Source organism: Cucumis sativus, chromosome 1, assembly GCF_000004075.3.
Source record: "Cucumis sativus cultivar 9930 chromosome 1, Cucumber_9930_V3, whole genome shotgun sequence".
In the NCBI taxonomy this organism is placed as follows: domain Eukaryota; kingdom Viridiplantae; phylum Streptophyta; class Magnoliopsida; order Cucurbitales; family Cucurbitaceae; genus Cucumis; species Cucumis sativus.
Window position 1 is genome coordinate 29,380,119 of NC_026655.2, and position 53,164 is coordinate 29,433,282.

Below are 53,164 nucleotides of genomic sequence, written 5' to 3' on the forward strand. Positions count from 1 at the left end.
GAATTAAATATGAATTTTTCAGATAAAAAAAGGCTTACAAGGAATCTCATGGTAAAAGCTCTATTCAAGTAAAGTGAGTAACATGTTCATTTCAAAAGTTTTTATGAAACATGATTTCAAGCTCTACAAGTAATATCTTGCATTTAGTAAACATGATTTCAAGCTCCCCAAGCAATAGCTCGTGAGTAACACAATGATTTCTAAAGTATTTATTAAAAATGGTTTCAAGATTCACAAGTAATAGCCTTGTGAGTAATAAAGTGTTTTAAACTCTATTTATTAAACATGATTTCAAGTTCTACAAGCAATAGCTTTCGAGTAACACATTGATTTCAAAGTGATTTATAAATCATGATTTCAAATTTCTTAAGCAATAGCTTATGAGTAACTGATTGATTTTAAAAGTGTTTATTAAACATGTTTTCAAGATTTACAAGCAATAGCCTGTGAGTAACATCATGATTTCTAAAGTGTTTATTAAACATATTTTCAAGCTCCACAATCAATAGCTTATGAGTAACAAAACATTTTTAAATGTTCTTTATCAAACATATTTTCAGCGATAGCTTGTGAAATGATTTATGAACATGTTTTCCAAGTTATTATTTAAAGTTATGATTTATGATAAATGTTTATGAATTGTTATTCAAGTGATACCATGTTTGAATGATTTCATGATCATGTTTAAGGAAAATGTTTTCATGTTTTCAAATATTTTCTCTATACTCGAATATATCATGAGACCTATTGTATACATGTGGTTAACTCCATACTTATGGTAGGGTTGACAAGCTTATAGTTTTTGGGCCATCAAGAAGGGTATATATTTATGCCATAAAGGAGGGAGATAACTTTCCAACGACTGTTTCGTCTTCGGACGAAGGGGTAAATACTATTTGTGGCTATAAAACTTCGGTTTTATTACAAAGTTGTTTTATAAAAACGTGTTTTCTAAAACCATTGCTCACTAAGTCTTTAGACTTACTATTTCAAAATGTTTTCTTTCTTTCTAGGTACAGATTGTGACTCTCCCACGTGCTGAACTTACTATTGCTAGGTCAACTTAGTTTTTAATCATAAAAAGGAATTGTTTTGTTTAAAGCATTACTGTATTTACTTAAATGTTTATACTTTCATGTTTGATATATTTTACTTATTTTTATAAAAGAAATTTCAAATGGGTCACACTATGGTTTCAAAGTTTAAAGTCTTCTATTGTTGAATGCTTCACGTTTTCAAGTCAAGTGTCAGTTGAAGTCGTTTCAGAGGTGAATGGGTTCGGCTGATATCATTCCATGCCTCGAGCCAAGCCAGTAGGTGCTCAACGTGGGGCATGACTATACTTAATAATGATAAAAGAATAAGGAACAAAATAGTCTTTATGAAGAAAAAAAATGACGTCGAAGATGAGAGATGACGAATAAGGAATAAATTCTGGAAAAGGAGATGAGAAATTTTGGAAAGAAAAATCTAGAGTTTCTGAAGAAAAAAAAAAAACTCAAATTATACCGACGACTTCATAAAATTTTTATTTTGTTATACGAGTCCTAAATATTTTCAATTTGGTTTTATATTTGTAAATTAACTTTTTTCTAAGAGGATAAAAAAAATTAAAATGAAAAAGAAAATATAACTGTACTTTTTTTTAGTGGATGAGAGATTAAATGAGAAAGACTACTTTTCATTTATTGGCAATTACCTTTTATAGCCCTTTGCTTAGTGTTTGAAAGCAGATATGTGAAGGGCATTAGTGTAGTTACACATATCGAGAAGAATGATGGTTCATTTATCAACCTCCATTCGCCATTAGATTATCTCTCAGCTGCCATAAAAGAATGAATTCACCACATTTACAATCCTACCCCTGCAACCTTTCACTCAGTCCACAACCAAAGAATGAGCATTTAAGTCTTTTCTTATCCACCCATTCTCCACCACAATCCACATTTCTTAAATGACTAAAACACCCCTCACATTTGCCGCATCTCTCCCAAATCTCAAGTATAACATCGTAAATCCATCAACCTCCTCCTTCGACGTCTTGTCCTGCAGCAGCTTCGCTTCACTTTCTCCTCCGCCATTTCTGAACCTTTTCCCAATCACTCTCTCTCTTTCTCTTTCTCTCTCTCTTTTCCATGGCTTTACATTTCTCTCTCTCTCCTCCGTCGGTCAGATCGTCGCCGTCGTTTCCCTGCAGTGGAAGGCAGCCGATCGCCACACTTTCCGAATCGAAGAGTGGCTGCTTCAGTTCGAGGAGCTTGAGTCTCTCTAGTAGCAGAAGCATTGGTGTTTCCGGTAGGAATGGGTCCTTCAAGGTCAATTCAAGCTTGGAGACTGCCGGCGCTACTGTTGGCCAAGTCACTGAGGTCAACAAGGATACTTTCTGGCCCATTGTCAATGCCGCTGGTGATAAAACCGTTGTGCTCGACATGTACACCCAATGGTTTGTGTTTCTATGTCTCCATATGTCTTTGTTTCTTATTTGTGTTGTTTCTAACGTTATTGCATAGAATATGGTTTCGGATATGAATGTTCTTATAATTGTAGATTATTTCTGATTTACTGATTTAATTACGCGATGCTTATAGTAGAGTATGGATCTCGTGGTTTAATAAATTGGAAAGAAACATTGGTTTCATTTAGGCTTCTGTCTGTCAAATGATCAAATTTATTAAAGTAATTCCCCCTACAAGTTGATGCCACTTTTTTTTTTCTTTTACTATTGAGTTTGACTTTGATTAAAAAATTATCATAGGAAGTCAGTTTGTTTTCTTCTTCTCCTTTACACAATAATGAGAACTTGAAAACTGGGTTTATATATATATTTTTCAACTTAATATACGAAAATTTTGGACTTCGGGCGCATAAAGCGCAATAGTTTTTGAACAAGAAGTGTGGGTTTTTTTTGTCCTGTGAGGCACATTATATATATAAACATACTACATTAAGAAGGGAAAGAACAGTTGAAGTGGAAATGTGAAAAAGCAGACTTCTAATCCCAAGAAAGTTCTCATTTAGACTTTGGTAAATTCTCTATTTTTTAAATAATAAAAAAAGCCCCCAAGGGAGTGTCTTATTTTGTGAGCCTTGCCTTTTCAAGTAAGCCTTAAGCCTAGGCTCTCCCGGGAGGACATTTGGAGCAATATCAAGAGAAACTGTTTGAGGAGGCACATCTCACATTGAATGATTTTTTTCTAACGTTGCAGTTTTGGGAACAATATACAGTTGTAACATCTGCTAAATAAGTTCGAGACTTTCCAATAATGGGTATTCTAGCTACTGGTTTAGTCAAATTATTTTTTATTGCAAAGTATTTGGCATCAAGTCTATTTTAAACTTTGAAGAAATTATTTGGTTTCACCGCAAGGTGGTTGGCAGTTTTTTTTCCGTTAAATATAGAGTTCATTGGATTATAATTTTTTCAAGAAGTGGGGATGGGGATTCAAACTTGTGGCCTCTTGATGAATGAGATGGATATGCTTTAAGTACAAGCTACGTGATTGCTTGTGTCGTTTCCAATAACTTTGACATAGTTTTAATGTAATGTTTTCTGTCTTAAGCTATTTTGCTTCATCGGGCTGTGCCATTTGGTAACGGTGCCTTCCTAATGGTGATATGGTTTTATCCTGGCGTGGGAGTTTTTAGGAAAGAAAATTTGTAAGAATGAGAAACTGGTTATCTAGAAACACAACAGGATAGCTTGTTTATTTTAGATATAACTTATCTTACCCAAAAAAAAAATACTAGATTTAACATATCAAGTAAAAGAAAAAGTTATCGATTTAACAAACCTCATACAACAACTCAGAATAAACTTATTCGAATAATGTTATGTAACATAACGCAACTAAAATGTGCTTTGCCTCTATGTTATGACCTTTTGATTTTTCTTTTCTTTCCTTTAGCTTTTAAAAAATATTAATTGAGCTCTAGTAAGTTTAATTGGTACAAAAAGAACCTTTGCCTTTGACAGTCTTATTTTCTGGTAGAACTTTTATTTTTGCCTTATTGTTTCTTGTAATAACCCAATCCTCATGACTGTGGTGATTAATTTTAGTTCGAAAAAAACTTTCCTTGTGTTTGCTATATGCAATTTCAGACTGCTTGCGAGACTATGCATTTGTGAAAGTTCTAAGATTCATTATTTATTGTCTCTGTTTTTGGACTCACAAGCTTAACACCTTAATTAACTTTCTTTATTCATCCCTACATGGTACATTAAAGGTGTGGACCCTGCAAAGTGATGGCCCCCAAATTTCAAGATTTGTCTGAGAAATATCTTGACGTTGTCTTTCTAAAGCTTGATTGCAACATAGACAATAAGGTTCATATGGTCCCTAATTTCTTGCTGGAACTTAGGAATGTATTTTCATAATAGTTCATATAAGAAGTAAGAACATTGAATTATCTTTATTTGGCAGCCATTAGCAAAGGAACTTGGGATAAAAGTGGTGCCAACTTTCAAAATTCTAAAGGATAAAAAGGTCGTTAAAGAAGTAACTGGAGCAAAGTTTGATGAGTTGGTTCATGCCATTGATGCTGTAAGATCCAGCTGAAAACTCTCCTCTCTTCTCTTCTCTTCTCTTCTCTTCTTTGTAAATTCAAATAATATGATGCAAGGAAGAGTATTCAGGACAGTTATTTATTTTACTCTATTAGTTTAATGATTTTGTGTACTGTCAAGTGTTAAGGAAAAAGCAGTTCAACCATGGGAAATGATTCTGTATATAGATGTGTGTACAATGACAGTTCCTACATATTCCAAAATTTACTTTGCTAAATACATTTTTTTATGAGTGGGTTTGAATGTTTTTATAATGGCTTTGGGTATGTTTCTGATTTCTGGTTTTTGGTTAGATTTTGGGTGACTTTTATTAGGTTTTAGTTGGTTTGTAGTGTTTGTTTGGGATGGCCTGTAAGAAGTGCTTTCAAATAAATGATAGTTGCAAATTTAATCCTTATATACAAAATAATTAAGTATATAGCAACATTTTTAAAAAAATTGTAAATCTAACAAAATTTGTCAAATTCTATTGATGATAGAAGTTTATCACCGATAGACCATGTTGTAAATATTGGTAACCATTTTAATTTTTTTTTTTTTTTTGGCTTTTTGAAAATTAAGTTTATTTCATATCATAACATCTTTTTCTAAATAGAATGATTGATTTTTTTACCAAATTCATCTATGAGTATCAAATAAGGTGTTTTTTATTTTTGAAGTTTGGAATACTTGCATTGAAATGTAGAAGGTTTAAAATTTTTAAATGTTTATTTTAGGGCTAGTTGCAAATTTAGCAATTAATTAAGTATATAGCACAATTTTAAAAAATTTGTAAATATAACAAAATTTGTCAAATTCTATCAATTATGTAAGTCTATCACTGATGTTGTAAATATTGGTCTATCACTATGACTGATATACCATATGAAGTTTATCAATGATACAAGTCTATCAGTGATATTTTTGCTATATTTGCAATTTTTTTAAAATGTTGTTGTATCCTTAATTATTATTGCTAAAATAATCATCAATTACAATTTTCTTTTATTTTAATTACTGGCCCATCTGGATCTGTATCTTTGTTTCGTTGTTAGCAAATTATTTATTTAGGTTTTTGTATGTTTATTGACATCACGATGGCTTCAAGCCAAGTAAGTCTCTTAGATAGAAAAATAATATACTAATGACCATAATGGTCAGTTCTTAAAAGTTTGAAGTGCCAAAAATAGGCATTTTGGAAATTTGAGAGATAGCAAGGGAACAAACAAATCATTTAAAAAGTTCGGGTTGAAAATGGATGAATTCCAAGATTTTTAGGGAACAAAATAAATATATAAAGAGAGCATCTTGTAATTAAATTGATTCCTGAAGTGAATTTAGTTTCAACGGTAATTAACATGATTTTTTATCGAAAAATTGAAGATTTGATTTTCTTTCTAGTTCAGACCAGAAATGTGTCAATTATATATTTATCATACAATCTTCTTAGACCAAATAATCAATTTTTTATTTTACTATTTTGTATACTAAAAAGTATCATTTTTGGACTATCTTAAAAAGTGGAGTGGGCAAGAATTCATTTTTGAACTATTTTGTTTTCAAAAAAGTTATAATATTGTTTAAGCTTTTAAGATATAAACATTTGTTATTCTAAATTAATATATATATTAAAAAGACAACAACAACAACACCGACAACATCGTGGTCACGGTGCTTTTCTTTTTTTTTTTTTTTTTTGAAAAAGGGTGTAAGAATAAACTGACAATCTGAAACACCTAACCTATATTTTAAGGGTTGAGTTGGGTTATTTTAAAATATGAGTTAGATTGTGTCGCGAGCTACGTGGAGCGACTGACCTCTATCATTTATTTAATTTCAATAAATAAATAGTTTTAAAGTCGCTAGCAACCATATTAAGGTATATGTGATTGGTCACCCAAAGAAAAAATAAATAAATAAAAAGGTCTATGTAAATTCATGACATTTAGGTTCGGGAGTTCGTTGTGTGTAAAGAATGTGGTAGCACCCTACGACACCCATAAAATGATTACCCAATTTTATTTTTTAAACTAAACTATAAGGTTCACAAAACAAAGTTTTTATTTAGGTAGCTTTTAAATGTTTCATGGTTTTCAATTCACATCAAAGAAAATAAAACCTAAGCATGAATTGATAATTATGGGTGACATAGAAATCATTAGAAAAATGAAATTTATTTTTGCTTTAAAAGTTTTTTATTCACTTCATAACATTAAGGTACCAAAATTTGATATTTTAATATCTATCATAGTTGTTTAAAGAGAAATTTCATGTATCTAAGAATTAATTAGAAAACACTACTTAGTCTCATTTAAAATATGAAATGTGTTTATTTAAAAACAATTTATTAATTAAATTTCAAATAGAGAATATTTAATGTATTCATAGATTTTAAATTATAAAATCCATAAAAAACAATAATTTTATCCAATTTACATTTTAATATTTAAATTGAAAAATGAATAATAACGATAACAAAACATTATGAAATTTGGAAAATACTTGAAGGTAATATGTTAAGATAAAATAAATACACAAAATAAATACATATACAATATAAAAAATATGTAAAAATGTACAGGATAATTAATTAAGGTAGTAGATGCAAGATAATTAATTAATTAATGCAGAATGATACAAAATAATTAATTAATGCATAAATATGCAAGATAATTAATCAATACAAAATAATTAATGAGGTCATGCCATGATAATGAATGATTAAACGATGATGCCAAATTGGCGTCAAATAATAATTAACTACAGAATGTCAAATGGGGTGCCGACTAATTAACATTGCCGAATAATTAACACAACAACCAAATAATTAACATACCATCTAATTAATTAACACATAAAAAAGATAAAATAATTAAATCAACATGTCAAATTGGTGCCAAATAATTAACACAACATCTAATTAATTAACCAAATTAATTAATTAACCTAGCACCCAAATCAAATAACTAACACACAACACCCAAATAGGTGCCAAATAATTAACCCAATGAAAGAATCTTATTCTTCTCTTTTTATAGGGCAAGATCGATTTGTTTTTTAAATAGTGAAGTGGAGTGGAGACTACGAAAAGAAAGAGGGAGAAGGTGGAAGAGTAGGATAAAATGAGAGGGTGAGAGAAGAAGGAAAACAAAAAAAAGGGGATGGTTGAGAAAAAATAGGGAGGAGAAAAAACTTTTTTATTTATATTTTTATTTTTAAATATGTTTTTGTTTTAAAATATAAATATAAATTTAAATTTAAATTTAAATTCTTTTTTTTTAAAAAAATAAATAAATAAAAATGCAGAACAAAATACGATATCTTAAGTTTTCCCCTTTGTCCATCCTGAAAATATTTAAAGGTGGACAAAGAAAGGTGGACAAAGGAAATAGATAAAGTATTTGAACCAATTTTTTTTATTTTTTTAAAGAGAGACAGGAAGAAAGAAAAAAACTATCAAATGAAAAGGATATCAGCCTTATCTCCAAAGTTAGGTCTGATAAACGATGGATCTAATAGATAGGTTTTGAGCCTCAGCTTTAGATTTGAGTTCGATTTATCCAAATTTGAAAAAAAACGTCAACCTTAGCTCTAGGACTAGGTTTGATAAATAAGGAAAATGACCTGATAGATAGGTTTCGGCCTCAACTTCAAATTTGGGCTCGATTTAACCAAATTTGAAAAAAAAAAACATCAACCTTAACTCTAGGACTAAGTTTGATAAATAAATTAAAGGACCTGATAGACAGACTTCGGCCTCAGCTTTAGATCTAGGCTAAATTTAACCAATTTTTTTTTTAAAAAAACATCAACCTTAGCTCTAGGACTAGGTTTGATAAATAAGGAAAATGACTTGATAGACATGTTTCGGCCTCAGATTCAAATATGTGCTCGATTTAACCAAATTTGGAAAAAAAACATCAACCATAGCTCTAGGACTAGGTTTGATAAAGTGGATTCATCCTTATTTTAAAATCAGGGATTTGTTATTCGCAGGTTTCTTCTTGTGTAATTCCACTTGTCCATGAAGTGCCCCTTTCAAACTAGGAAAAGTCTTATCCATACCAACTCACCCCAATCGAAGTTGATGAAGTCCTCTCAGTCATTAATCAGGCCTAACATCGTTTAATCCATGTGTTGCCTCCTCTTCCGACCAATCATCGCAAGCTCGATGAAGTAGTATACCGAAATCTTCACCACATCCTCGTCGTTTTCAAATTGAAGGATTGGGTAATCCTTCTCTAACTCATACCCATTCATACTTGTTATATCTCCCAAATATAATTGAAGGGGCTTGTTTTGTTCAAACCTCACATATGGAGCTATACTTCAACCCTGTTATTATGTCGAAGTTCTCCTTTTCTAAGGAGACCTTCTCACCCAATAGCTAAAACTAATTGTGATTTCCCGTCCCTCCTCGACCCCTCTTAATAAAATGTAATGGCAGAGAGGTCCATTGAACACCAACTTCAAGTCCAATAAATGTCTAAAGACTTTTTCTTTCTAAACATGTGAAGTTGCTTGTGTGTTAACTTATTTTTTATACTTGACACAGTCTGTAATAGATGTGAACAACATGTCAAGTTTGTAAGGAAAAAGTCCTTGGAATTGATTTTAGTCACAAGAGGCATTTACGAAACAGAGAAATTTGAACAAGATAAGTATTATGTTTTAAAACTTGCTTTAATCTCGGGGCAATCTCGAATGAGAACCATAAGAAACTCTAATTGAACTCAGACAACATTGCCCGAGATGCCACATAATAGAAGTTTCACATGCATCTTATAAGGTAATCTCAGTTCTATCACAGGCGAAATCGACCCCAAGATTACCCCACATGAAACTCCAATTAAACTTGGACAATATTGCCTAGGATGCCCGAGGTAGGGGTTTCACATGCATTATGTAAGGTAATCTCAATTCCATTTGGGGCAAATTTGATCTCGAGATTGCCTTGTAGACTGCATGTAAAACCCTAAAGCATGAAATCCTTAAAAGTGCTCCACCTTGAGAGATTTAAGAGGGAATAAATGAGTTCAAAAAAATTCGCAGAGAAAATATCACTGAAAGTCATTTGAATTATAGGAGCGAAATCATTCACTTCTCGACCGAACTGAGCACAATCTTCAGAGTCTAGTGTTTTCAGAGAATATGTAGCGTTTGGAATACCAAGGGTATTTTAGTCATTTAATATATCCCTATATTTTTAATTTTTAATAAAAAATACACCATGTCGGTGAGGACTGAGAGGGATTGAGAGATTTCCTTCAAATAGTTTTAAATTTGTTTGTAAGAATCTTGGAGACGAACATAGCTGAGATTGATGGAAAAACAAAAGGAATTAGTTTTCTAAAATCGTGCTACTTTTAAAACATAAAAAAAAAAAAAAAGGTGTTATTTCCTAAAATTTCTTTGGTTAAAATCTCTCTTTATTTTCACTAACCATTTTGATTTTCGACGAACGTTTTGGGGTGCTTTACATCGACATTTTCATTTCCCCCACTTTCGAGTTTCGTCGCTTGGACTGCTTAGTAGAGGTAAACGCAAACTATAAAGCGATTCGGACCTTTCCTCAACGACAATTTCTGAATCCCATTTGCGATCAATGATGGGTCATGGTCGTGGATCTTCAACAGTTGCTGCTGCTAAACTCTTTAGCTTGTCTGGGAGATTCACGATTTCAATGCGATTGCAGCTACTCTGTCTTGTTTTGCTGGTATCTTCCCATTACAATTTGTTTCTTTTCTTTTTTCAATACAATGGGAATTTTATGGTCGATTATCTCGTTTTTCATATTTCTCATTGGAAATTCGTTTAGGATTTTTTTTTTGGTATTTATTGCTTTTATTTGTTGTTTTAAGCTATTTTGTTCATGAAGTTGAACAAACCAGTTATTGGAGTTTAATCGCGTCTCAGAGAAGGAAATTAGTGAAAGAAATGAAAGAGAAAGACATAGACCGAGATACCTGAATTTTACATTAGCTTTGATATAAAAGTAAATGGTAAAACATACTACAATTCACGAGATTGGTATGTAAGAACAACAATTGAAATGGAAACTAACAGAAAATACGTAAAGAGTGTTGACAAGTTCTAATCATTCAAGGCGCTAGGCTTTCCCCAAAATTAATCCCAGAACCAGATTGCCTTCGACTCTTCATCGTGTTGTACTCGCAACTACTTTTCCCAGAATCAAAACTAGTCTTTCCTGTTGGTTTCTGTTTTGGCCTTTTTGGATAGTTGATTTTATGTTTGGTAGTTGTTAATTTTCTCCTACTGGGTGGTCGTTTCCTTGAAAATTATGCATTTTTTCATTTACCCATGAAAAGTTTGCTGGAAAAAGAATCTTTTTTTATTCGGCAAAAAAAGTATTTAATCACTCCCTCTAAATGTTTGACGAATATTTATGTTAATGCGGATTGTCACATATTTTATTGGATAAGTCTGCTCTGCTTGGGATTAGTCAGAAAGTGAACAGCCTTGAACGAGTTTCCAATAGCTATCTGCTTCATCAAGATCACTGATGGACCATATAGTTCTCTTAATAATAGATGGATAATGAACTCTGGGAAATGGTTAGCGTGATAACTTACAAATACATTTGTATTAACTTCTTTCATGTGCTCTCATCAGCTATTAGCAGCAAGACCCCTTGCATCTTCCTCTGGAAATCGTAAAAGTAGAAAGTCCTCTGTATTCTCCTTGTTTAACCTTAAAGATAAAAGCAAGTTTTGGAGTGAGACAGTCATACGTGGTGGTATGTTCTACTTTCTTATATTTGTTACTTCAAAGCATATATACGTTCTCTAATCATGGTTATTGCGAATGGGTTGCCTTTTTGTTTTACTCTTTTGACACATTGTTTTTTCATTTGTTTAGATTTTGATGATCTGGAATCATCCACCACCGAGAAAATGAGTGTTGTTAACTACACAAAGGCAGGTAATTGCATTGATCTAACCAGTGAAGACTTTCTGTTTTGTCAGTGTAATAAATATTGTGAGAGTTGGGGGCTTTTGGCCCGTTTTTATGTTTATGTTACGTTAAAGATGGGAGTTGGTTAGACATCACATAAGTGGTGGAGTGAGATACAAAATTGAATTTTTACTGGGATGAAAATCTAGTTGGGAGAGTGATAAGTCTTCCAAAATCTCGAAGTTCTTAATGCAATACTCTTTAGTAATTAGTCCTATCACAACCCAGCAACACAACACTGATGCATTCATGCTGGATACAGAGCCATTTGAAATATCTTTTGACCTCCATTTGGGAAGTAGCTCACCCTGCTGAATCCACATTCTTGAAATTGTTATTCATTTCCTTGCCTGTTTCTTCTTACAAATGAAAATGTAGAAAGTTTTTTTTTAAAATCTTCACACAGTGATATATGTTTTTGGAGAGGAGGTCCTTTAGCTTGGTTGTTAGGTTTTACAGAATTTATTATTTCATCTTTTATCTTCCTTTTAGCAAGTCTCCAATACCCGTGAAAGATGATCTAAGATAAATAAGTATTTTATGGCAACTACTTGGATCTGGACTTGGTGTAAAATATCGTTTCTATTGTCATTTTGAGTGTTAGTGACTAGGATTTTTATTATATGTCTTTGTTCTTTGCTCTATATCTTTCTTTTTGCTCTTAGTATAATTCTCTTGACCGAGGCTTGTTTCTGTTTAAAAGAAAATATATATGGTTGTTACTCATTTCATATATTATTATTTGAACTATTTTTTCTGTTTTGGTAATTTCCTAATCCTTCTTGGGTCTATGCTAAATCTCATTCTTTTCTACATCTTGTTCTTCCATAAATTTTTATAGCGAAATTTCTTGAAGTCTCTACAGTAATATGATGTGAGAACCAATACATTGAAAAAGCAAGAGCACCATAAGAAGTCTCTTTTTCATGTCTATCTTCTATTGCAGGTAACGTAGCAAATTACTTAAAGCTTCTTGAAGTTGATTCCCTGTACCTTCCAGTCCCTGTGAATTTCATTTTTATAGGATTTGAAGGGAAAGGCAACCATGGTATGAAATGCTCTTGAATATGAACTTGTTTCATGGTTGGACTTTTATCTTTGGTTCGAAGTTGTTATATGGATGTTCTAAGAGTTCTTTTTCTTGTTAGAATTCAAGCTGCATCCAGAAGAGCTTGAACGTTGGTTCATCAAACTTGATCATATCTTTGAACATACACGGATTCCACAATTTAGGGAGGTGCTAACCCCGTTTTATAAGATGAGCATGGACAAAGTTTTGAGGCACCAACTACCCCTCATCAGTCACACAAACTACAAGTAATGCTTAACTGGTACTTTGTATATTATGGGAGCCTAAGTTGGTGTACTTTTTTGAGAAAGTTAGATTTCTTATTTTATGTTTGTCATAAGTTAGTAAATGACAATTTAGCTCTTGCGTACAAAGTTGAAATGAAATCCTTAATCTTCTCATGAAATCTTGCAGTTTTTCTGTTCATGTAATACAAACGGGTGAGAAGGTTACTTCAATCTTTGAGCTTGCAAGAAATGTCTTATCCCGCAAAGAAGATGTATCTAATAATGGGTAACTTTTGTAGCATTGTACTTTTGTTAGTTTTATCATTTATTATCTCAATATATTCTCATTGTTGAAGCTATTTGAGCAATGTTGGCTTTTTTATTTTTCCAAATTTAAATTATTATTATTGTATCTCATGGTTGCAGGGATGGGAATGATGCTCTTTGGCAAGTAGACGTGGACCTGATGGATGTACTTTTCACTAGCTTTGTGGAGTACCTTCAACTTGAAAATGCTTACAACATTTTTATTCTAAATCTCAAGCGTGACACAAAAAGGGCCAGATATGGATACCGGTATGTAAATTTCTTAGTAAATTCTTGCTGGAGTTTTGTTTTTGCTTTGTTCCTTTCCTGAACTCTAATACTACCAGACAGTTGAACCCTCAGTGATGGAAACGAGGTTTTTCCTTTCTCTCGCTGGTCCATCTTGAATGGTCTTGGAATTTGTTAAATATTGCAATCTAATCTGTATCTTATAAAGAACTCAAATCCACAGAAAGCTCACGACCATGTTCATGGAAAGCAGTTAGAATATTGCCAGCTCAGCATATACTTGTTTGTTAATCTTGCACAAGGAAATTAGTTATTTCGAATAAACGGGAATCACACTCTATTTAAATAAAGGCCGAAGATGTGCATATGTTTCTTTCTAGATTCTCATGTTTCTCATCTTTTCCTTTGGTTGTGTTTGGAAGTTGGCACTTGGCATTGTCATTTGGGTTTTGTATTAGGCTGCTTTTTGCAGAGCTTTGCAGGCTGTGAATCCTTTTTGGGTTATTATTGTTTTTTTTTGGGAACAGTTGTCTAATTCAGTCTCTAGGTTGTGAAAACTTTCATCTCTAAATTTTAGGAAAATTTCCATTTTAGTCCTTTGAGGGTTAGTTAGGGTAGTAGAAAAGTGATATGATATATTTTTATAAGAAAATAGGCAATATCACAATTTTTGAAAAAATATAAAAGAGAGCTATCTATCCCCCAACCCAGTCCACCTCGTTTCCTTTTCCCTTCCCACCTTCATCGCGCCCCCCAGGCCCACCCTTTTGGCCCTCTCATCTCCATTGAGCAACATTCAATGGGGTGAGACACATGACCTCGTCTTCACATATCCTTTTCTTTACCATTCCCGTTTCTTACACCCACTATCTTCCTTGAGAAGAATATTCTCTGCTATCATGTCAGTTCATTTGGTTCTTGTTAAAAGGAAATAGATATAGTTGTCCACGCATGAGCATAGCTTAGTGGTAATTGGTAATTGGCATCTACTCCTTCACTTGAGGTTGGAGAATCAAATCTCCATGCTCACACTTGTTGTCCTAAGAAAATAGATAGCTATAGTTACTGTTGTGTTTGAAGTCTGCTAATGGAAGACTATATATATATTTTGATAGGAAACAGAGAATATATATAAAAATATCAAGAGGAGATAACAGCCCAAGGGTGCGAGTTGAGGTACACCCCACCCACCCACACACACACAAGAACAGCCTTCCAGTTAAAAATCATGAGAAGGCTGTAATCACAAAATAACTTTGCGTAGTTTGTTCACCACCAAGAGGCTTTATGCTGCACAAGAGCCCAAAAATAATCAAAAGAACTAAACTTATCCTTAAACACCCCACTACTTCTTTTGTTCCAAAGACGCCACAAAAGTGTGTGGGTTGCACAACTCTTTAAATTCTTCCTTTTTCACAAAAGCTGCCCCTATTCAAACCCTCCATCATCCAATCATCAATCTGCAAGGGGAGACATCCATCCAACCCAAAAATATAAAAAATCCTATTCCATCCTTTGGAAGCAAACTCACATAGTAAGAAAATATGGTCTAAAGTCTCAGCCTCCTTCTGACAGAGAGGACACATGGAAGGGGAGAGATTACAATTTGGAAACTTCCTTTGGAGCTTATCCTGGGTATTCAGACTTCTATAGGGGAGGGACCAAAGGAAGAACTTTGTTTTTCTAGGAATTTTTGGTTTCCAAATAAGATTGACCAATGGGAGATTAACTTTAGTGGCCCCTATTGTCAACTTAAGGAAAGTAGACTTAGTTGGAAACTGGCCCAAAGCCTCCAACCTCCACTGAAAGCTGTCCTTGGTTCTATTCACAACCCAGTCGGTCAACAGCTGAGTAAGGGCAATATAATTGTCAACTTCTTTATAAAAAATCTCCTTCTCAACCCGAGATCCCAAGCTTGACTTGAGTCAACCCTGCAATCTGCAACCAAAGCGTTCTTTTTGGAGGAAAGAAGGTAGATATCAGGGTACAAGGTTGCAAGAGGTTGGGAGCTTATACCACCTATCCTCCCAAAACTTTATTTGTCTCCCATCACCCACCACAAAGTCGTCAACAAAGGTAAAAATATTGCTCTTTTTGTTTTAAGATGCCATTCCATAATCTGAAGCTACCTTTGTCTTTTGGCTTGATAATGGAAGACTATATGATACAATTTCTAATTTTAAGCACCTGGGTAAGCTGAACCCTCCAATTTTATCTTTTTGGTTTGTTTTCTGATTGCTGTAAATTCACATGAACAAATCAGGCAAGCAGTATAAATAATTTATGACTGGCACCATTATACAAGAATGCAACAATCTAATTGATTTGAATACAGATCTCTGACTCGAGTAATTTTAATAGAAGAAAGGTTTGTGGAGTGAGCCTTGTCAAATGTTAACATGTTCAAACATGAAAGATACTATGGTTTTTTTTCCTTCTGTTTCATTGTTGATCATTTCAATACTATTGCAGGAAAGGTTTATCTGAATCGGAGATAAACTTTCTTAAAGAGGTATTCACTTCTCTTTTCTCCTTTCTATTCTCTTGGCATAACTGGAAAACCTTTATGAATCTACTTCTGGGCTTTGCCTCTATTTGGCCCACGTTGTCCTTTGTATACAAATGAAATATCTGTTTTCTTTTAAAGTTTTTGTTTTGTTTTAAGAACAATGAGAATATACAAAACTTCATACGTAACAAGCATGGACATGGACACATATCTACACAATTTGAGCATGCTGGTATATTATTTTCAAAGAAACATGATTGTGAACACTATTGATGCAAAAGTATTAAAGGTTTTCCCTCTTTCCCTTCATTCACCGTGACTATTCCATGGAGAATTTAGAATTTCTGGCACCAAAACTTCTTCAAACACATTGGTCCTTTCATCTTCGAAAACTTTTTGAATTTGAGCTGCATCCAAAGGATTTGAGAAGTGATTTGCACCTAATGAAAATGTCTGATAACAGAGTGGCGGAGCTGAAACAGAGCCAAAATCTCCAAATTGAAAATTCTCCTTGATGACTAATGTTACTGGGATAAAACCACACCTGTTTCTTTCCCCTTCAATAATTGCTGAATAGCAAATACAATTAAGTGTCTGTGGTGAAATACTCACAAAAGCACCTAGTTGAATACTTTTGGCTTTGAAGAGAGGGTGTTCCAAAATTGTAATGGTAGGATTTTAATGAAAATCTTCCCCTATGGCGTTCGATGAATTCTAAAAGTGAATGCTTCTCCTTGGACCAATGCTCAATTTTTAAATAGAATTTACCATAAAAGTACCGTTTTTTCTGCAAATGTGAAAGAATCGATATCCTTTCTAAAGTGGATCAAGGCTTTATCGTCCAAAAAAGGATTATTTATTTATTTATTTTTGATAAGAAACAAATTTCATTGATGTATGAAATTTACAAAAGGGGCTAAACCCAAGTCAATGGAGTTACATGTATTAAAAGTAGAGACAAAGAACACAGAAAACACAAATTTACGTGGAAACCCGAGTACCGAGAGAAAAATCATGATATTTTCCTTCTTATTATTTTATGATAATAATAGAGGTACAAAGGGGGAAATATTTATAAGCAACACGAGCCTAATTAATAGAATAAAAATTAGGACAAAGTAAATCTTAGCTACCCATGGACTTTCAACACTCCCCCTCTAGTTGGGATGTAAATGTCATAAAGACCCAACTTGCTAACACACAAATCAAAATTTTGTCTGGGGAGTCCCTTTGTGAGGATATCAACAATCTGTTGGCTTGAGGATATGTAAGAAATGCAGATGCTACCATCGTCAAGCTTCTCTTTGATAAAGTGTTTGTCAATCTCCACATGTTTAGTCTTGTCATGTTGGACCGGGTTATTTGCAATGCTAATGGCTGTCTTGTTATTGCAGAATAGCTTCATAGGCACCTCATAGTCTTGACAAAGATCAGAAAGCACGTATCTGATTCTGTCATTAGTATTGATGGCATTGTGCTTAACTTCCCAAAGGAAGAATTTGATCTTTCCTAAAAAGGACTGATTGGAACTTTGGACTTTAAATTTTCCAGAATAGCTTCTTTAATCTCTCCTCAAGAAGAATGAGCCATCAATTTTGAAACGACCACACTTAATTTGAGATTCAGCTCCAATATTTTTCTTGTTATCTAGGAAGGATTTTTCTACTTCAACCATTATAGCTTTCAAACTTCTGAACAAGTTGGAAACTTGGAGGGATGTACTTGGTCTCCACTGTTTGGATTTTGGAACTTTGTATCTTTGAGCATTATTCTCTTTTTAATGTATCGGGTTTTATCTTGAAAAGGAATTCTGAGGTGTTGAGCGTAGTACATTCATTATAAAAGGAACAATTTAGTGCTCCCCCATGTGCCCAAGTGTGATGAACACGTGCAAACTTTGATAATGTCAGAAACTATGTTAGCAACTTAGCATAATATACAATATATATATATATATATATTAACAAGAAATAACTTCTACAACGGAAAGGAAAATGTTCAAGACTACAACCTCTCAAAGGGAGTGAAAAAGAAAATAGAACTAGAAAAAGTAATAGGATGTTAAACCAACAATCAAAAGTGAACAACCAAGAAACAAAAGATCCATCAAAACAAGTTCAGCTCCTAAGAAGATTTGAACGACTACTACAACAGCTGAACATAGGAACTAATACAAGAACAAGCTGGTGCCTTAGCTTGGTACTCGGTATTTATAATGTGAATTTACTTATATCATGCAATTTTTGCTGTGTTTTTCCCTTGGTTCTTTATTCTAGTTTCTGGTATTTTTAAATAATTTTATGATTTATTCTAGTTTCTGGTATTTTTAAATAATTTTTTTATCATAATATCAACTTTTCTTATTGATGAGATTAACTGTGATTGATTGGTTTCTAATAGAACGCACACTTGCATTCAAGAATTCTTCAATCAGAAAGTACACCAGAAACTAATCTTGGTATGACCAATTCTTTTGGGTTTTTTTTCAAAAATTCCTTCTCTTTACTAATTACAAGAGTTCACAAAATTCTATGATATTTTATGATTGACAGCTCTTGAGAAGATTAAAAGGCCTTTATATGAAAAGCATCCCATGAGCAAATTTGCATGGACAATAGCTGAAGACACTGATACTGTAAGTATCCTTGTTAATCAGACCGTTGAAATAAAATTCCATCAACTCCACTGACTGACAGTTTAAATTTTTGTATTATTTCAAATCTTTTATGGTTTTTATATGAAGATGGAATGGTACAACATCTGCCAAGATGCCCTAAGAAAAGTCAATGAATCGTATCAAGGAAAAGAGACTGCTGACATCATTCATAACAAAGTTTTGCAGGTACATATAACTCACATGTTTTTGTGGCTAAAATATCTTAAACAATAATTTATGATGATGATTTTTTTCCTTCTGGTATGTTATGCTTGTTTGATCTAGATATTGAAGGGGAAGGATAGAGAAATGAGGCTTAGTCTTGATAAAGAATCAAAATCTTTTGATTTCAGTGGTTTTCATGCTGAATGTCTCACAGACACATGGATTGGCGATGACAGGTAGGTAATGCTATGTGCGCTACATGTGCATGTATATTATGATAGAGTATTACATCATTGATATCTGCTTTGCATTAGGTGGGCATTTATTGATTTAAATGCAGGCCCTTTTTCATGGGGTCCTGCTGTTGGTGGCGAAGGTGTACGAACTGAGCTAAGCCTACCAAATGTTGAAAAGACTGTTGGTGCCGTTCAAGGTACTAATGACATTAGTTTTACCATAACAATTTTTTTTCAAATTATGTATAACTATTGAAAATAATGACAACACACAAATTTACATGGAAACCCTAGTATAGGGAGAAAAACCACGATTCTGAGTTTCTTAATGATGGTTCCAAGTTTCTTATTATTTTCTCATATCACAAAATAGTAGAAGGGGGGAACTTAATAGGCAACATGAGCCTTATTGAAAAAGGAAAGAAAAAATAGGGTAACATAAATTACAAACTACCCTTGGGCTTTCAACGCACAACAAACTCACTAATTTTAACACTACCCCTCAAGTTGGGACATAAATGTCAATAAGACCCAACTGGCTAACGCAAGAATCAAAACTCTGTCTGAGAAGCCTCTTATTGAGAATATCAGAAACCTGTTGGCTTAAGGGAATGTAGGGAATGTAGATGCTACAATTGTCCAGTCTTTCTTTAATAAAGTGTCTATCAATCTCCACTTGTTTGGTTCTATCATGTTGAACCGGGTTATTAGTGATGCTAATAGCAGCCTTGTTATTGCAAAATAATTTCATAGGCAACTCATAGTCCTGATGAAGATCAGTAGAACCTTCTAGAGCCAAATTTCCTCGTACATCCCCAAACTCATAACCTGTACTCAGCTTCATCACTATTTTTGGTCACAACCTCTTGTTTTTTTTCCGCTTTTTGGTTGTGATGACGCTAAGGGGGTGTCAACCTAGTTGAGATGCCTGGGTGCGCCTGTTGATCCTCCTCTCCTTTTGCTCTTGTATAACCCTCATGTACATTGAGCTTTGTCTCTCTATTTTCAATATTAATAAAAGTGAGACTTGTATCCTTTTTTTTTTAAAAAGTAACGAGATTGCCTCACGCAAGAGTACAGTACACAGAGGTGGATTTTCTATCAACAGACCCTGCCCAGTTAGAATCGGTATAAGCCTCGATACACCTTTTGTTAGTCTTCCTGAACATCAGCCCCTTACCAGAAGTAGTTTTCAAATACCTCATAATTCTAATAACTGCCTCCATGTGTTCCTCGTAAGAAGTCTGCATGAGCTGACCAACGATACTCACAACATAAGAGATATTGGGTCTAGTGAGAGATAAGTCGATCAACTTCCCCACTAGATGTTGATATTTTTCTTTATCAACTGAAACTTTATCAACTGAATTTTCCAGTTTAGCATTGAAGTCGATAGGCATATTAGCAGATCGACATCCCGTTATACCTATTTTAGTCAACAAATCAAAGATGTACTTTCTCAGAGATATCGAGATACCTTCTTTAGATCTGGCTACACCCATCCCAAGAAAGTATTTTAGATTTCCCAAGTCTTTAATCTCAAACTCATCCCCCATCTTTTTTTTTTCTCAGTGGGAAAATCTCAATAGTGTCATCCTCAGATAACACAATATCATCAACGTAGACAATCAACACAACAATTTTCCCAACCTTGGAGACTTTCGTGAATAGAATGTGATTAGAATTCCCCTGACTATATCCTTGTGCCTTGACAAAGGTGGAAAACTTGTCAAACTAAGCTCTCGGTGACTGTTTCAACCCATACACGGATTTCTGAAGCTTGCAAACCCGATTGTCAAACTAGGCTTCAAAGCTTGGAGGACTCATACACACTTCCTCTTCTAAGTCTGCATTCAAGAACAAGTTCTTAACATCTAGTTGGCGTAGGGGGCAATCTTTATTCACAACAACAAACAGTAGGACCCTAACAGTGTTTAACTTTGCAATAGGAGAAAAAGTCTCAGAGTAGTCAACCTCAGAAGTCTGAGTGAACCCTTTAACGACTAACTTGGCCTTGTGTCTGTCTAGAGGTCCATCTACTTTGTACTTGAGAGTAAACACCTATTTACATCCCACAGTTTTATCCCTTTTAGGGAGTGCACAAAGCTCCCAAGTCTTGTTCTTTTTAAGAGTTCTCATTTTTTCCATGACTGTAGTTTTCCATTCAGATCACTCTAATGCAATGTGGATATTTATAGGTATCGTGGTGGAGTCAAGACTGGCTGTAAAAGATATGAACTAGGGAGATAAATTCTCGCAAGAGACATAGTTACAAATGCAGTTCTTTGTGTAGGACCTAGGACCTTTCCTTGGCGTAATAGTTATGTCAATAGACAAATCATACTGATCAAGGTTACCTGAATGATCTTGTTTAGCCTCATCACCAGTCGTTTCTATCATGATCTCAATTTCATCAACACTGCCCTTTTCATCCATATCTTTAGGAACAACTATATTGGACTTGTCATTCTCACCCATTTTACTGTCAACATATGAAAGAATAAAATTAGTAATATGTTGATCTCGTGATGATTTAGAATCTTGGATCGGAATTGGCTGAGCAGTAGGGAACCCAACTTTTTTTTCGAGATTCCTCCTATAGTAGGTTCTTCAGGGAACTTGGTTTGTAGGTAAGACCGTGTCATGAGGATTGGGGTCAAGTGAGGGTAAGGTAACAAGAGTAGTTAGGTAAGGGTAAGGTAACAAGAGTAGGACTGGTAGACTCTAAAGGAACAACACAGTTAGGTTCTTCACTCAGATTCTTGCCTTGAAGTAGGTTAACGAGAAAGAAAGGACGATCCTCAAGGAAGGTGACATCCTAAGAAACACGAACTTGTCATTTTTATGAAGTGTCTGTGTCTGACACTGATACGCTAGGACACGTGCTTGACACTTGTTAGACATGCAAGATTGCGAGTCCCTTTTATTTTATTTAATTAAAATTTTTAAATAAGATATGCTTTGACATTCCAAGACACGTTTTTCAAATGCCCAAACCATGTCTCAGTTGTTCCTCGTTAGACTGTCGGCGACCATTTGTTCTATCATCACGTCACAAAGTCTTGCCCTTTTTGCTATTGGAGAAGGGAGGAGAAAACTAGAGGTGAAGAGAAGATTTAGGGGAGGGGAAAAAGAAGAAAGCAGTTGAAAGAGATGCCAGGGTTTCCCTATTTTGTTGTAGTGTTTGTCGGCCATTTAATGTGGGTTTTATGGGGTTTGGGCCATTTAATTTTTTTAGTTTTAGTGCGCCATCGAGTTTTATGCACCATAACATTTATAATTCAATTAAACCTTTTTTAAGCAACGGTGTGAACAGCATATTTATAGTTATTTTTCTTTTACAATTTTTTAATAATTGTTTTTAGTAGTTTGTAAAAAGAAATTAAAGTATCTGGTTTTACATATTAATATTCTTTTAATAATAATAATATAATAATAATTATAAATAAATAAATAGTGCGTTCTTAACGTGTCGTGTCCTACATTTCTAACAAATTGGCATGTCGCTGTGTCATGTTGTGTGTCAATGTCCGTGCTTCTTAGGTGACATCCATGGAGACAAAGTATTTTCGGGAAGGAGGATAGAAACATTTATAGCCCTGTCGATGAGGAGGATACCCAACAAACACACGTGTTTGAGCCTGAGGGGTGAATTTGATCTGGTTCGGGCCATGGCTATGAACATAGGCGTGCCCCGCACACACGAAGGGAAACATCAGGAATGAGACGGGTCGATGGATATGACTCCTTGAGATATTCTAAAGGTGTCTATAGGTGGAGGACACGAGAGGGCATCTGGTTGATAAGATGACCTACAGTAAGAACATCTTCACCCCATAGATAGGAGGGAAGGGAAGTAGACAACATTAGGGCATGAGCTACTTCCATAAGGTGGTGGTTTTTTTCTCGACAACCACATTTTACTGGGGGAGGGGTGTAAGCACATCAACTTTGATGAACAATCCCTTTGGAGGACAGAAACTCATTAAGAGAATGGTTTTGAAACTAACAACCATTGTCACTCCGTAGAATTGTGTTTCTATAGTGTGATAGAAGTCCCAGAATATGGAAGTGACCTCGAATTTTTAGGAGATGAGAAAGACCCAGGTAAAACGAGTATGGTCATCAATGAAGGTCATAAACTGCCGTTTCCTAGATAACTTTGGACAACCCCCCAAACATCACTATGGATGAGGGTGAAAGGTTGGGTTGGTTTGTATGGTTGTGAGGGAAAGGAGACCCGATGCTGTTTAGCCTGGATATAATCACAAGATAAGGTAGAAACATCAACATTAGAGAAAAGATGGAAAACTAAATGTTCCATATATTGAAAATTCGAGTGGCCCAAACAGAAATGCCACACCATATACTCTTTTTCAAAAGTAGTAAAGTACCAAGATAGAAAAACTAGTCCTAGAAGTGCTACTAGAGGAAGCATCATTGTCAAGGATGTAGAGTCCCCTGCTGCAGTGCCAATCATCCTCCTCGAGCTCAAGTCCGGAAAAGAAACAGAATCAGGTAAGAAAATTGCTTTGCAATTCAGCTCAAGGGTAATCTTGCTTATAGATAGCAAATTATAAGAAATTTTGGGCACATGCAACACATTATGTAAGGGTAGCCCTTCAACGGGAAAATAGTTTCTGAGTTGTGTCCCAAATATCTTTAGCAGTTGTAGCGTATCTGACTTTCCAATATGTGGCTCCATCATGTTGATTAACGTGGCCCGAATAAGAGATTCCTCCCCTTTCCAGAATCGTTCCTGAGGATCACCTGGTGGAGGGCGAGGTATCTCTCTTGTCAGTAAGGCAAATTTGTGGCGCCCTTCGAGGATCATTTTAACAGATTGTGACCATGAGAGGTAGTTCTGGCCATTCGGTTTTTCCCCTTGCAAAGACACCTGTAGTTTGTGCCACAGAATCAAACATACAAGTAGAAGACAAATTAGTCAATGAAGTTACTGAATTCTCGGAATACATCGGCAAGTTAGTCGGCATGTCGAGACTAGGTGTGTTTGTTGGGGCTACGAGCGTTACCTCAAATGCTGTAAGTTGTTGTCGAATCAGAGTCAACTGTTGTTGTTTGGTATCCTGCATCTTTGGGTTGGATTTTGCCGAGGACCCTCCAACTTCAAATTCTAACTAGTTATGGAGTTCCGGTAGGGTGTAATTTTTGTTAGGATGGATGTCAGAACTCATTAGAGGGTGGTTCAACTGTCCTAGGGCTTGTGGCTGAAAAGTGGCGGGTAGCCTAGGGTTGTTAGCGTCTGTAGTTGAGGCAGGAGAGGAAATCGACGAAGGTAGGTTGTGCGGTTGGATGGCGGCTAAAGGGTCTGCGACTGGATAGCCTAGGGTTTAGGTCTGTGGTGTGTGGGTAGCAGAAGGCTGCGACTAAACGATAGCTCCATTCGGCGGCAAGTTCGGTGACATGTGGACAACAGATGGTGGTGACTGGATTGAATCTCCATTCAACGACGTGTGCGGTTGGAGGGAAGTGTTTGCCAGAAAGGTCTAAGGTGGGAGAAAAAATCCTCCATGATGGCAGCAATTCTGGCGTCCATGACAGCAGTAGCCTTCTCTATTCCGGTTGCATCAAGCGGGGTGTTGTCTAAGGTTTCGTCGTTACTTCGCTCTGATACCATATTGAAAATAACGACAACACATAAATTTACGTGGAAACTCTAGTACATAGAAAAAAACTACGGTTATGAGTTTCTCATGTTTTTTTGAAACGGAAACAAGCCTCTTTATTAATTATAATGAGACTAAAGGCTCAATACAAGAGTACTATACTATGAACAAAAAGAACTAAGGGAAAATACAAACTAAAACTTAAACAAAGGCTATACTCAGATAATAAATATGATGGAATTCTAAAAACGAACCCGAGCAGAAAATAACGAGCGAATCAAAGCCACTCAAAGACAATACATCCGTAGAAGGCTAAATACAAAGCAAAACTTAAACTCTCTAAAAATTAGCCCACTCGAAACTAAAATCTTGCACACCAAAATCTTCGAGATGAAAAGAACCGAAGAAAGCTAAGAAGATGCAACCAGCTGCGACAAAATAATTGTTCTGAGTTTCTCATTATTTTCTTATATTGCAAAATAATTGTACAGGGGGGAACTTGATAGGCAACATGAGCCTTATCAAAAAAGGAAAGATAAAAATAGGGTAACATGAATTACAAAAACTACCCGGGGCTTACAACAGACAACAGGCCCGCTAATTCTAACAATAACACATCTATTCTAATAATAATAAGAAAAACAACCAAACAAATAATAGTTGATATTATTTGAATTTTTTCCTGCAGAATATATTATACTTCTTCATGTAGACTAATGAGAGACTTAACATCTCAACTGAAAGTTAACTTGATGGTTTCCTGAGCCAAAAGATTTTTCTATTTTTGAGTTGAGTGTCATCCTTTTTATTTATTTATTTATTTATTTTTATTTTCACTGGTTTACCTGAGAACTCAAGGACACAGGTGTACAACCTACCTAATAGATCCTGTTCAAGTAAGGTCGTTTTTAGTAGTTTACCTATTTAACAAGTTTTTATACTTTTTCTGGCAGCTGGTAACTACTGAGCTTTATATCCGTTTTTTTTTTTTTGGGAAAAACACACACTTTGCATTGAATTAATGATTAATGAAAGGGACAATGTCTCAATCTACAAAATACATATGAGAAGGTGCACCTGAATATCTCAACTAGGTTGACACCTCTTTAGCATCCACGCCATTTCCAATAATAAGGAAGCAAGCAAACGGAATAATACATCCAAAATAGCTAATGTCGAAATCTCTAAAGCTATTACAAAAGGGGAATTAAAACCATAACTAAAGGAATATATAAGAACCTTGAAATTCATGTCGTTTAAAATGCTCAGTAATTATCATCCACCATAAATGAAGTCAAAACTTATGTACCGTTGTTGATTGCTTCTTGTGAGAATACATTTGACACTTGTTTGGCTTTCCATAGTTTTCTGAGCCAAACAAAGTGTTGCTCTATTTTTAAGTTATAACATCATTATGTCTTTGTACTGAGTTTACCGTTACAAAAGTTCTTACCCTATTTTTGGCATGCAGAAATCTCAGAAGATGAAGCTGAAGATCGCCTGCAAGATGCTATCCAGGAGAAATTTGCTGTTTTTGGCGATGTATGAACTTTCTTAACAAGTCTGTAAGCAATTGATATGGGAAAGTTACTGGGGGCAATTAGAAAGGTCCACTAAATATTGGACAAATAGTTTTTTTGTACCTTCTATATGCAGATGCTTTATTGGATGCATCTGTTGAATGTGAAAGTTAAAACACAGGCATGTAGTAAGTTGATCGACCACATGCATTTCATGTTTGGTTGAGGATCTTTTTATTGTGATACGAATTAATTAACAATGTAGCGAAACTGAGTTTAGGAAAGGGATATAAATGAACCGAGATCACATTCGAATGGGAGGGATCCAGAGGATATGAAAGTATAGTTAAGAAGGACTTGAAAGAATTGAAAGCTACTATCTATACCAACAAGATGCACCTTCGTTTCCGACGACTCAATCATAGGAACTCCAAAGTTAAGCGTGCTTGGCTTGGAACAATTTTATGTTGGATGACTTGGAACAATTTTATGTTGGATGGCTTGGAACAATTTTATGTTGGATGACCTAAAAATTTTTCTAGGATGCGTGTGAGTGGACAAAGTATGCTAGGGCGTATTGGTTTGTTGGGACAACTTTAACTCTTAGAAGCCTTCAAGGCAAGCAAGGGTGACGTAGCTAGGTCGTAGGAAATGCATGGGAATGTCGAGGCTGTCAGTTGCTGAATTTGGATTCTGAATCCTGGCCTAGGGTGTTACATATAATAGAGAGTAAGTGATAGGATACTAGTTAATGAATCAAAACCAGTGCCCATTGATGAAATTAATTACATGGTCAAGTAATATTTTATTTGTACCCAATGCTTAAGCTTCACCAATGTTCCTTGGTAGAGCAGTCGATTAATAATCATTGGTCGTATAAGCCATAGGATAAGCTTAGAGTAATGTTCATTTGTTGAGATATTGGATGCTTACTGAAAGAGGGGGTCTTATCGCATCTTCAATTTGCAGATGATACTATGTTATTGCAGGGGAGCTTCTCAAAACTTTTACATTTGAGGAAGGTAAGTATAAAACATAAAATTTAAAATGTGTTTGGCAAGATCTCCGAGGGTTTGGTATGGTTGAAAGAGAACTAACTTGAATTCGTGTGCAATTAACCTCCAAAGAATCAGGGTTTTGATCTAAGCTCCATTTTGTCCTTGAGGCACTCTTTTTTGAATTCTGGATGTCTGATTGAAGATGGATCAGCTTGGCCTTGAGTGTCTTTTACCTTTATAAATTCAAAGTTTTGAGAAATTTTGGTTTGGCAAAATCTTTATCTTTACGAGAACCTTTTTTTAAGAGATCCTTTGACCTCCTTCTAAGAGAATGCTTGGGGAACGTCTCAAAAGGGAAGAGAGGGTTTCTTTCATTTTGTATGCTTTTTAGAAAAACCTCTTAGACCGAATCCGGCTGAAGATGTACGAGATGAAGAAGAGAAATGCGCAAATTAAGAGGAGATGCTTGAGGCTTCTTTAGGAGTTGTGATGGGCATTGACTCGACCTTTGTAGAAGGAGCAACAATGCTGAAGAAGCAGGAGAGATGCCTTCTAACGGCAGAACAAGGAGCGGCAGAAGTCTGACATTTAGCCGATTGGGACTAAATGAGAGAAGATAGGCTGAGTTCCTTTTGGGTTCTCGGTGGGCAGTAAAGAAGAAGCAGCTGAAAACTCTCTTTCTTCTTTAAAAGCAACCCTTCGACTTCCGCTGCAATGTTCCCTCCAAAAATAAAGGGATTGGTAATGTGTCTTAGTGCGTTTTACAGCTGTATGAGCATTAATTATACCTTTTGGAGGGAAGGAATTAATGCTGGACTTTCCCAATGACTGATTGACTTCCTTAGTAATGTCGTGGTAGGGAAAGGAATTATAGCGAGGTTTGGTCCCTTGTTAGGTTTCATGTGTCCCTTTGGACTTCGAAATCAAAGACCTTTTGTAACTATTCCATTTGTAACACTTTGCTTAGTTGGAACCGCTTTTTTTTTTATGGGGTGTTTCGGTGGGCTGGCTTTTTTTGTTGCATGCCCTTGTTCTTTCATTCTTTCACAATAAAATTTGTTTTGCTCAAGAAAAAAAAAACTATAAGAAGGGAATTGCATTTAAGAATAGGGAGAACTTTCATTGAATGGGTACCACAAATCAAAGTTCAGTGCCATTCCAGATGGTGCTAAAGTAAAGTGACACCACAAAAGAGCTCTTCCTCATTCAGTTAGATTATTGTTGGACCTTTTTCTTTTCCTTCTCATCTTCACATAGAAAGCCAACCTTCCCGATACTTCTTCCTTCATTCATTGAATTGGTGAAATCCGTAGGCAGTCGGTTCGTTATCCACTGCATGAAAGAACCTTCATACTTCTTTGTATGACTTCTCTTTTGCTCAGGTTGAATGGATACAAAAGGGAGATCAATCTACAAAGTGGTCAATTGTCTAGAGAAGTTTCTTAGAGACTCCGTTTGGGATGGCAACCCCTTTAAACCGCTTCTCACTTGGTTGCCTTCCAGAGGAGGAGTCCATCGTTATTTCTACATTGCCTTTTGCAACCAAAAGATGGTAGACTATTCTTATTGGTATGGGGTGGAGTTATGTTTACTTACATAGGAAGATGATTGGCTTATGGAGGCACTTGATGGTAGATTTTTGGCTGAAAAGGGAGAGTTCTTTGTGGATGTGGTACTGATTCTCTCCTTTGGGGCCCTTGGAAGGAAAAGAACCTCCAGGTGTTCGCCGATAAGTCTTCTTCTTTTGACTCTTTATGCCTTTCTATGCAACACCAAAGGAATACAAATCATGCTGAATTCTGTTGTATTTATAGTTTTTGTTGGTGATATATAATTAAGTTTGCCTTCAACCACCAACTTAGCTTTTGGATGAATTGGTGGTTTAATATGGTATCAGAGCAGGTGGTCCTGTGTTCAAGCCCCTGCATTGTCGTTTCCTCCCCAATTAAAATCAATTTCCCCTTGTTGGACCTTTCAAATATTTCAAGCTCACAAGTGAGGTAAAATTGATTTCACTTGTTGGGCCTTTCAAATATTTCAAGCCCACAAGTGAGGGGGAATGTTGGTGATATATAATTAAATTTGCCTTCAACCACCAGCTTAAGCTCTTGGTTGAGGTGGTTTAATAGTTTTCTATGATTATTTAGAATTGCAACACTCTCTTTATAGTTTTGTGGTGAATAACCTAGCCCTTTGCCCGTAGGCTGTTCTTTGGTTTTTTTTAGAAATGTCTCTGTTTCTTATATAAAATAAGAGAATACATTTTAATTGAATAATATTGTATTTAGAATCTGTTTATTAGGTTTTACGGTCTCCTGTTTTTAATCGTCAAATGTTTTGGAATTTGCAGAAAGATCATCAAGCCATTGATATACTTTTAGCAGAGATTGACATATATGAGCTTTTTGCTTTCAAACATTGCAAGGGAAGGAAAGTCAAACTTGCTCTCTGTGAAGGTTACTAATTTCTTCCTTTAGAATGCAAGCTTGAATATTAATTTTATATTTAATTCAGTTGACATTGTTGCTTTGATAAATTGCGTTTCAAAAGAATGCTTGGTATATGATTGTTTGATTTCTATGTGTACAATTTGGTGTTCTTTTCACACAGAACTTGATGAGAGGATGCGGGACTTGAAAAATGAGCTTCAGTCGTTTGATGGTGAAGAATATGATGAAGATCATAAGAGGAAGGCCATAGATGCACTAAAACGAATGGAGAATTGGAACTTATTTAGTGATACGTACGAGGTAAAGGCCAGACTTTTATAGGTTTTGTTATTTTTCACTTTTGTGCAACACTTCATGCATTCTTTATTATGTTTTGTAGAAGTGTTGTAACACTCAACATGAATGTGTACTTTTTTTCTCTAAATTTTTGTAACATGCAGGAGTTCCAAAACTACACTGTAGCACGTGATACTTTTCTGGCTCATCTGGGTGCTACTCTCTGGGGGTCAATGAGACATATTATATCACCTTCACTGTCTGACGGGGCATTCCATTATTTTGAGAAAATATCATTTCAATTGTTTTTCATCACACAGGAGGTATGGTCCATATTTCTAAATATACGGAAGGACCATTGGTATATATTAAAATTTTCCAAACTCTCTTGATGCAGAAAGCTAGAAACATTAAACAATTGCCAGTAGATCTTAAAGCTATAAAGGATGGGCTCTCGTCTTTGTTGTTACCTTCACAGAAACCTCTATTTAGTCAGACCATGTATGTCGTTTATCATGTAGTCATATACAATTTATATTATATTTATATCTTTGTACCGTCTGTTCATTATCTCCATGAAGATGCTCGTTTCCTTTTTTTTTTCCGAAGAAATAAAGAAAGCGAAGAAATCTAGTGATAAAAACAAAGTAAAGCAAACCAAAGCATCCAAAAGAAACTAAAGAAAGACAAAGAAGACCAAACACAAGGCTAGAAACAGCCAAACTAAACAGCGCTAGACCCATAAATTAGAAGTGACGACAACCGAACTTTGAGGCAGCAACAAAGAACCAAAAAACCAAAAGTAGCTAAAACTCAAACTCCATATCGGAAACAACCAGGATGCAAACAGAGAGCCGGTAGCCATGATAACCAAGATAAAACTCTTTATTAGGCACAATATACAGGAATTTCACGTAATTGAAGGCCACAAACTGGCATAAGAGAACCAAGTTTGCTTTGAATTGATGAAGGATGTAAAGAAGACTTGTCAGCGCAATCCTGAAAAAAAGAGCTTCCTAAGAAATATCATCCAATATTTATTAATGGTGGGCAATATGGACTCCATACTACTCATGCTGACCTTAGAATCAGCATCCAAAGTATCAAATCTAAAAGGATTCTTTCATTTTTTTCTCAATGAAAGTCATCATTCTCCTCAAAAGAAAAAGCATCAAATCTAAAAAGAGAATTTGTAGAAGTTGAAGGATCTTTTGGTGAATGAATGACTCCTTTGGTGAATAAAGGATTAGGAAAATCCTTAGTGATGGCTTGTTGGCTGCAAAAAGTGGGATTGGGGACCAAGAAGAAGATGATTATTTGATTAAGGAAACCACTAAACCTGTAAGCCTTTTTTCAAGAATATCCGAGTCTGCATCAGGGAATATAGGTGACTTTCTCCATAGAACTCGGGGATACAGTTGTCCAACCTATATAATAGATCTTGTTCAAGTAAGGTCGTTATAGGTAATTTTCTCCAAGAATAGGACTTAAGAAATGCTTCAATATGGCTTCTCTTCTAACTAAGAGGTCATGGTTCAATACATGATGACCCCCTACTTAGAAATTAATTTCCTACGAGTTTCCTTGATACCCAAATGTTGTATGGTTAGGCGAGTTGTTCCGTTGCACTCACTGATATTGAAAAAACATACCCTTCTTTTCAAGGGAATTTAAATTGTGCCTCTTCACTGCAAAAAGAGCTTCCCTCTCATTGCCTATCTCCTCATATCTCCTATTTATGTTGTATGAATCAAGAAGACATTCAGCACTTTCTTTTCAAGTGTCCTTATGCAGTCAATTGTTGGTATAGAGGCTGTTGCAAAATTTTAATTTCAGATAGGGTTTTTATGGCAGCTTTAGTGGGTAATGTGCTGCAAATTCTCCCTGGACCAGATTTAAAGAGAACCCCATCAATTTATGGTGCAATGCAGTCAAGGCCTTGTTAGTAGAAATATGGTTTGAAAGAAATCAACGCGTATTCCACAATACGACTTCAGTATGGTTCGATCGATTTAAGTATGCCCGTTTAAATGCTTCATCATGATGCCATGTGGTCAAAGGATTTCAGGATTACTCCACACAGGACATTCACCTCAATTGGCAAGCTTTTATTGTTTAGTCATTTTGAGTCCAGCTAAGGAGATTTAGGCAAGTGCCTTGTTTTTGCCCAGTTTAGAGTTGTCTTTTAGTCTTTTGTTAATGATAGGCTGCTGATGTAAAGGTCTTATGTTTTCGACCATTTTTACTTTTTCAATGTCATTTCATTTCTCTATTTTTTTTTATATGATGAGGAAGCTAAGGGGGGTGTCAACCTAGTTGAGATGTCTGGGTGTGTCTACTCATCTCTAGTTTTTTAATTTCTTATCGTATAATCTTCTTGTAATTTGAGTTCTGCCACATTCTTTATAATAAATGGGATTTGTTTCCTTGTTTTTTTTAAAAAATATCACCTGGAGAATTAATCCATTAAAATACCTGAAATTTCTGGTAAAGATCAAAATTTCAGAATTCTTTTCTGAAAAGCTAACCAAAGCATCAAGTTCTATTCCACCTGGAAGTTAAAGAAAAATTTAACCAAAAATAATCCTTCTAAGATCAAGTTCTTCCTCCTTGGATTTCATATCCTGCCATGAGATTTTTAATATCTGTAATGTGAGGGTTATCTCTTCTTTTGGAATTGTAGTTCCCCTGATATTTTTAATTATGTATTGTAGGTTACCACTCTCAGAGGATCCTGCTTTGGCAATGGCTTTCTCAGTGGCACGACGTGCAGCAGCTGTTCCACTGTTGCTTGTTAATGGAACGTATCGGAAAACAATTCGCACCTATCTCGATTCATCTATACTCCAGTATCAATTGCAAAGATTGGATCATTCCCTTAAAGGTTTTGAGCCTCATTTAATTTATTATGCGTGTGTTTCTAATTGGATTTCATGATTTCATGGTCACTCTATATCTTTTTATTAACTCTCCAGTGTGTTTTTGTTCACTACAAAAAAATGTCCTGTTATTGTTATTAAAAATATTTTGGAAAGAAGACATTCTTTCTTAGTCATATTAACTGAGGAATTACAATCATCTTACAAGTTTTATTAAGTGTATAAATATATGTAACCTAGATAAGTTAAGAAAACCAACAGTCTATCCTTGATGTTCAGGAGGTAGGGGTGAAAAGACGAAGATGAAGAAAGTATATGTATGGAAGATGTTGGCCTCAAAAAGGATATAATCGTACATTACAAGTTAAAAGTTCGACCTTTTCTTGGAAATTACTTAGGCCTTCGGTGTTCAAGCTTGTTTTTGAAGCCTCTTTGCTAACTTGTCCAAAACTTCCATCAATGAAACTTGAAATGTTCAATTGCCTTGCGTGAAAAGAATTTTATGATAGACTTCTGATACTTCTAGTATACCAAAGGAAGAAAGAAAAAGCACGTTGAGAAGGTTGTTAGAAAAAGCACGTTGAGAAGGTTGTTCCTTGAGTGAGTCCGTGGAATTCTTGTAACATTGAGAAGGTGTATATGAATAATGGAAATTATATGATGTACATATTCTCCAGCCTTAAAGTGACTAATGTTTGATGCCAAATTTGTTACACGATGCTATTTTTTTTGAAAAATGAAACAAGCCTCTTCAATCAATATTGCATTAAGTACAATGTAGATACAAGATCTAATCGATTAGGGATGAGCAAGTACACCCGAACATCTCAACTAGGTTGGCATCTGCATAGTGTAACGGACATACTTGTCCAAGGTGTGTTTACCTATGGCCGTATGCTCCGATTAGCCTCAATTTATCTTGTCTTTATGTCTTGTATGTAGTTTAGGTAGTTGCTTTCAATTTCAAGTCGATATGCTTGGGTGTGACGTTTCGGCATTTTTCATATGCAAGCCTGCCAGAGATGAAAATGTTAAAAATGTACTATAGGGGAGTCATACCTGTTGAATCCCCGCCCAAGGCTTGTCGTACTCTTTGCAACCTATGCTTTCTTATTGCAATTGACAGTCTTCAATGCTTGTTTTAACAATGTTTTCAATCAATTTAATCATCTTTCACGTTTTCTAAAAATATTTTCCAAGAACGTGAGGGGAGGTTGAAGCATGTGTTAAAGTTGTCCGCGAGTTGCGGATTTTGATCGGCTGACTTGTTCGTCGAGCTAGAACAAGTGCCGCACAATCGTTCACATCGTGTTTGAGGGATTACGATTGTGACACATAGCACTTTCATCACTTCCACAAAGTTAACTTTTCAAACCAAATTGGATTGAATATTCACCTGTTTTGAACATTTAGTCTCCTATAATATAAGGCTGAAAAAAGGTAGTTTGGATATGTTCTCCCTTCGGGCCTCCTTAATAAGGGTTTTACAGATCTTTTATCTTTCATTGAGGCTGAACTGGAACCCTTTTTGATAACTGAGTAGTTTGTTAGCCTTCGGTTTCTTCCTCCTCTCCTTCACTTTCCTTGTTTTATTTTAGTTTTTTTTACGTTGTCCTTGTACATTTTTTCATTTTCTTTCTCAAGTGAGTTTGATCTTAAGTAGATTTTGTGGAGCATCAATACCAGTAAGATAATTTCTAGCTTGATTCACTTAACACTAAAGCTGCTCGAGGACTTTTTATTAGAGCCATTCTTTATGATCTCATATGTGGAGGAGAGAAAAAGGTTTGTGGTCTCCAAACTGGAAGTCAGTCAAGTTACTTGATGTGTTGAAGGAACTCTGAGAAAAGTAGTATTCTTCCGCATCAAATCAGGCTATACAAGTTACTTTTTGTTCTTAAACTTTTCAAACCATATCTCAAGTTTGATAGCCTAAAATGGTTTTGTTTTTCTATACTGATCTGTATCTTTTATTTTTTTTTTCCAGTATTAATTTGGTGGTTTTGGATTTTGTAGGAACAAATGCTCCTCATAGTTCTACACTGGAAGTTCCAATATTTTGGTTCATTCATACAGAACCTTTGTTAGTCGACAAACATTATCAGGCAAAGGCACTCTCCGACATGGTTATTGTAGTACAGTCAGAGATTTCATCCTGGGAAAGCCATTTGCAGTGCAATGGTAAATCACTCGTATGGGATATGAGGTTAGTTCAAGGATCTTTAGTTTTCTTGAGACTATGATGTTTGGACTTTGAAAGTACGATGGAATTGTATAACTTTCAGAGTTTGCTGGTTTCCCATCATTCTAGGTGCTTGGCTCATTTGAATGAATTGTTACTTGCATTGGGTTGAGCATCAAATGCATGTCATTTTACTCCCCTATTTTCCTATCTTCTCTCCACTTTTCTATTCAATTCTTGTTTCTGCCTCTTGCTTATTCTCTCTCTCCCTGACATAAGGGATCGGTCTGTCAAAATCGTTTTTGGGATCAGGCTGGTGTAGGAAAAGAGGAAAGAGCAAGAAGAAAATAAGGAGGAAAGAGGGAGAAATGGAGAAGAACCGTGAGAAAGAAGTTTTTAGGTGCTACTGCACCAACATCAATGCTGTTGCAGTAGCTTTGCCGTGCATTTGCCATCAGCAGTTACAAAATGACTTAGCCACCAGAGCCCACGAAGACACGTTGTAATCTAGTAAGAGCCTAAACGACACTCCAAAACCTCTGAAGACTTCGTTCTTGCTCTCCCCCAAGACCCCATGAAACAACACACCCAACCTCCGAGAGAAAACCTTTCCCTCGCTCTCAAATGAGGGTGAAGATGGAACTCTTTGAAGAAGCAACTTCATGCATCACAGGTTAAGTCATAGCTCCAAAGGATACGATCAAAGTCGAGTTCAGAATTATAGCTAATCCATTCACGACACACAACACAAGGAACAAAAGTCAATTTGAAATAATTGAAATGCGTCAATAACATCAAGATCTTTCTTAACAAGCAGATAAGTTACTTGTAATTCATGTCAAATTATCTCTTTTGATTGAAAAATGTAGTCTGCAGTTGTAATCAATATTCAATACCAGCAATACCACCTCATTCTTCTTCGGGTAAAGTTTAGTTGGGTGGCTTTGAATGGATTAAGTGATTTCAAGAATCTTTTATTATGGTGCAAAGCAGTCAAGGCATTATTAGTATAGTTATGGTTTGAAAGAAATCAGCGAGTCTTCCATGGCAAGTCTTCAAGCTAGAACGGTTGTCTTGAGTATGCCTGATGAAATGCCTCATCATGGTGTTCTTTATCCAAGGCTTTCCAAGATTATTCCCTAAAGAGATATTACTGAATTGGTACGCCTTCATTTTCTAACCTATATTGAAGAGATGTTTCCATGTTATCTGTACTTTCCTTTATATTTCTAAGCGCTAGAAAGTATCTTTTAGCCTATGGGGAAAGGCTTGCTTCGGCCTGGTGATTTTGATGTAATCTGTTTTTGTAATTTGTAGTTGGAAATGATGAGGGCTCTAAGGGTAGTTGAGATATCCTGATGCATCTACTTATCCTTAGGTTATTTGCTCTTTGTACATCCTCATGTACTTTGAGCTTTGTCTTTTTTGTTATTATCATTATTAAATAATAATGAGATCTGTTTCCTTTTAAAAAAACATTGAGACATTAATGGTCTTCATTTCGATATGGAAATAATATAAATTATTTGTAGGCTTAAACACTGAGACTTTAATTGTCTTCATTTGGATAGTTAGCTTGCTAGTCCATAAGAAAAAGGCCTTTGACGAGGTCGATTGGGACTTCCTTGATCTTGTTCTAAATAGCAAAGGTTTTGGAGACAACACTTGAAGAAATTGTTATAGTGTCTATTGAAAGCAATGAAAAATACAAAACACCAACTTACATGGAAATCCGAGAACTGTGAGAAAAACCATGATATTTTTGTTCTTATTATTTTTCTAATGATCTACAATAGCTACAATGAAGGAGAATAAATAGAAAATACAATGGGGTAAAAAAGGAAAAGAATTTAGCGATTAGGCTATTAGCCCACTAATTCTAACAGTGTCGATAATAAGTTTACCTTCATCTACTAGCTTAAACTTTTGGGTCAATTGGTGATTCAACTTGCCTATGTATGCATTGTTGCGTAAGAAGCCCTAGATGATCCAAATTGAAAATTAGCAGTTATGGAGAAAATGAATGCTCTCAAGATAGAGTGTACTTGGGAAGAAGATAAGAAGAATGTGGCGTGCTAATGGGTATTTACAATAAAGTCTAATGCTGAGGGTAGCGTTAACAGATAAAAGATCAACTATTAGCTAAAAACTTTCCTCAGAACTATGGAATTGATTGCCTGGAGACTTTTGCTTTTGTTGTGAAAATTAACTCCACTAGAATTCTTTGGATTGGCCTTTTCATCAATTAAACGATAAGAATGCTTTTCTCAATGGTGATTTAGAAAAAATGTTTATGTGTTTACCCCCAAGATTTGAAATGGAACTTGCAAACAGCAAAGTTTGCAGCTTGAAGAAATCATTATATAGTCTTAAACAATCTTCAAGAGGATGGTTCAAATGCTTTCAAAAAGCAATCACTAGTTATGACTACACCCAAAATCAAGTAGGTCATACAATCTTCTATTGGCACTTTGAGAATAATAAAACTACAATTTTAATTGTCTATGTTGATGACGTTATTCTCACAGGAAATGATGAAGAAGTAGTTGATCTTAAGAGCAGGCGTGCAAGTGAGTTTCAAATCAAAGACTTGAGAGCCTTTATTTAAACATTATTTAGGGATAGAGTTTGCAAGATCTAAAAATGGATTTTTGTTAATTTTAGAGGGAAAATGTTATTGATTTACTTCGAGAAACAAGTTTACTTGGTTGTCAGACAACAAAGACTTCTATTGAGCCAAATTTGAAATTTCAAGCGACTCGTGAAGAAGCAAAGTACAAAGGCAGAGATACCAAAAACTTGTAGGTAGATCGTAGACAGATTTATTTATCTCACACATGTCTAGATATAGCATTTGTAGTAAGTATGGTGAGTCAATTTATGCACTCATTTGGGCCCATTCATATTGAAGTAGTGTATGGAATCTTGAGATACTTGAGAGAAACCCTAGGTAATGGTATACTATTTCAAAAACATGATCATTTTCAAGCAAAGTGTATACTGATGCAAATAGAGCTAGAAGTACTACTGATAGAAGACCTACTTCTGGCCATTATTTGCTTGTTGGAGGAAATTTAGCATTATGTAGTAAAAAAACAAAATGTAGTAGCCAGAAGTTGCGTTGGTGTGAAATTTAGAGCTTTGGTCCATGGAATTCGGAAAGTACATGGATTAACAGGATCCTTGAAGAATGTCTTAAAATACACCTATACAAGTTTATTGTGATAACAAGGCTGTAGACATAACTCACAATCTAGTTCTACATGATAGGACAAAACATAATGAAGTTGACTAGCATTTCATAAAGAAGGTTGATGCTGGTGTAATATGCCTATCTTTTCTTTTGATGGCAGAACAAACGACAGATATGCTAACTAAAGGTCTTTCAAAAAGACCATTTGACAAATTTATCTGCCAGCTGGCTACGAATGACATCTACAAACCCGCTTGAGGGGGGAGTGTTGGATTTCCTTTTTTCTTTATATTTGGATGTATTATGTTGTGCATATTCTTCATTTATGTCCGTAATATCTGTTCCTTGTTGGTAGTTGGTCTTTCATCTATATAAGAAGACCTTGTATTTGATTCATAACAAACAAAAAAGTTTAAATAATATAATCCTTTGGTAGACCCATTTATAGTTCAATTGGTTTAGGCAACTCTCGATGAAGAAGTCAGAGGTTCAAATTCTCATTTTTGGTTGAACTAAAGAAATAAAATATAATCCATTGTTTTCTGTTTGGATCAATATGTATGACTATGTACTAGGACAACAAATACAAAATACATTACCATATCGGATGTAGTACCCAAACTTGTTGGTAATCATCAGCGACACCACGATACAACTTTATAAGTGCTAAACATGTGGAAGATATTTCAATACGATTATCTCAGGAGTGCTTCTTGCTTCAAAGTTTGTTTTTTCTTTTCTGTTTTAAACCATCATTTGTAAATGAAATGTGATAATATTAGTATGAACAACTTTGTTTCCAATATATGTGGTTTACCACTTTAGCAGTTAATCTGAAAGGCGTCTGTCATCAGGAATTATCTTAGAATATTAATTGTTTGTTTCTTCTTATGCCTTTCGATACCTAGGAAGCCAATCAAAGCTGCTCTATCTGCGACTGCAGAACATCTTTCCGGTCTGCTCCCTCTCCATCTTGCATACAGTCCATCCCATGATACAGCAGTTGAGGTACCATAGTGAAATCCTTTGTGTTGGAGTAACCATCCGTTTTTATTTTATATTCTTTTCTTTTCTTTTCTTTTTCTTTTTATTATTCTTTTTATTTAAAAGGAAAAAAAAAACTGAATTACATAATTTAGGTACACAAAATCTCTAATTGGATTTTATTCAATATTCTGCTGGAGTCTACTTTCTTTACCGTCTCAAAGTTCCCATACCACTGTTATATCCTTTTAAATCTTTTAGTAGAACTCAATTTAGTTTTTCTACCTAGGAAGCACGGACACTGACATGCTACACATTGGCATGCCCATTTTAAAAAAAACAGGGCACGACATGTTGGGGACACAGTTTTTTTATTAAAAAAAAACAAATATATGTTGTGGATATAAACATATTGTGAAATATTCCATTTAAAAACATCAAAATAACAAGTAAAACACCATAGAATTCATAAATTTATGCATGAAAGTCTGGATGTGAATGTTTGGGTGTGAACATTTGGGCGTGGAAAAATGAGGGATAGTGTGGCTGTGGGAGATCTGTTTTCGAGGAAAAGAAAAGGTCAGACACAATCATAATAACCCTAAAATGTGGGGTTTGTGGTATGTCTTTGGGTTGGACTTTTGGGCTTGGGCTTTTATAATGTTAGTTTTAATTTTTTTTTTCTTTTCTAAATCTATGTGTCTGGGCGTGTCCGAAATTTAAAAAAAATAATAATCGACATGGCAGCTGGCTTGTTGGACACATATCGAGGCATGTTGGGGTTGGACACGTATCCAACACTGACATTTGGCCATCTTTAGGAGCATTGTAGCTTCTTAGTTTTCTACTATTTAACTTTTAACCGTTATTTATAACAATTTTTCTCTCCTTTTTCTACTATTATCCTTCGCATCTTGTTGCCTTTGATGAACGTTAGTAGAAACCTTCCACGCCTAAACATCTTTAAAACCCTCACCAATTGAAAATTCTATAAAAATAAGTGATGTATGCTTGTTGGGGGACTTGAATTGGATTATAGATGTGTTTAGTTCTGTTATTTGTTGTGTTTGAGTTTCAGTTGGATAGGGGCCATAGAGCTAATTCGGGCGTGTTTTCAAGTACAATGTTATCCAGATTTTAGTGGGTTTAATCTTATTTTTCTTGTTTCCAATTGGCAAGTTCAAGTTTTATGCTTTTTTCCCTCTTATGTACATGGAGCATTAATCTCATATCATTAATTTAATGAAAATCTTGTTTCCATTTAAAACAAAGTGGAGAAAAACCTTAGTGATTTCATTCAGTTGAAATTGAGGTAACCAATTGGAAGTTTGATATCTTTCTCTTTGGGGATAGGCATTCTTTAAATCTGCTTTGTAGATCATGGTGATTTTTCAAGTTTCGATCAGTGGTTCTAAGAGACTAAGCCAAAAATCAGGTTGGATGAAGGTAAAGTTTACCTTTTGCAAATTTTAGGGGTAAAAATGTGGTCTGGAATTTTTTTCCTTTGCATGTTCAACTGCATAATTAAGATAGTCTCCTTCCTCATGACGATCTTCAGGCTACACATCTTCGTTCAGAATTTTTTCAATCATCTTAGACAGATTATTGGTATCCAATTCTACAGTCCGAGCCCCTATCTTGAATTGTGGGCTTTTTGAACCTTACCTTTTATTTTATACTCAAAGGTTTACCAGCTTTGATATTCTTGAAAACTAGGAGTTCAATCCAAATATTTTGGAAGAAGCTTGTGTTTGGATCACTTCCTCATCACAGCATACCTCCTCATTCACTCCTTCAGAAGTCATGACTCTAGGATCAAATGTTACTTTTACCAAAGGTTCCTTGTGCTCTTCCACTACTAAGGCATCTAACTCCACTCATCTTGGTTATGACGGTTAATCGGATGTAGCATCTGAGGTTAGCATGAGTAATGAGGAGGTTGAAGAGCAGTTAGTTGATACCAAGATTGATGATTTTCCTGTTGTGGACGTTTTAGAAGAATCTTTCCAATATCTTTTTGCAGTTGATGATAGGAGGATTTTGAATGAAATAATGCAATTAGCAGCATCAGTGAGATAAGTGTTCTTCAATCTATCACAAATTTCAGTCTTTAATTGAGGTTTGTGGTTTACAAATGAAAGAAATCAGACCTCTGTTGCCACAAATAAACATTTTATTGAGCCCTATAAATGGGTCCTTTTGGTTTGAAGAGGCTTTGGAGATTATTTTTTGAGTTGGTTTGGAGAATTTTTTCAATGTGTTTTGTCGTTCGAAGCCATTCCTTTAATGCACCTGTTGAAGCTTGCAGAGTTCTTATTTTGTTTGTTTGGAAGACCCATTATTCTCTAGTTTTTCTTGTTTTCTCCATTCTTAATTTTCTTATGAGAGTTGTGGGTGTTCGGCGTTTTGGTATTTGTTTGGTCATTTATTCTTATTGCATTTCACTGCTTGTCTTTCTTTTCCTTGGTTGGAATTTATATTTTTAAGCATTAGCTTTTTTAATATATATAAATGAATCTTCTTGTTTCTTGTCTAAAATAAGATATATTTTTTTAATGAAATACATCAAACAAATTTTTTTAAGCATACAATGCATAAATTCATCAACTTTAAATTTCCTTCTCATGTTCATGTCTTAGATCTAAACAATAATGATGTATTGTCATGTTCATGTTGTGTCGTATACGGTCCTCTCTATATCCATGCTTCTTAGAATATAGATTATTAGAGCATTTTGTTTTGGTTCTGTTGTCGGCAATGCCTAGAAATGGTAGTTTTCTATGTTTGTTCATGTGTTCTTATACATTTATCATTAAAGTATTTATGAGTTCAGGTCCTTTGTACTCGTAGTTTCTTTAAATATAATTGCAGCATCTGAATGCAGATATTTTGTTTTCGTGCATTACTAACTAGGTGTATATATCGTCTATACAACCACTCTTTAATATAGGATTGGATATGGTCAGTAGGCTGCAATCCATTTTCCATTACTTCCCGTGGATGGCACGTTTCACAGTTTCAGTCTGATACTATTGCTCGGAGTTATATCATCACAGCCCTTGAAGAATCAATACAACGAGTCAATTCAGCTATTCATCTTTTACTGATGGAGCGTACCAGTATCCTTGCCTAGAAACTGCTTAAATTATTTTTTTATTTTCTCACTTGTCTGGTTAAGTTTGCATCAATATTTTATTTAAAATGCAGTGTTATTGTTTTCAAACTAAAACTGTGTGTGTGTAAAGCCTTTACAAAAATTAGCTGAAAAGTCCTTCAAGCTCTTCCTGTCACAGGAGCGTGACCTTGTTAAAAAGCATCAGTATGTTGTTAGCCTGTGGAGAAGAGTAAGTGCCTTAAATTTCTCCAAAAATTGCAGTAGTTCTAACATTCTTCCTAGTTTATGGACTACCGAGTTCATGATTATGTATTATATTCTCAGATCTCAACCGTTTCTGGAGAGCTGCGGTATATTGATGCAGTAAGATTGTTGTACACACTAAATGAGGCATCCAAAGGGTTAGCTCTTTAAATTATTGTTTATATTTTATGCTAAATAATTTTTTTTAACCTTTAAACGACTTCTTAATGGTTGAAAAGTATGTTAGAAATGGTTATCTACATTCTTTCCATAATCACTTGTGTATGATATAGAATAGTACGCCAAAAATAAAATAATAATAAAATTGGTGTCATTTACTGAACATTTGGCTCGATCTTTTAAGTTCAAAGGAACACACAACACTTTCAATGGAACTCACTGTTTCTCGAATGTTACAAGTCTTCAACCAAATTCGTTTAGTATAAATATTGGGAAAGAAAAACAGAGGAGATGTGGCCACTATTCTGAATCACATTGGGACCTAAACTTGCGGGACAATTTGGTCACCATGATTTGCAATTTGATATGTTTTTGGTTTAATTACAAATTTGGTCTCTATAGTTTTAAAAGTTAGAGTTAGCTCTTATAGTTTGATAAAGTCTCAAAAATTGTCCTTGTGGTTTAATAAAATTTTAATAAATCGTAGGGACTAAATTCTACCTTTTTTTAAACGATAAAAAGAATAAATCGGTAATTTAACCTTTCTTTTCATCATTTTTAACTTGCATTGATGTTGAATATGGATTGCATACTGGCTTTTGTATGTTCTGTAGGTTTGCTGATCAGGTAAACACAACATTAGCTCTTCTTCACCCCATTCATTGTTCACGAGAGAGAAAAGTAGACGTTGTATTTGATGGAACGACCATTCCTGCTTTCATGGTCATTTTGGGGCTTCTCTACGTCCTTCTAAGACCAAGGCGTACAAAGCCGAAAATTAACTGAGAATATACGGTAGTCGGCATGTATCATTCATCAGAGGGAAGCTTTTTCAAGATGTCTTGCAGAGAAGTAGAGGTTCACAGTTTTTCTTTTTCCTGTTGAAATCCATATTGAAAGTTGAAAATGTGTTATTAGAAGAGGGCAAAAAATGAGGATGTGAAAAATAGGTGATAGATTATGGGTTTAGCAAAGTTAAGGAGGCATATAATAACATAAACAGAGGTTTTAGAATGTTTGGCATATCCATTTATGGGTTGGAAATCTCATGTACTGAGTTTTTTATGCCCATCTGAAGTGTTTTTCTGTTAACAGCACATTCAAATTTGTGTTAAAGTTTTACTGTCCACAGCAAGCGGGTTTGCCTCTCTCTCTCTTTTATTCATTCCTATAATAATAAGGGGAAAATATGTTTCTGGTCCATGACGTTTGAACATAGTCTATTTGATCTTTCTGATTTCAATATGAAATTTTAGTCAGTAAAGTTTAAAAAAACGTTTTAAATGGTTCTCGATAGGTATTTGACAGGTAGAGAAATGTGTAATTAATGAAATAACTAAACCCTAAACCTGGCATTTTTTAAAAACAATACTTTTTGTCTTTTAATTTGGCCTAAAGTAATAAACTACAGTGAAACTGAAGACGGGAAACAAAGGCAGAGGATGAACTGGCGGCACTCCTACAGTTGATGTGGCAGCAAGAAAATCTCAACGTCAAAGTAAGATTGGGTAAATTAATTACTCATAAGGTCTACTTTGCAACTAATTAAATGTGAAGTCAAAATTGCGTAATCCCATTCTGTTTATTGGTTGGTTCTTAAACCAATTTTAAATAGTGGATCAATGGGATTTTAGGAACAAAATGTAGTTTTGGGGGTAAAATTGTATCTTGACCCAATCGAGACCCAATCGAGATTATGAATAACTTATAATGAATTAACTTATTGATCATGGTTATATCAAATAGACACAAATATATCTATAGTGAGGGTAGTGCAACTACAAGACTTTAGTGAAATTATCCGTTAGTTAACAAATGTTAATTAGCTCGATTTAAAAGGGCTTAGCTAAATAATCATGGATCGTTGAAGTCCATGATCAATAGGTTCATTAGGTTCTCCTACTAGCTCATATGGAATTAAAATTGAACAATGTGTTGGAATAATTCGAATTGTTTGAATTAGGTAAAGAGAGAAAAACCTACAAATATATGTGATATAGCTGTTAATTATCAATTTGAGATAGAGTTTTAAGTTTAAATATGATTTAAATATTAAAAATATAAATGTGGATTCATATTCGAAAGCTCGAAATTGATGAAAATGGTCAAAGTTGTTAAAAGTCAAAATGTTAACTTTTGACTTTGAAAAGCCAAACTTTGATCGACTTTATATACAAATGTTATTTGAATTTCAAAAAATGAATGTGGACTCATGCTTGAAAGGTCGAAATTAATCAAGACGAAAAAATGGTAAAAAGTCAAAATATTGACTTATTGACTTTTGACTTGAATGGTCAAATGACTATATTGCCTTTGGACTAAAGTTAATGAAAATATCTAACATGTTGTTGGATAATTCCACAAGCACATCGTGGGACAAGTGGCTACACAAGATGTAAACACTTAGCCCAATAAGTTATCTAATGGTTAGTGGATTTTTAGGTGTTGAGTTTTTATAAACTAATATTTTGCATGTAATTAGCTTATTTAAAGACTATTTTTCAATAGTTGAAAAACTTCGGCCAAATTTGTTTTCTTTTTTTTTTTTTCGTTTTACAAAATCTTATCAAACTATTTTTCTCTCTTAAGTCTCAACCTTAATTTCTACCTTCAATTTCCATCTCTCTCTCAATTTTCTTCTCTTATCGGGTCTCATAATTTGGTTCTAAGTTTGAAGAATAAAGGGTCAACTCTAGTGGTAGTTCCGAGTTTGAGTTTGTGAGGAGATTACAAGGAACGAGAAGCTTCAAAGGTATGATTTTTCCTTTAACCCTAATTTTATTTAATTAGGGTAATTTGATGCATGTTAATTTCTAAATTGTTTAGATGCATTTAGAGTAAAATTGACCTTTTTTGCCTATTTAAAGAAGATTTTTTGAATGTGAAAAACTTTTGAAATTTTAGTTTCTTTTCTTTTAAAATAAAGGAAAGAAAACTCACCAAAATTCTCCCAACCCTAATCCAATTTTCATCTCTCACTCTCTCAAATCCTTCACTCATTGAGTTCCACAACTCGATTCTAAGTCCAGATAATAGTGGGTCAACACTATTGGTGGTCCTATTTGAGTTCGTGATAAGACTACAAGCATTCAAAAGTTTCAAAGGTAAATTTTGATTTAAACCCTAGTTTAGTTTAATTAGGGTGTTTAATGTATTAATTTCTAATAGGATTAGATGCAATTAGGGTAAAATTGATCTAATTTTTGCGATGCATGTCTACCGTTTCCTTCAAATGCAAGCTATGACAAGGATTGGGGAGGGTGTGAGATTGCTTTAAATTCTATTAGGGGTACTCCAGAGTCCTCATATGCCACGTTGTCAGTATTCTCGAATGCTTGATTCAAAATAGTCTAATTAAGTACATTTTTTTCATAAATATAGTGTAATTCAAGTATAATACATTCTAAGTTGCTAAAGTAACTCATTTTTAATTTTGATCTTTACAAGAACATATAGTGCTGAAGAAGTAGACGATGAAGGTTGGTTGAAATATTATTTCAAGGCTTTTGGTGCTTCTATCGATGCATGAAATTATTGTTAATTAATAATTTCAATTGATGGTGCACTTATGAAGAATAAATAATTGGGTAGACTAATCTATACCTGAAGTCTTGATGGTAATTCTCAAATTGTGCCTCTTGCATTTATTGTTATTGGTTCATAGAACAATCTGTCATGGTCCAATACTATATTTTGAAATTTATCATCCCACTAGACAACTATAGATTGCAATTTCACTTTTAATAGGAATCTCACTGAAAACAACAAAACTGTTATTAAATTCAAATGTTGATTTTTTTTTTTTAAAAAGGCCTAACAAGGTTACTCATTTAATAAGGTTAGGTGAGATAATCACAATGGTAATTTTTTAGATTGAAAGTTTATTCTCTATCTCTATGATTACTTTATTGAAAATGTATTAGTTTAATAAACTAATATTTTCTTTAATTACCATATTATATTTCTTGAGAGCGGCTGTTTTCTCAATTCAATATTATTTTGGTTATATATATAGATAGATATAGATATATAATTTTAAAAGAAAAAAAAGTTTGACACGTGCAAATTGTTTATTCTAGCAATATATAAACATACCAATTACAAGATGTTAAAACATATGTATACCAATAAAATTATTTAGCTATGAATTGAGAGGAAAACCAAGTCTAAAGAGAATTTGTCAAACACATCAATATAAATTAGAATAAAATTGGAAGGAACTATTGCATAATTTGAGATTTTTAAAATTTAGAAAGAAAAAACGAAAACAGTTATGAACGATGTGCGTTTCTTAAAACGTGATAAAGGAAAACAAAAAACAGGAAACATAAACATTATTGATGAATCTGGGGAACTTGAGTCAGCCATATGAGTCGTCTACTACAGCTGTAAGATTGGGCCCTTTTAAGAGGCTTAAAACCCTAAAACAAGGCCATTTTGCACAACCAAACAAAAGATAGTGCTCACATGGGCCATCATCTCAAAAGCATAGATTCATTACACAGATCCGCGAGCTGAGCAGAACGTTCGAGAAAAGCCTGGTTGAATCTCCTGCCATTTATTCAAACAAACATCAACCAAACTTCCTCTTTCCTCCCTCTGTAATTCATAATCTTCACGAAGCTTCCTCCGAAAACAGATTGATAGAGGTTTCATCATAGATCCATTCCTTTTCCATTTCAGCATTCAAATTTCGCGTCAGGCGTTTGTTTGTTTGAATCAGATATTGTATTCTTGGTGATCGGGAAGATTGGAACAAGCTTTTCTTTATTTGCTTCGTGATGGAGAATGGAGGAGCTGTTTCGTCAGAGACCCAACAAGGTGCGTCCTACACTTATTGGGTTAGGGAAACGCGCCAAGATGCAGCTCCACTTCCTGTTCCTCGCAAGCTTTCTGCTGATGACATTCTCGCTTCTCAAGCGTCTCAGCCTCCTACACTTGGCTCCGTCTGGAATCGGGTATTTTCTTTGGTTTTTTAATTGGGTTGTTTTCTTTGCATTGGCATTTTTTTTTTTTTTGGTTAAAGTAGAGATAATATGATTTGATTTTCTGCAGGATTAATGGCTGAAGGAATTTAAATCATGTTTAAAAATTGATATTGAAGTCCACTCCTATGTGTTAGGAGGCTTGAATTTCTTACCAACTAAAAGTTTTGAAATGACTTTCAATTCTGGAATTTGGAATATTGGTTAAAGTAATGAGAAAGATTTGGATGGAATGTAGCTATTTTTATTTATATTTATATTTATTTATTTGTTAAGAAGGAGGTTTGCTGGAAAAATGAAGAAAAATGTTTGCTAATATAGTGTTTTAGTCCTGATTGACCCTTCATCTGTTAATATTTTCCAACTTTGAGACAGTTTGTTAAATATCTTTGACCTGGATGATGTCGATATCAGGAAGAAAGTTGGAATTTGTAAATAAGGGAGGTAGTCAAACTTTGTTTATGATTAATTTGCCTAACTTTGAGATATGACACGGCAAATATTACATTGAATGTGCCTTTTACTATGGAAATTTGGATGTTGAGATATACTGCTAATAACTTATTAGAAGTGACGATTTGGTGGCGATCAACTTAGATTCTCTTATACATGGAATGCCGCTAAAATGATTGGCTTTTGGGATGATCTTCGTTTCTAGAGGGTTATCTATTTGTCTGATTGCTGTGGTTTGCACTATTCTTGTAGGCTGGAACTTGGGAGGAGAAGAACTTGAATAAATGGGCAAGTGATAGAATGAAGGTTCGTAGCACAATAGGAGCAATATAATTGTACTTTTTTCTGTCATGCCAGTCTATCTGCTGTTGCCTCTTTCTAAGAGTTCTCTCTTTCTTTTCTGTTATTGTAGGAGTTGCTATTGTCAGTGGCCTCCTTGGAGTTCTCCAGTGGTAAAGCAGAAATAGCAGATGTGTCAAAATGTGTTGGGGATGTAAGTTTCCTGTTGTCTTTTTATTTTAATCGTACAAATAATGCTTGTTCCATAAATTCAAGTGTGAATACTTTTGGCGGGATTTGCAGTGTCATGTATCATACAAATCTTTACCAGCTTATAGTGGTGTAATTCTTGAATTAAATCTGGTGGGTCCATATTATTTACTCTCAATTATTTGTTCATTTTTGTTTAGACAGATTTGACAAATCTTGAAATACAATGTAGTAAATGGAAAACCATATGAAGAAGTTGACTGTTCAGTCCAAAATTTAATGCCCTCGGATGTGGCAACATTAAAATTTGAGACATAGTTGTACTGTTTGAATCTGTAAATTGGCGAGCCTACTGAATTTTTTTTGTCAAGTTCTTTGGTTTCTTTCAGGAATTGAGTCAACTAATATAATTCTATCTGTTTGATGCTTTCATTTTTTCCGTTTCATTTTCCTAATTTGATGAAGAATCATTGATTTTGAATTAATAAGACTGCTTTGTTTATTTATTAAACATTACTGGAAATCAATTGCAATTCCCTTGGGATATTTCATTTTCAATGATAATTGGGTGAATCTACCGTTTTACAAGTTTCTGATAAGTTATAAAATCCCATTATGGCAAGCAAGATGTCATATCACCCTGTCTTTCTTACTGCTTTAAGTTCTATTTGGTTGCTCGGTTTAAGGTATTTTGTGCCGTTTGGTATTGTTTTCGCCTGGATTTTGTTACTCTTGTTAGGGCTGTGATTTTAGTACTTTTGTTCCTCCTTTGTAATGACTGTGTTTTAGCCTTGGACCATTTTATATTGAGATTAGTTTGTAGGAAATGATGAGGGTGTTATTGTCAATCTAGTTGAGATGTTTGGGTGCACCTCCTGATTCATAGGAATTTTGCTCATTACTTTTTGTACAACTCGCTTGTACTTTGAGCATTAGTCTCATTCAATTTCATTATCTTGTACTTTGAGCATTAGTCTCATTCAATTTCATTAATGAAGAAACTTGTTTCCTTTTTTTTAAAAAAATCACCGTTCTTTCTTTTGCAACCATTTTCCGACTATTAATAAATTAGTTAGTGTTTCTTACAAAAAATCAGGGTGTCCACTTCATGGTATCCTTTGATGATCTTGTAGGATAAGAAATCGTGTACATTGCAGATGTTTGCTTTTTTATTTAAAGCATCAGATGGGTTGAATTGTACGGTTTTTTCTCTTTTTCTGGGTCTTTTGGTCTTTTACGGTTGACCTCGCTGCACTGTTTGTTACTGGGATACTATACCACACTTGTTTTATTAGCGGTTGCTGGTCTGTTGGAGGTTGGAGGTGGTGACTTCATTGACATTGGTCTTAAAACAATGCTTTATGTAGCTTTGCGTAATGCGTAGTTAGCAACTGTCGTAAGAAAGAGGGAGATTATGTTTGGTGTTGAAAATTGTGTATTTACACCCGTTAAAATGTCCTGCCTTCAACAAAACTAGAAAGAAATGATATTTTTATGTGCTTTAGTACAACCCAACCTTTGGTGGAAGAAATTTGAACATTTGACCAATTGATTGAAGACTTGTTCTAACTCATGTTGACATAAGAAAATATGATAACAAATAATGTCAACACCAGCATTTTAAATATTCAATTGGTCACATGACGGGCAGATTCCCCAATTTTTTCTTCTATCCTTTCCTAGAAAAGAAGAAATGAATGTAAATCCTTCCTCCCTAAGCTGGAAATTGCTTCATGAAAAAATGAACTTACAGTTAAACAATGAGACGTAAAAAACAATGCATCGTTCATGCCTGCAATGAAGTACTGACACCATTTTTTCCAACACTTTTTGGTTAGTATATCAATGACCCAGACTCTTATATTCTACATTCATGTGTGCAGGCTTTTTTAGTGACCGTTCGTAACAAGAAACGTGTTGGTTATACTTATGAATTGACATTGAAAATTAAAGGTAGGGTGGTCAGCTTAATTGCATTTATTTAGTATCACTTTCCTTTTGTCTATGCAGTCACTGAACTATCACAATTAATAAATCATATCAGGTGAGTGGACTATAAGACAGGAGAAGAAGACCGTGAAGGGGCATATAGATGTCCCAGAATTCTCATTCGGTGAGCTAGATGACTTGCAGGTACATTGTACTACGTTTTCATTACTGAATTTTGGGGACTGCAAATTTTTTTAATGGTTCTAGGGTGGTAATCATCAAGAGACTCGGTGGAGAAAACAAGAATAATTAATATAAACAAACTCATTTTTACAGGCGTTAGGCTGCCTTGGGTGTGGACTGTACACTATATTACCTTTTCCCTGATTTTTCACTCATATGGTAGATAAGTTCTTCAATGTCAATCCATATAGTTATTTGAATCTGCTCTTGCTGAGAAGACAACTCAGCCCACAAAAGAAAGCTCAATATTGAGCACAAAGAATAGAGAACCAAGTTCTATTTTAATCCTACTAGCAATTTCTTTCTCATTTTTCTATGTATGCTTTGATTATTAACTCACCCTTCCTATCGTTTAAGTATGAGTCTCTCTCGATGAGGGTACCCTCGAATCAACCTACCTTTCAGCTGAACCTTGATTCACTCCGTATCAAATGAACCTAGGGTGAGGCAACGTGTGGATCAACAAGGCTGATACTGAATCCAGTTTCTATGCCTTGAGCATGAACATTATCTGATTAATCTAATAACCTGGTAATCGAATCTTTCAGAGACAAGAAATCTTCAAATGGGTTTTGTTTTCGATGAGGAAGGTGGGGAAGTGATTTTGTTTCTGGTTTTGCAAACGCTCCCATGCACCAAACACCTTAGGTGGTGTAGAGCTCAAGATTAAGATAGTAGAGCTGGAGGTTAGCAGCAGCTTCTCAGTGAACATCCTAGTGATCATTGGTCTGCCCAATTGGGCTCAGGGCTCAACATCTCAAAAAGGTTAAATAAACAACAAGGGACGACATTTGGGTCAAGGACTATAGTTGTGAATGCCTGGGCCTGCAATATGAAGAGTTTTTTCTAGACATAAAATTTATGTATTTTAGTGTTGGGGTTCACGAACTCTTCAAACCAAACAAGGAGTCTTCACTTCCTCACCTCGTACCTCTCCAACTCGTTGAGTCTAACACCACTAATAGTCTTCCAGAGAGGTTTAGGCGACTGAAAGCAAGTGAATATTTTGAATGACATTGGTTGTTGCTTCATTTATGTATTTATTTTGAAGAAGGTTAGTACATCAATGATTAATGGTGATTTACTGAACATGACTTCTTTAATTATCCTCTAATAATACTTTTAACTTATTGTTTTACATATATGTTATGGTAGAAGGGATTTATTTCAATAGCTAGTTGTGATTCTGATCCATGAAGTTTTACTTGTGAAACGTTGCAGATGGACGTGAGACTGAGCGAAGAGGAAGATCTTCTGGGTGAGGATAAGTTTCAGATTTGCCAAGATTTGAAGCGATTTTTGCAGCCTGTTCGTGAACAGTTGCTTCAATTCGAACAGGAACTCAAAGAAAGATAATAAGAAAAGGTTAATTCTCAACATTAATATGTACCAATTGTTATTGTACTCCAACGGTTGATTGGCAAGAATGTCTTATTGGATACCCTTTCAAGGATCATAAATTATATGAACAAAGACCATATTTTAGGGCCTTTGAGGTGATTCAATTGTAATGCAACTTAATAACTTAATTTGTTCGGGAACTTCTTAGATTCTTCCAATGTTTAACATACTTGAGCTCCATAATTGTGGTGGGACATTCTTTTAGTGACGTGAAGTGAGTTATAATAGTCGATACGGTTAATATGCAGGGAATTAGGATTTAAATATGCAGTGGGAAATTAGGATTTAAATAATTTATATGTCTTCACCGTTCTTTAATGTCAAGAGTATTTGTTTTGAGGTTGAAAAGTTTGTTGATCAATTTTTAGATACGAGATGGAACGACAATTGTTACTAACCAACTGTCGTCACCAATTAACCTATTAAGAAAAACTTGATACAAGTACTTTTAGGCATTTGTGTTTTTATTTTAACATTTTTTTAATCAAGAAGTGTTTAAATAAAAAGTAAAATTTTGAAAACCGTTTTGTGATGCATACCAAATATGCTGTTAGTTTAATAATAATAATATTTTTTAAAATACACCCATTCTTTTTTTCTTTGGTTTTGGTTGTAAACTATTATTATTATTAGATTATACTTTTAAAAGAGTTTTTCTATTCATCAACAATTTTTCACACACACACACATATATATAAAATTCATTATATTTAGGTAAATTTACATTATTATTGCAGGACATTTTTAAATTCTCTCTCTTCTCACTTTCTTTTTAATCAGGTGCACTTTTACATATTTTCGCTCTTAAAATTCTTACTCCTCTTCGACAATATTCTCTCTTGAACAATTTTTCTTTTTTTCTTAGTCTTTTTCATCTTCGACAATATCAAGATCGTTTATATTCCTCTGTCAAGATCATTGTAGTGAGTTTGTTTTCGGTAAGAATTCTAAATATTGTTTTTATATGAATTGTTTAGACGATTATAAAATTTCATTATGAAGATTGTTATTATTTTTGTTTGTGGTAAGAATTGTAATTTTGTTTTTGTTTCAATTGTTTAAAAGATTTAAGTATTACGGTA

General features: G+C 34.6%; 3 protein-coding genes across 6 annotated transcripts; all 3 read left to right on the top strand.

Moving 5' to 3' along the window:
- The first annotated feature begins 2,016 nt into the window (after window positions 1-2,016).
- On the top strand, window positions 2,017-4,815 carry LOC101207230 (thioredoxin F-type, chloroplastic). Its single transcript, XM_004139044.3, has 3 exons — window positions 2,017-2,443; window positions 4,225-4,324; window positions 4,422-4,815. Exons 1-3 carry the CDS (start codon window positions 2,136-2,138, stop codon window positions 4,554-4,556), a joined length of 543 nt encoding a protein of 180 aa, XP_004139092.1. The 5' UTR covers window positions 2,017-2,135; the 3' UTR covers window positions 4,557-4,815.
- A 5,051-nt stretch (window positions 4,816-9,866) lies between these two features.
- LOC101207480 lies at window positions 9,867-43,783 on the top strand. Of its 3 annotated transcripts, XM_004139045.3 has the most exons (25): window positions 9,873-10,259; window positions 11,177-11,300; window positions 11,423-11,485; window positions 12,465-12,566; window positions 12,667-12,835; window positions 13,002-13,100; window positions 13,241-13,390; window positions 15,842-15,881; window positions 18,279-18,336; window positions 18,431-18,513; window positions 18,622-18,720; window positions 18,820-18,935; window positions 19,014-19,132; window positions 26,034-26,104; window positions 29,431-29,536; window positions 29,691-29,830; window positions 29,971-30,129; window positions 30,204-30,307; window positions 32,521-32,690; window positions 34,702-34,891; window positions 38,969-39,068; window positions 41,995-42,163; window positions 42,306-42,388; window positions 42,484-42,560; window positions 43,197-43,783. In XM_004139045.3, exons 1-25 carry the CDS (start codon window positions 10,149-10,151, stop codon window positions 43,366-43,368), a joined length of 2,874 nt encoding a protein of 957 aa, XP_004139093.1. In that variant the 5' UTR covers window positions 9,873-10,148; the 3' UTR covers window positions 43,369-43,783. The 3 variants fall into 3 exon arrangements, 2 of the variants coding, with proteins under 2 accessions (XP_004139093.1, XP_011660197.1); XR_004215429.1 differs by lacking the exons at window positions 42,306-42,388; window positions 42,484-42,560; window positions 43,197-43,783 and adding an exon at window positions 40,398-40,490 and having other exon boundaries at window positions 9,867-10,259; window positions 41,995-42,124; XM_011661895.2 differs by lacking the exons at window positions 9,873-10,259; window positions 11,177-11,300; window positions 11,423-11,485; window positions 12,465-12,566 and having other exon boundaries at window positions 12,711-12,849.
- A 3,188-nt stretch (window positions 43,784-46,971) lies between these two features.
- Window positions 46,972-52,265, top strand: LOC101207721. 2 transcript variants are annotated; one of them, XM_031890165.1, is made up of 7 exons: window positions 47,003-47,231; window positions 47,306-47,540; window positions 48,273-48,326; window positions 48,433-48,513; window positions 50,393-50,462; window positions 50,554-50,642; window positions 51,903-52,265. In XM_031890165.1, the coding sequence occupies exons 2-7, from the start codon at window positions 47,364-47,366 to the stop codon at window positions 52,035-52,037; spliced, it is 606 nt and encodes a 201-aa protein (XP_031746025.1). In that variant the 5' UTR covers window positions 47,003-47,231; window positions 47,306-47,363; the 3' UTR covers window positions 52,038-52,265. The 2 variants fall into 2 exon arrangements, with proteins under 2 accessions (XP_011660198.1, XP_031746025.1); XM_011661896.2 differs by having other exon boundaries at window positions 46,972-47,540.
- The last annotated feature ends 899 nt before the right edge of the window (window positions 52,266-53,164 follow it).

What these genes read in the sequence shown, in the direction of transcription:
- LOC101207230 (XM_004139044.3), top strand. Translation starts at nt 2,136, where the DNA reads ATGGCTTTACATTTCTCTCTCTCTCCTCCGTCGGTCAGATCGTCGCCG. An exon ending in CTCGACATGTACACCCAATG is followed by an intron (nt 2,444 to 4,224) that starts GTTTGTGTTTCT and finishes GGTACATTAAAG; the next exon opens with GTGTGGACCCTGCAAAGTGA. An exon ending in ATTGCAACATAGACAATAAG is followed by an intron (nt 4,325 to 4,421) that starts GTTCATATGGTC and finishes TTTATTTGGCAG; the next exon opens with CCATTAGCAAAGGAACTTGG.
- LOC101207480 (XM_004139045.3), top strand. Translation starts at nt 10,149, where the DNA reads ATGATGGGTCATGGTCGTGGATCTTCAACAGTTGCTGCTGCTAAACTC. An exon ending in GACTGTTGGTGCCGTTCAAG is followed by an intron (nt 19,133 to 26,033) that starts GTACTAATGACA and finishes TTTGGCATGCAG; the next exon opens with AAATCTCAGAAGATGAAGCT. An exon ending in CCCATGATACAGCAGTTGAG is followed by an intron (nt 39,069 to 41,994) that starts GTACCATAGTGA and finishes TCTTTAATATAG; the next exon opens with GATTGGATATGGTCAGTAGG.
- LOC101207721 (XM_011661896.2), top strand. Translation starts at nt 47,364, where the DNA reads ATGGAGAATGGAGGAGCTGTTTCGTCAGAGACCCAACAAGGTGCGTCC. An exon ending in TTGGCTCCGTCTGGAATCGG is followed by an intron (nt 47,541 to 48,272) that starts GTATTTTCTTTG and finishes CTATTCTTGTAG; the next exon opens with GCTGGAACTTGGGAGGAGAA. An exon ending in GTGAGCTAGATGACTTGCAG is followed by an intron (nt 50,643 to 51,902) that starts GTACATTGTACT and finishes GAAACGTTGCAG; the next exon opens with ATGGACGTGAGACTGAGCGA.